The sequence below is a fragment of the Nerophis lumbriciformis genome, linkage group LG04 (assembly GCF_033978685.3).
Source record: "Nerophis lumbriciformis linkage group LG04, RoL_Nlum_v2.1, whole genome shotgun sequence".
In the NCBI taxonomy this organism is placed as follows: Eukaryota; Metazoa; Chordata; class Actinopteri; order Syngnathiformes; family Syngnathidae; genus Nerophis; species Nerophis lumbriciformis.
In genome coordinates this window covers 12,155,471-12,227,559 of record NC_084551.2, presented here as the reverse complement: position 1 = coordinate 12,227,559, position 72,089 = coordinate 12,155,471, and the positions used below count along the sequence as shown (strand labels likewise).

Here is a 72,089-nt window from a genome sequence, read left to right as displayed (position 1 = left end):
ATTTTCACTGGATTGTGTAAGTGCTAGTCAATAAAGAGATTGAATGTGCTTTGATGGCTGTAGTCTCCTTGTCCCCAAACGGGATATTGTAGGATTGCAAGATTATCACTTCAAACATTGATTTGTTGTTCTTACTCTCTCGTAGCAGTAGGAGTGTGTGTATGTATGCATGTATGTGTATCAATACTTTAAGCCCATCCTCATGGACAAACAAGCAAATATGCCCAATTTGTTGGAAAGTGATAACAACAAAAAAGGACACTAATTCAACCCGTAGATTGATCACTTTCTTCTAAGAGAGCACAGCTTGTAAGTTCAATGTGCACACCTGAATAGCTTAGTTGCTCAGACAAAAATGTGTTTAGATTGGGTAATGTTGTTTCTTACTGGGTGAAGACGGCAATGTTTCTTGTATTCATGTTAGCATTTCAGCTAGCTACCCAGTCATTAGCGCGCTAACTTACTTCTTCAGTAAATGAGCAGCATCACCAGTCTGTGAGTTAATCAAAGTGCTGTTATCAACTATGGCTAGACAATTAATACAATTTTGATTTTGATTTCGGCTTGTTGAAACCTGCAGAAACCCTGATTATTAGAAACTTGCACATGTTTTTATTTCAGTTTGGAAAATGCAGTTTCTCAGAAAAGTTAATTAACAATTGAACTTTTGTGTACATACCTCAAAAACTGATGTTAAGCTTCGCTGGCTTCAAATACATTTTCTGGGTGGCGGAAATGGTGATTTGTCTAAGATGTATCCTGCTTTTCACCCGAGTGCAACTAAAAGCCCTCAGCCCTTGCCCTAGATTTTGATGACCTTTATGTCCACAATAAAACAATTCCTCTTATCTACTGCGACACTTCACTTCCTGCTTATGGTGTTCCACACTTATGGTGGTCCCCCACTGCGGATATGATTCTTGGACATGTAGTTTATTTTCAGACCCGGCCAACACTGAAGCGCCAGAAAAACTACACTCACCAATTTTTTGATAGATACCGTCACACGTCACAGCATTATTGTGAAGACTTTGAAATCGCAATTCCACGGTATCTACAATACCATTACACTCTTTCTTAGTATAATTGGCTATTTATGTACAAATTTAAATTCAGTCTATGTTCTCCCTCTAAAAATGACAAGGAATTTGATTTTGGCAACAGTTTTGGCAGTTCAAACTCGAACAGTTCCCCGCTAATGCTCCTGCATTGCAAAAGGGGCTTATTGTTGCGTTTTTGACAATGTTTGTTTTTTTCCCGAAAACCCAAGCTATAAAGTTCTATCATAATGCATGTACTACTGTTTCTACTCTGTAAAACAACAAAGTGTGTCCTGATGGAGTTGGCTGTCTGGGGTGTGACTTTGTTGGACTAAATCCATGCTTAGAAGGTCACCATGTCGATATGTCTGGACTTGTAGTTTTGCGAATTGCTCCAAACACAGTGTGCCTTGATAGCCAAGGGCTTAGGGGGATAAAAGCAGTCAAACATAAAATACTTTTGTTCCCGGGATAACGTTTTTTCTTTGACTGCAGATGCAGACAGATCTGCTGATTTTGTTGATGAATGCTTGCTTGTCTGGTCAGAAAGTACATGAAAATATAAATATTTTAAAAATGGAGCTCAATACATTTGTTAGCTATAAATGACAATGTATGGTTGTTTGAGACAGAAAAGGCAGAAATTTAAGAATGTGTCTAAACATGGTAGTTTTGGGTTGTTTTTTTTTACTTTAAAAAAATATAATAAAGGACATATGCATTCATTTATGAAAACCCAATTAGCCTGCAGTGTAAATGCAGCCTGTAACTGAAGCTTTCTCACCTACAAGTTACTATTTTTATGGCTCTATCATCGGTGGTCGTGTTGGATTAATGAACCCGTTTGTTGTTTTGTTAGAACAGCAGTTTGCTTAATATTTTTAGTCTTTTCACAGTATCCAAAAGGATGCTATTAAACATATTACACAAACATGCAAAATGGCCGAGTGCTTTAAAATTGCCCCGGCTCCTTTCTTCTTATGAAGACCTCTGTTGCATCACAGTGCTTCGGCACATGTGTGACTTCAGACACCTTTAGTCATTGCTACACCTAGCAGAATTGTATGTTCTACCCATTCCTGTCTTTGTACTACCAGGTAGTGTCTATGACGGAGTACCACCGTCGGATCGATGCTCTAAACAGCGAAGATCTGCGCTCACTCTGCAAACGACTCCAGGTGCCCTGATCAACCCTGTGTGCCCACTCACTCTTTGTTTCACCCAGCCCTCCTGCTCTCCCTGCCAACAGTCTCTAGGAGCCAGACTGCACATCCCAGTAGTTGTTGTTGCACATAAATGCATTTGCAAACCTAGATATGTTGCTGCTGTGACTAAAATAATGTATGTCATTGTTTTATGGGGCAAATACAAATGTTTCCTTCTTGAGCAGTTGACTGAAACAGTGTATCACTTGAGTACGGAAAAGTTGCCCTTTTATGGAGTGATGTTGTGTCATCACAGCTGTCTTATCTTCATGAGTCAGACTTCTTTGCCTCGTGTTCTTAAACGTCTGGTTAGAAGCTAGATATTGCTGGCCATTTGTGTTAGATAAACAAATACTGTCTGCGACTGTCAGAAATAAGTCTGGTCAGGGAAATGTGATTGTTCAACAAAACTGCTGGAAGTTGATATGCGCTGTGCCAGAAGACATGGTGAGTTGAAGAGGGTGGAAGTGTTTCGCTCTCCCGAACGGGTCAGTGTCCTCTGCTAGCTTTATAGGTAGCCCCAGTGTGAATGAGGCCTCAAACATGAACACATCCGTAACCAGCAGTGGTGGCGTTACTGAGAAATGTAAATAGTCCAATAAGGCCCAAAAGGTAGTGCAAAAGGCTATAAATTATGCAGGAAATATTCTGGTGTCAAAACTCCAAAGTTGAAGATATTAAGCTTGTGGTTCTTCTGTTGTCTACCTAAAATGTTTAGTAGATTATCTTCTCCTTATATGATTACATCTGAATTAGGACTGCACAATTCTGCAAAAAATGTGAATCACATTTTTTTTGCAATTCTCTGGGACAATATTTTCAAACACACTTTGTCCAGGCCCACATGCTTCCATTTTATAGAAATAACATTTTAGTATTAATATTATTAGACTGTCTTGTTTTGCTTTAAAAAAAACCTTCTAATAGTCGTTCTGTCCTTCATGTGTGGTCCCCAAAGGACATTTGACGGGCGTCTTTCTTGCTACACAGAAATAATTTTTGGGAAAAAAATGGCATACTTGACTAAACTTGACTTGACTACTATCATTCACAACAAAAGGAAACTCCATTGATCTGCTCAGGCAGTGGGGCGTCCTCAATTCATCAAAAAAAGGATTGCTTGTTATTGTAAATTGAGGTTTACTTTTTTTGTGCAGCCCTAATCTAAGTGTCCCACTTTACCCAGATACTGTCAATGTGATATTATTTACATCATCTAGATTGTAGTCAAAGTAGTTGTAGCTAAAGTAGCTTTGCTATGATCTACAGTTAGTTGTAGATTGTGCTGTTTGGGACCCTCATTTAACATTGTTATGCAATGCATACATCTCTGACTGGTGTTTGTTGTTGTAGATCACCACCAAGGAAGAGGTGAACTCCAAGCATGACACATCCATTAAGACTGAGCTGGAGCCTGAAACCTTCAAACCAAACCTAAGAGAACCAAGTGATCTCTTGGAGGCTGATCAAATTGAGAAGGTATAGTGCATCTCTACATATCAACCATGAGCTTATACGTATATACAGTAGGATGTCAAATGTGCTGCGTTTGAGCACAATCAATTATTAAATGCTGCTGGATTTGTATGGCTTTATTTCATCATTTGATCCAAAGTCAGACTTTCACAATAAAAAAACTATGAGATTTCATGCATTTTTTTAAAGTTTTATTTTACACAGGAATAAATCATTACATTGAATAGGGAACTATTAAGGCATAATGCAAATGTAATGGCCTTGTAACTTGTTCCTTATCCAGCTCACTTTTACCATTTCAATAACATTCCATTTTTATCTCAAATCAGCCACGCACATTAAAATAAATTGAAATCAAGTTCCATCCATCCATTTTCTACCGCTTGTCCCTTTCGGGGTCGCGTTAATCCCTGCCTGGCACCCCCAAAACACCACAATGTTAAAATGTAACAAGAAAAAAAAAACAGCATACTCGTAACTTAAAGCATAACACAAAGCTAAGAAACATATTGTATAACAAAATACTTGTTTATTGAGGTACTTTTAAGTTGAGGTACCAGTGAACTATGTTTCAGAAAGTTGCATGATTCTTGCAGTGATCAAAGGACAATCAAATGTTTTTTGCAAAGAGGCAAATTAACTACCGAATAAAAAAGAAAGGAATTAAATGTGAAGCGACCAGGAAGCCATTATTTCCAAACTAGCTGTAGTGGCCAGAAGGACAAAGTATTCAGTACATTTTGAGTTGGTTCTTAATACTCATTAAAATAGATTAAAATAAATAGGTTGTAAAATAAATAAGTTGAATGTTAGTTTTTCATTTAGTTGCATAGTAACTCAGCATACTAAAAAAGTTGCTCTATAATTAGAAAATCAGGTTGGAGGTTTAATTATTACTGCAGCTGTTCCATAATAAAATGAATCCTCAAAAATTTGACTCTCCTGATAATTGTGCACAAACTGTATGTACTGTATTTTCTTTTGAACCCCCTTTGTTAAGGCTGGCTCTTCTTTGGACAAAGTGAGATCTCCTGAGGTTTGCTGTGGTTCTCACATGACAATGATGCATGATGGTGGCTCTCTTTTTTATTTTTTTTTTAAGTCATGTGTGACTGCAAAGACATAGTTATTCCCTAAGGTTGTTCAATTGTTGGGGAAAAAATATTGGTGTAAATATCAAAACAGATTTAATGACTGTCTAGCACAACTAGAGATTTAGGGAAGATAGTTTGAGAGTTCTTTTGTTGGTATTCTTTTTCCTTCTTTTAAAAGAAACCCGCCATGCAATTCTGAGTGTTCATGTCTTTGGAAACTTACAGAAAAAATTGCATGGATCAAACAATATCTCCTCCTACTGTGTCTGCACTGTTTGGCATTTTGCCCTGACAAATACTCACACACCTCCAAATGAGTCCCAGTTGTCACGTTGACCGATAGATTAGCAATATGCGACTTTCTTTAATCATGAAGTGTAACATCATCTGCTGGTGGCATCATTTTCCGTGCGCTCATTACAGGACTTTGTTGCGGCTGCAACACAAGAAGCAGAATGTGCTGAACCAACAAGAAGAGGCCTAAGACTGATTAACTATTAGAGTTAACACAATGTTTAAGACCATACAACAAAACTGCTGCTATTCTTTCTGTTAAAAGTTGCCTCTTTAGGCTGTTGGGGTTATCTGATCTTCTCAAAGGAAGATTTTAGGCCAGTGCATTTGCCAGCCTTTTCCTCCTCATGTAGCAAAGTTGCTGTTGGCACTTAAGTGTGTCAGCAGCAGGGCATGGGGAGCCTTTTCATGAGGTGTCCTAATTGACTTTCTCCAGCGACGTGAGTGCGTGTGTTTTCAGCTGTTTTACTACTATTTAAATGATGTGAAAAGGTCACCACAGATGTAATTGAGCATTGCTTGCTGTGGCCTGTTTGGTGTTTTAATTCTCTTTTTTGTGACACAGCTTGCCAGGAATCTACCACCACGAACTATCGGGTACCCATGGACTCTTGCTTTTGGCACATCAAAACATGGCATGAGCATCAAGTCGCTGTACAGAGCCATGCAGGGACAAGACACCCCCGTGCTCATGGTCATTAAGGACAGCGACGGACAGGTACGCTGTCAATGTAACAGTGATGATTGTCATTTTAAGAATCCGATGGAAGCTATTGACCCAAACAACTTTACATCAAATATGTACATAACTGTCAACCATCCCGTTTTCTCTGAGAATATCCAACATTTTGGACTTTTTTTGAGGGCTATTCCCATTCTTGTAATTTAAACCTCAGGGTAGTGTTGTAACGATACCAATGTTTTGGTACCGTTGCTAGAATTATTTGGATACTTTTTGGTACTTTTCTAAATAAAGGGGACCACAAAAAAATTGCATTATTGGCTTTATTTTTAACAAAAAATCTTAGGGTATGGTACATTAAACATATGTTTCTTATTATTCATTATTCATACATTGGTCATATTCAAAGTCCTCATGTGTCCAGGGACATATTTCCCGAGTTTATAAACATAATATACATTTTGGGGGGCGGGGGGACTACGTGACCGGTACGTTTCAGAGGCGATATAGTACCAAAAATGATTAATTAGTATCGCGGTACTATACTAATACCGGTATACCGTACAACCCTACCTAAGGGTGATTAAAATTGTGTGTTTCCACTATTTTCCCAGAACATTCCCATTATTTTTAAATGCAAACATTGACAGGTAGGAAGATGAACAATGTGTTTTATTCATTCAGGGCCCTATTCTACCATGTGCTTAAATGAAAAAAAGCTTTGCAATTGTTTTGGACGCCTTCATCCAAGATGCGCACTTTGGGTGGAGCAAACTTTAAAAGTGGGCATTCCCTGTCAAATCTGGATTTGCTCGCATTCTCCCATCAATTTACCATACACTGAGAAAGTGTTTTTTTGTTTGTGCTATAGCACCATCTTTTGGAGGAGTTCACTTGCTGCAGATGCTACAGTTTCCTTCTGTTTAGTGCTTTCAATCGGAAGTAGAGTGCCGTTCTGGTTTGTCGCTGTCCATAGCGTTTCTACTTGTATGGATTCTTCATTCATAACTCCAAGCAGGGTTTGTAAGTTTTACAGTATAATTAAAACTGTTTATACTTACTAAACCGTCCCATGTGTGATGTCTGTAGGAGTGTTTTCATGCATATTTGTACATGCTATTGTAATGTAATGACGCTATCGCCGTTAGCATTACCTAATATGCTAACACGTTTACGAATGTCTGTGTAAGTATTATTAACTTACAATGGAATTATTTTTGTGTTGTTTCAGTTTTACAAATTCCTCAGTGAACTCACCATGGAGTTATTGAGTCCATTTAGCTGATAGGAGAGCTACCTTTTGCAGATAGTGCGTTCATGGCGATGACTTCTGGTTTGTTTGATTAGCCGTTTTACTGCCGTGTTACAAACACCATTTAGGAACAATTAAGGTATGTGAATAAAGATTCACTTTGGAAACAATTTAGGTATGTGAATAAACATTTACGAAGTATTTCTGTGTAAATAACTCATTTCACAACGTATATATCTGTGGCTTGTAGGCAGGTGCAGCTGCTATGTGGAAAAATATTTTCCCCACCTAAAATTTAGTGTGTGCGACTAATATACCGGTGTGCACTATAGTCCGTAATATTACGGTAAGTACTTTTTGTTTGTTCCTACGCGCTTTCTGAAGTAGTAATAAGACCAGCGCACACGGAAGGTGAACCATTATATTGCAAGTGTACACCACATGTACCGGTAATAAAAGATAAAAGAGACTTCCAGAAAGCTATCAAATCATTTCCAATAGCTTCAATTGAAACACCTGGAAACATCAAACGAGGTGAGGATAAAAGGACCATAATGCCACTCTGAATTAACTATCAAAATTTAAAAGGCACAGTAGAAGAAAAGAAAAGTGTGGCCACAGTGGAAGGTACAGTATGTATCGGCCGTGTTTGGACATCCAGGGACAAACTAATGTTAAGTGCATTCAACCATTTTTGGTGCACCGTAAGTATTGAAGTATGTGACTATCTAATAGAAATATTATATTCATCCGATTGATATTTTGACAGGTGATATCAACTGTCACGCTCACCCTTGCAAGCACACGCACACAAAGAGACTTGTCTTAATTCCATCCTGATGCGCCTCATTCGTAATGAGCCTGCCCTCATTCGAGGCTTAAACACTTTTTCCTCACTTATTCTAGGTGAGAGAATATACAGTATGTATAATGTTGATATAAGCGTTATTGGCATTGTAAAACAACATATACAATGAAATTGAGGTGCTCTCCAAAATGTGTTTAAAAATATTAGAAATAGCTAAAAAAAGAATAAATGTGCATCACTTCAACCATGAAAAACACCTACGCAAAAACAGCAGAATTGGGCCCTAAGACTGTATTTTCTCTTACATATGACCATACAGAAAATCCATCCATCCATTTTCTACCGCTTGTCCCTCTTGGGTCACGGGGTACACCCTGGACAAGTCACCACCTCATCGCGTGGCCAACACAGATAGACAACATTCACACTCACAGTCACACACTAGGGACCATTTAGTGTTGCCAATCAACCTATCCCCAGGTGCATGTTTTTGGAGGTGGGAGGAAGCTGGAGTACCCGGAGGGAACCCACACAAATCACACAGAGAGACCCTGAGCCCGGGATCAAACCCAGGGTCTTTTTATTCTGAGGCACATGCACTAATCCCTGTTCCACCGTGCTACCCCATACAGAAATTATTACCAAAATTTTAAATGAAGTATGTAAAAAGTAGATGATTCATTTAATTTTTTAGATTAACATTAACAAGTTTTTGAAATTGTTAATGTTTTATTGTGATCCTCATGGACCCCCTGAAATCCATCCACATAGGGGTCATTGGACCCCAGGTGAAGAACCCCTGCCTGATTTAACGCAATCTTACAGCACAGGAACATGATGGAGCCTCTCACCGAAGTCCTGTGTCTTTTTTGCCCCAGGTTTTTGGTGCCCTTGCGTCAGAACCCTTTAAAGTCAGCGATGGCTTCTATGGCACAGGAGAGACCTTCCTCTTCACCTTCAACCCAGAGTTTGAGGTACACCCTCTTCTTGTATTCCAGGCTTTGATCATCAAACTGTGCACGAGTGAACTGCGTCCTTGGACATGATTAGTATACAATGGTTGAGAATTAAGAACATGTTTGTATGGCAGTAAGTTAGGTCAAAGTATGCATATGTGCAGCAGTGTGACCCTGGTCTTTTTTTTTGTAGTGTAGACTAAGGGTGTTGCTTTAACCTGGTTTTTGCCTGCCATGAATACATACTTTACGATATAGAACATGGGTTGCAAGTCGAGATTTTCCCAATCAATATATTCAGCCTCGAATCCCGATCTAATTTTAAGTCCCATTCAGATTTTTTGACAATAGTTTATACAACTGAAAACTACTTAACTTAAGTAAACACAATAACACCTTTAGATAATCTTATTAACTGTAGAATTTCCTGGTATTGCTGTAAATCAAATGATCGATTCAATTTGTGGTATTTAATGCTACATACAATTTTTTTTTTTATCAAGTGGCGAGTGCACAGTAACTAAACAAAAGCAAAAACTGCTGTTATCTCTCATTTAAATAATTTGGGTTTTGCCCTCAAAGCCTTCCTGTATCCAGTGACTTACCTTCGGAGTTTGTAAACAACAACAAAAACCTCCAGAAAAACAATATTTTGTAATAATAAGAAAAAGAAAAATATCGATCTAATCACTTTGGTATCATTTATGTAAGGATACTATGTGATATGTATATGATACTAGGTGTCGACAGTATCGACATCTGGATCAATCAAGCCTACTTTACATTGAAGCTTTAACACTTTGCTATTTGTGTCGTCCTGCTCAGTGTGCATGTGTAGCATACTTAACCATTCCTTTTCCTTTAGTGTCTTACCAGCGGCTTTTTCGTACTGGAGCTAGACATGCTCCCTAAATTGAGCCGTTGTTCTGGCAAGACACGCACCCTCCTAGACTTTATGAAACTTCTGCACTTGTGTAATAAGGAATACAGAAATGTAATTGTCTCCCTGAGCATCCCTTTTGAAGGAATTTTTCACGTGCGTATAATCTCTAGCCATGCCAACACTGGGACACAGCTGTGGTGAAGATGGGTTAAAAAAGGCAAATACATCACCAGTTGAAAGTGAATTATAATTCAACACTTTAGTGAGACTTTGTTGAAATTGACCATCTGAATTGTCTGATGTTAACTCCGGTGGCAAATGTGCATCTTTGCTGTTTTCCTGGTGTTAATGAGTACCGTATTTTCCGCACTATAAGGCGCACCTAAAAACCTCCAATTTTCTCAAAAAGTGACAGTGCGCCTTATAATCCGGTGCGCCTTATATATGGACCAATATTGAGCTACAACAAACCTAAACTTCATTTTCATAAAGTTTAGGTCTCGCAACTACAGTAAGCAGCCGCCAACTTCATTTCCTCCTTCTACGGTAAGCAGCCGCCCCCGTAGAAGAAAAAGCGCGCGGTGCATGCTGGGATATATGACTGTGCGAGGCGTGCCGTTTTGATTTCCATTTGTTTGTTTATGTAAAGACCCCAAAATGGCTCCTATTAAGAGACACGCTTACGACGCAGAGTTTAAACTTAAGACGATCAGTCACGGGAATAGAGCAGCAGCGACACTGACTCCATTAATGACGACTTCGACGAGACGGAGCCGGTCATGTTGGATGCCGTATTCGCCAAACTGTTTGATTCGAACACTGAAGAAGAAGAATTTGAGGGATTCGTGGATGAGGAATAACTTCATAAAGTGAGCTTTACATGTTTATTTTGTGTGTTGTGTTGTGTGACATTAACATTTGAGCAACGTTGAGTTATTGATATATTGTTATTGCTCTGCACTATTTGGAGTGTTACTATATTGTGATTGCACTAACGTTTGATTTACCGTAACAGTATCACTGTTTTTTTACCTGTTTATTGAATCAGGGAAAAGTTCCCCTCCACTATGTGATATAAATGTTGCACTACATGTTATACTTTGCTGTTGTTAAAAGATAAACGAAACACCACGTCACTGACTTTACCTCGGGGAAAATAATAAAGCAGCTGTTTATTCATTTTGGGAGTGAACAGAGTTGTCAGAACGCTGGTTTGTAATCTATTAATAAAGTTTGACTGACCTATCTGACTGTTTTGTTGACATTCCCTTTAGCGCAGCTCCATCTAATGGATGCAGAGGTGCGCCTTATAATCCGGTGCGCCTTGTATATGAACAAAGTTTTGAAATATGCCATTCATTGAAGGTGCGCCTTATAATCCGGTGCGACTTATAGTGCGGAAAATACGGTATCTCACAGAACATATTAAATGATGTCAACAAGGATTTGTCATGCAATATCATCTGATATAAACACTATTGTGTCTGCAACAGGTGTACAAATGGACAGGAGACAACATGTTCTTTATCAAGGGGGATATGGACTCTTTAGCTTTTGGTGGAGGAAGGTGAGATCATGTCCTTTATTTGTCCTTTCTGTTCCAAAGTTGTGTGCACAGCTTAGTTTCCTTCTCTCCTAGCGGTGAGTTCGGCCTGTGGCTGGATGGAGACCTTTACCACGGCAGGAGTCACTCCTGTAAAACATTCGGGAATCCCATGCTGTCGAAAAAGGAGGATTTCTATGTGCAGGACATAGAGATCTGGGCTTTTGAATAACCACACCGCACACCACGGGGGAATAGACAAGTCCTGAAAAAGGGCAAAGCGGGAGGAGCTCCTTAAAACTATGGCGACGTCTCAACCCTAACTGCACACGGCCGGGCCTCGCAAGCCAGCTGCCGGGTGCTCGTTGTGCGTTACTACTGCAGTTATTCCGGAGCTTTTTTATTCTTGGTGTATATCTTGTTACCTAGCGCCCTGTGCAGCACCTTGCAGCATGGGGGAGAGCGTGTCAAGAACCTCTGAAGATATAAAAGTGATGGTGAGGCCTTGGAAAGGGGACTCTGTGTGCGTGTGTGTCTGTGTGTGTGTTGCACATTTATGTGTACTATAAGCTCAAGGAGTCCCCAGCACCCCCTCATTGATGTCCATTCAGTAGGATGTTACTCACTGTGGAGTCAGGGTCTTTAGTGAGGAAGATGAACACATTCCTTTACACGTGGTGACGTAATCAAGGGATTCGCCGCCACAGGTTGGTTCCAATGAGAGAATACTTGCTGCAGGACATTGGAGGTGTTTATTTTCTTACCTTTTGTTTGTCGTCGTCCCCACCCTCCTTAAGTCCAGCGAAAGGTTGTCTTCTGAGGCTAAACTACTGGAGTATTGTGTGTCGTGGTCCACTGTCCCAGCACAGCAGGTGAAAGCACATATTAGCCACATCAGCCATTGTTGTGATGTTGTGTTCAGTGGGTGTACGTGTGAGTCCAGCTAACACCTCTCGCAGATACTGGCTGTACTGTTAGTAGACAGTAACGTGTTGCAATAGATTTTGTGGAATATGCAAATACCTGTCCTGTGACCTCAAATAACCCCGCAGGGCCCCCTCCCACCCCGGCGGCTTTTTGGCCGTCGACGAGAGGACCGTGTAAAGCTTTTACGTCTTGATACACGATCACTTTTTGTTTGAAAAGCCTGAGACGTGGTTAACTGTTTTACATGCATATACGACAATTATATATCGGTATATATGATTTTATATGGCTGTATATATAATCATATATACTTTGCTGTTAAGTGTGACAGTGATCTCCTTGTGCTGATATTTCAGCTGTTACAATATAATGTATATTTACCCTGTAAATGATGCTATATAAATACATATTATGAAGTGTGGATTGGTGGGTTTGCTTCTAGCACTTTAATCCGAGCGTCACAGCCAGGTTCTTAGATTCCTTAGCAGTAGCTGTACAGTACTTTACTTTCCACCCACACCATGTTAACTGTTCGTAGAACGCTTGCTGCTACCAATATCCATAAGGTTATTACGCCATAACGCTCTTGTGTGTGTGTCTAAAAACCAGGATCACTCTGAGGGGGGGAAGGGGGGGTTCAGAGCGATCGCAGCGGTTCGCTTTCTGGGCTCGCCAGGTGAGTCTCAGACAGGTAGGTAAGGTACGCTGGCAAACTGACCAAGGCCCCTTCTCTCCCCCCCCACCCCCCCCTTTCCTGGTCTTCCACACCAGTATTTGTCACCAAGATTAATATAGACCATTCACCACAATACCATGTATCAGTGATGTATAAATAATAAAGATGAATTAATGGTTATAACTGAATCTGTTGTCCTCTTTTAGCAGTTTTAGTTTCTATGTAGAGATGTGCCGATAAATGCTTTAAAATGTAATATCGGAAATTATCAGTATCGGTTTCAAAAAGTAAAATGAATGACTTTTTAAAACGCCGCGTACAGCGGTACACACCCGATAAAACACGGACGTAGGCTAGTATACGCTGGACTGAAACTGTGTGCCTTCATTGTTTTTGTAGCTGTTTTGAGGCATGTTTAAAAAAAATAATGCCTTTTGTGAAAGTCAAAGTATAGTATTTCCCATAGTTGTAGTGGGTATTAGGATTATCTCAGGGAGAGCATGTCCCAAATTCCAAGCTGCTGTTTTGAGGCATGTTAAAAAAAATAATGCACTTTGTATGGCAGTGCCATGTTCAGTTCAGTTCAGTTAAGTTCAGTTTCACTTTATTTCGAACATGCAAACGATACAATGTAGTGCATCTCACAATTCCAGTTGTTTCATTACAGCACGTCCGAAAAGGAGTAGGAAGAAGCAGAGCTTATTTAATCCTATCCCTTTTCATACCATAGCAATTTTATCCAATTTTCTTTGTTCTCTGTAACAGAACAGTGAACAAATAAATAATATACCATAGTAAGCAAACAAATATTAAATACATAAATAATATTTGTCTCAATAAAAAAATTTAAAAAAAAGGGTTCAAGATGTTCATCATAATTCTTGTTCTGTGTACTTTGTGAAGACTTGTAGTTTGAACATTTTCTTAAACTGAATCATATTGGTGCTTTGTTTGATTTCTTTGGTTAATCCATTCCTAATTTAATTCCACATACTGATATACTGAAGGTTTTAAGTGTTGTACATGCGTACCGTACTAATGTTTTAAATTAGATTTTCCTCAAGGTTATATTTCTCCTCTTTTGTGGAAAAGAATTGTTGTACATTCTTGGGTAGCAGGTTGTAGTTTGCTTTGTACATCATTTGAGCTGTTTGCAAATGCACCAAATCATTGAATTTCAATAATTGGGATTTAATATATAAAGGGTTTGTATGTGTTCTTTGTAACACATTTAGTGAATGAAGCGCACGTTTGTAACACATTTAGTGAATGAAGCGCACGTTTGTAGTTGTTTCCCCATATTTCTGCACAATAACTCAGATATGGTAACAATAGCGAGCAGTAGAGAATATAAAGTGATTTTTGGTCTAGAACATGTTTTGCTTTATTCATTATTGATGTGTTTCTTGCTACTTTATGTTGTATATTTTTTACATGAGATTTCCAATTCATTTTATCATTGGCACTGAAGTTGTTCTCTTATTTTGGAAAACCTTGTTTTTGATTGATTGATTGAAACTTGTATTAGTAGATTGCACAGTAAAGTACATATTCCGTACAATTGACCACTAAATGGTAACACCCCAATAAGTTTTTCAACTTGTTTAAGTCGGGGTCCACGTTAATCAATTCATGGTAAAGTTACATTGTTTAATGCATCCAGCGGGGCATCACAACAAAATTAGGCATAATAATATGTTCATTCCACGACTGTATATATCGGTATCGGTTGATATCGGAATCTGTAATTAAGAGTTGGAGAATATTGGATATCGGCAAAAAAGCCATTATCGGACATCTCTATTTCTATCTTACCAGATTTTTTTTTGAAGAGCCACTTCTACAACTCTGCCAGTTCAAAACTTGGGAGACGAACAAGAAACAACTTAAGTGCTGATGTTGTCTTGAGGAACTTGGACCAGTGTAAAGTCAGTGTAAACACATTGGAGGATCCTTGTATTGACATTTGAACCTTCCCAGCCAAACTTGTGGTTTACATTACTGAGGTGTTCCTCAGGGCACCCCTTTAAATCCTCTCCTTTTGGCAGTTACACATTGTTTTCCAATTATTTTTTTTCAATTTTGAATCTTAGATTGGATTCAGAACTAATTCTCCATTGAACAGGATTCTCATATTATATTATTTGGTATATTAACTATAATGAAAGCATTTCAAAACAGAAGACACGTTACAAAAGCTTTTCCTTGTTGCCGACGTATTACCCATACACGCACTGTTGGCCTGAAAATCGTCTTTTTAAAAATGTATTTTTAAAGTTTTGTTTGCAAAAATCACAGTAAGTTAATCCATCTGATAAAAAGAAAACCGCTGTACATTACTTAGGATAGACGTTTACAAAGCAATTGAGAGGACATATTAATACAATACTTCAATACAAAAGTACATAAAAGCAACAGTTATCAGAAATAATAATGGCAATAATAGTTTGTTTCTAATCCAAAAATGTATTCTTAAAAAAAGCTTATTTTTCTCCCCCAACTCTTGAAAATGATTAGATTTAAAATCTGAATAAATAATTGTGATTTGGATGTGAATCAATATATTTATGCATACATAATTTATGTATCTAAGGTGTTGTATTTTGTTCACTTTAAATGTTGTCGGTTGTCATTTGTTCAATTTCTTTAGTTCTACTAGTAGTGTAAGCATTCTACTAACATTCCACTATCATTTTATACATATTATTTTTACTGTCATAATTACTATTTTATTTACAATGTCTCTGTTGTTTCTTTTGACTGTACAGTTTGTATTTGAACCATGTGAACTCTCTTTGAGAAATACAATATAAATGTATTTACTCGGTGTTCCTCAAGGTTCCATTTTAGGTCCTCTCAACATTTGACTTATTCAACTTGCAACTCTCGAGTTAAGTTCAAAAAGGTATAAGAGAGTCACTTTAATGCAGTGCTGTTGTCAGAGCGTGGACTATGGAGTGATTGTTTTCCCGAGATGCAAGTGAACTTGGATCGGACATGGCTTGAAGGTAGATACATGATTTATTTTAAACACTAACAAACTACAAAACAGAAGCAAACAAAAGGCGCGCACAATGGCGGAGGTAAAAAACTTGGCGAATGAAAACAAAACTTGCACAAAGGCAGAAACTGTGAACACAAAATAAAAACACTTACTGTGGCATGGGACTGTGAACATGGCTTGATACGAGAGGATAGCAGGGTTAGAAAGGATATGACACCAGGACGAACAACAGAAAATGAAAAGCTTAAATAACACAGACATGATTAACAACAGGTGCGTGACTCAAAACAGGTGCGTGACATGACAGGTGAAAACTAATGGGTTGAGATGGTGACAAACAAGAGTGCACAATGAGTCCAAACGTGGAACAGGTGAAACTAATGGGTAACCATGGAAACAAGACAAGGGAGTGAAAAGCAGGAACTAAAAAGAGTCCAAAACCAAACAGCACATGGCCAAACAAAAACATGATCAACACAGACATGACAGCTGTCATGGAGATGATCTTTGACTTTGGCCCTTGTAACTCTGACCAAATAAATAGGCCAAAATCTAATGTCCACTGTAGAGGACGCTGGTTCTCCAGAATATACTAAATAGAACTTATAGTGAATGGAGAAGTCTGGTTCCCTGGTCCTTAGCTGTCTGGATATGTGGCCCCAAAACTATTTAGTTCAACATCCCTGACTTCAAAGCATGAATAAAATACTGTGGCCTGGGGTAGGCTCCAGCCTCAATGTGACCCTGAACAGGGTAGAATGTATACAACATCTTATGTCATTACTGTGATCGTTTTTCTGGGTGTGCGATACGGATAGTAGTGTTTTATTAGTATTATTTTATCTATATATAAGTGCGCAATATGTAAAATGAATTCCTAATTTGTAGTTTTTCTTTACGTTTTACTTCTGTCAGTGTATGTAAATCACTAATACATATGTAGTATATAATGTGGTAGGAAATAATAAAATAAAAGTCTGACGTGGACACAAATGATGAATACTCCCTCTAGTGGTTGTTAAAGTGTAATGTATGGAAAGACACCTAAACTCTTGCTTTAGTTGGTGGTGTACCAACGTGGACAATTCTTGCAAAAGCTCACCATGTCGTGTCACTCTCCTGCACATTCTTAGTTGAGTTTAGGTCTGGGCTCTGCCTAAGGTGAGTGTTTTTTGATGATTGAGAAGAATCCGAGCTAGAAGCCCTCAAATAAAATACTATATTGCACAGTTTATTGTGCAGATAATTTAACTCGCGGTGTCTTCACTTTTGATACGATACAAATATTGGAACCTTGAATATTGGCCGATACCGATGAGAGTACTAATCGTACATAATTGTATTATATTGTAGTGTAGAAATTTAAAGATTGAATCAAGTGATATTACTCAGAGGACAATGGAAAAACATTCACCGTATGACTGATGCATGCCTTGGAAGTGGAGTGTTTTATTTTTGCACACCTAGTAGTCATCCAGTAATTTGAATGACGCGGACACGTTCGTTACTGGATATAGGCTTCTGCCTTGGAGACTTTGTAACTATAATGATTTATACTGACGAATGTGTTACATTGTATAATTTAATTTAAGGACCCTTATTACACACTGTATGCCTACCTTGTGTGCTTAACTGTTGCGTAGCTGCTGGGTCATTGAAGGCTATATAATGTTTACCTTTTTGTAAAATGCAAGCCCAAAGTTGCGCGCGTTGGAGGAAATTTAGATGTGAACTGGCTGCAGGACTACTTGTATCAAAGCTGATACTTGCTTTTTTTTCCTGATATCGGACTAAAATCAATGCTGGATCGGGACAACCATAATTTCATCAAAATAACGATGTTGCCTTACACTGAAACTTTTTTAATTGGGTTGTACAGGAACACCGTTTTTGTAATATAAAATAAAAAGTGGTATTTCACATTGTGCCTCTGGAAAGAAAAATGGGTTAAAATTGTTGGGACAGTCAAAAACAATGTAGGTGATTTATTACAGTTTCCCAGCACAGGATTTCATGGATTTGTTAATTGCGGACTTTTCTTTTTTCTTTTTTGCAGTTTCCAGTATTAGTGCAGTTGTATTGCAAAGTGCTTTTACAGTCGTTTCAAATAAGGCATTGCTGGATGTTTTGTGTAGTCCACCTCAACCTTCCAAGTCCAGGGGCCCATAGGTGAGAACACACACACACACACACACAGAAACAAGTACGGTGGTCCCTAAGGCACATTTAGCATGTAAACGCGCTCCAAGCGTCCTTGGAAGGGTTCTTCCTTCAGTACACCAAGTACTTGAGCTCGGAGTAGATGAGAGGAAACATGACAGTGCAGGCTCGGAAGAGGATGGCTCCACTTTTAAAAACTGCTCGGTGTTTGGTGCTCCAGGCCTCGGACTTGAAGTTGAAGTAGATGGCGTACACGGCCACGGCGAAGAAGTGTCCAATGAGGGTCATCGGTTTGGGGGACAAACTGGTAGAAAAGATGCACTATTTAATTATTATTATTAAACAGTAATAAAGTATGATTGCATGAATGTGGACTTACACTGAAAGAAGTCCAATAGGCCCAGCGATGCATTCTCCTCCAAGTTTGAAGTACCGAAAGCAGGCTCTCCTCAGTTCATGCAGAGAGTCTACAAGTCCAAACACAAAAAAACCTTGACGTCTTCATGCGGATAATGAAAAAAACGTTTTAAAAAAAATAACAATGGCTGCAAACTCACCGTCTGTGGCAGCAAAAAGTTCATACAAGGCTTGGGCCAACACGTTCACCACAAAAGAATGTGAGGATTTGCGCTCCCAGTGGAATTTCTTCTTGGCCTTCAGGTGACAAAAGAATGAATGTCAGACTACAACCACTGAAGAAAAAGTAGACTAACGATGCAACGTTAATGTGATGCATTACAGTAATGTCTGCGACACACTGCTCACTAGAATGTCTCCTATGAGAGCCAACGTCCTCTACAGTGGACATTGTTTGGGAGGTCATGTCAGAGTTATACTTTTTTGTGGGGTGGGAGGGGTGTAAGATGTCCTGTTATGCAGAACACACATGTCCACTGCAGAGGACGCTGGCCCTACTGAGAAGTCCTAACAGTTGTGCGTCAGTATTTACAGTGGACTTTGTTGTGTCTTGTTGTCGTACACTAACACTCATTGGTCAGTCGTTTTAAAAAGAAGATGGAGGAATATCTGTCCGTCTATTCTAAGAGATCCTTGCAGGTATGAAGATATGAGGACATCAAAGTGTTAAAATGGAAATTGTGATTGATCACACGTCCACTATATTGGACATCATGTAACACTTGCTACATTTTGATTGCCATTTTTAGTATTGCTACCACTTTGTTGTTTCTGAAAATACTGAAGTTACTTTTTTGGGCTGCAAATCAATTTGTTCTAACAATTTACTTTTTTTTATATTTATTTTGTACAGAAACCAAAAATAATTTCCATCTACACTATTCAAAGAAGAAAAAGAGTGTCCAATACACATTAAAAAAAACACAATTCCCCACGATTATTAATACAGGTTAAATTTTTAATTACAGAAAAAACATCATTTATTACTGCATTTTAGGCAACACTGCTTACTTCCCGGAAACTGAGTCACAGCAGTGCTGGGGCATGCATTCTATAGTGTCATTTGGCATGAAAATCATGGCGAAAAAATCCACAGACTTTGCTACGGAGATTTCCCCTCGGAGTAAATAGAGCCCAGCGCTTAGTTTAACTTCATTTTCCCTCGCTTCATTTCAGTGGAGTCTCGGCGTGCGTTTAAGTGCGCACTACAGTTTCAGATGGCGATTAGTGTGGACAAAATTTGGAGACATGAGCATTTGTCTCACACTAAAAGTATACAACAGAGGAGAAAAAGTCAGCTGCTGTGACTGAGAGTTAATCATGTGAGGAAACATGCAGCAGGCAATGTGTTGGGAACGATATCACAACTTGTTTATAAAGTCTGTAGTTCGTTTACTGAGATGTTCACTCCTCCTTTATTTAACTGCTAACTTTGTCAGTGTTCCAATAACATCAATACTAGCTCAAATGTTTTGTCATCTCCTCGAATTGAACGCAGGCTGTGAAGATTGTGTATTCGATGTGAGAGGTAACACTCTTCTTTATTTTTGTTGGCCATATGTACGTATATATGCATATTTATGTGTGTATATATGCATATTTATGTGTATATGTGCATCTACATATGCATGTATACATATGTATGCATATATATATACATATGTATGTATGCATATATATGTATGTATGTATGCATATATATGTATGCATATGTATATATATGCATATACATATGTTTATATATGCATATACATATGTGTATATATGCATATACATATTTTTGTATATGCATATCCATATGTATGTATGTATATATATATATATATATATATATATATATATATATATATATATATATATATATATATATATATATATATATATATATATATCCATATGTATATACAGGTAAAAGCCAGTAAATTAGAATATTTTGAAAAACTTGATTTATTTCAGTAATTGCATTCAAAAGGTGTAACTTGTACATTATATTTATTCATTGCACACAGACTGATGCATTCAAATGTTTATTTCATTTAATTTTGATGATTTGAAGTGGCAACAAATGAAAATCCAAAATTCCGTGTGTCACAAAATTAGAATATTACTTAAGGCTAATACAAAAAAGGGATTTTTAGAAATGTTGGCCAACTGAAAAGTATGAAAATGAAAAATATGAGCATGTACAATACTCAATACTTGGTTGGAGCTCCTTTTGCCTCAATTACTGCGTTAATGCGGCGTGGCATGGAGTCGAGTTTCTGGCACTGCTCAGGTGTTATGAGAGCCCAGGTTGCTCTGATAGTGGCCTTCAACTCTTCTGCGTTTTTGGGTCTGGCATTCTGCATCTTCCTTTTCACAATACCCCACAGATTTTCTATGGGGCTAAGGTCAGGGGAGTTGGCGGGCCAATTTAGAACAGAAATACCATGGTCCGTAAACCAGGCACGGGTAGATTTTGCGCTGTGTGCAGGCGCCAAGTCCTGTTGGAACTTGAAATCTCCATCTCCATAGAGCAGGTCAGCAGCAGGAAGCATGAAGTGCTCTAAAACTTGCTGGTAGACGGCTGCGTTGACCCTGGATCTCAGGAAACAGAGTGGACCGACACCAGCAGATGACATGGCACCCCAAACCATCACCCAACCATGCAAATTTTGCATTTCCTTTGGAAATCGAGGTCCCAGAGTCTGGAGGAAGACAGGAGAGGCACAGGATCCACGTTGCCTGAAGTCTAGTGTAAAGTTTCCACCATCAGTGATGGTTTGGGGTGCCATGTCATCTGCTGGTGTCGGTCCACTCTGTTTCCTGAGATCCAGGGTCAACGCAGCCGTCTACCAGCAAGTTTTAGAGCACTTCATGCTTCCTGCTGCTGACCTGCTCTATGGAGATGGAGATTTCAAGTTCCAACAGGACTTGGCGCCTGCACACAGCGCAAAATCTACCCGTGCCTGGTTTACGGACCATGGCATTTCTGTTCTAAATTGGCCCGCCAACTCCCCTGACCTTAGCCCCATAGAAAATCTGTGGGGTATTGTGAAAAGGAAGATGCAGAATGCCAGACCCAAAAACGCAGAAGAGTTGAAGGCCACTATCAGAGCAACCTGGGCTCTCATAACACCTGAGCAGTGCCAGAAACTCATCGACTCCATGCCACGCCGCATTAACGCAGTAATTGAGGCAAAAGGAGCTCCAACCAAGTATTGAGTATTGTACATGCTCATATTTTTCATTTTCATACTTTTCAGTTGGCCAACATTTCTAAAAATCCCTTTTTTGTATTAGCCTTAAGTAATATTCTAATTTTGTGACACACGGAATTTTGGATTTTCATTTGTTGCCACTTCAAATCATCAAAATTAAATGAAATAAACATTTGAATGCATCAGTCTGTGTGCAATGAATAAATATAATGTACAAGTTACACCTTTTGAATGCAATTACTGAAATAAATCAAGTTTTTCAAAATATTCTAATTTACTGGCTTTTACCTGTATATGCATATACATATGTATGTGTATATATATATATGCAAATACATATGTATGTATATATGCATATCCATGTGTGTATATATGCATATACATATGTATGTGTATATATATATATATATATATATATGCAAATACATATGTATGTATATATGCATATCCATGTGTATATATGCATATATATGTATAAATACGCATATATATGTATATATACATATATACGTATATATACGTATGCATATACATATGTGTGTGTATATATATATATATACATACATATATATATGCATGCATATATATATATGCATGTATATATATGCATACATATATATGTATATATATATATATATATATATATATGCAGCACGGTGGAACAGGGGTTATTGGGTGCGCCTCACAATACGAAGGTCCTGGGTTCGATCCCCGTACATATATGTATACGTATATAGTTATGTATATACACATTTATGTATATATATATACGTTCACCATAGTGGGCGTTCAACCAACTTCTTGATGTTTTTTCATGCCTAGAGTAATAAAAACACTTAAAAACTGTCTAAAGTACCGTATTTTTCAGTCTATAAATCACAGTTTTTTTCATAGTTTAGCTGGGGGTGCGATCTATACTCTGGAGCGACTTATGTGTGAAATTATTAACACATTACCGTAAAATATCAAATATTTATCTCATTCACGTAAGAGACTAGACGTACCAGTAGAAGAGGAAGCGGCGCATTGTCTACCTTGGGAGTTGGCAGAGTTGTTTAGAAGCAACACCGAGGAAGAAGAATTCATGGGATTTAGCGATTAGGAGTGACAGATAGTTTGGTAAACGTATAGCATGTTCTATATGTTATAGTTATTTGAATGACTCTTACCAAATATGTTACGTTAGCCTGCTATGTTATTTATGCCTCATATAACGTACACTTATTCAGCCTGTTGTTCACTATTCTTTATTTATTTTAAATTGCCTTTCAAATGTCTATTCTTGGTGTTGGCTTTTATCAAATAAATTTCTCCAAAAAATGCGACTTATACTCCAGTGCGACTTATATATGTTTTTTTCCTTCTTTATTATGCATTTTTGGCCGGTGCGATTTATACTCCGGAGCGATTTATAATCCAAAAAATGCGGTAGAGTTATCATTCCTACATAACAAAGTTAAAATCAAATTTGGGAAACAAAATGACTTATTGACTTTCTTATCTGACCTGTCAGGAAAAGATTGCAATATTTACCTCTTCTCTCATTTTTAATTGGGAATTGCAACTGTTTGAGTTAGTGCCGCCCCTTCTTATGGAGCCAAGATGGTAGCACAAGATTGGTAAGTGTCCATGACTGCACTCCATTTAGGGGATGTTGGATGTAACATCCGAGTAATGAGTGCACTGCATTTGCTGTACTTGTGTACCCAACAATGTACTAAGTGTGTCAATTGAACATTAAACTATGGTAAAGTTCTGTCCAGAAATTATGTTTCACTTTTTGTTATTACAATTCAAACATTTAAAAAAACATTCTCTTTACTGACAAACTTTGTTCAACATAAATATTAATAAGCAGTTTTTGCATGGGCGCTCACCTGCATCAAGGCTCCGTCATCAAGCAGGTCTGGAATTTTCCGCAGCAGACTCCTCCAGATGATGACGTCGTTCAGAGCGACGCTCATCCCCCCTCCCGTCAGAGGATGCCTCATGTTGTAGGCGTCACCAAGGAGCAGCACACCTGCACGTCACACACTGATTGTTGACTACAAGACAACACACCTTGTACCTTTTATATGTAAGACAGAGCAGAGATTGCATTGTAGAGAAAATGTTACTTTCACCTTAGTTGTGGAGCCATTTGTGGTACTTTTTATTGGCCTATAGGAGAGCTGAGCTTTTTAAACTTGCCTAGCAACAAGGAAACAATACTTTAATATAATAAATGATGTATGAAGTATTCAAATCACTAAATTAGAATAAATAAATAAATATTTTGTATGCAGTCCCTTTACTTTTGTGTAATATAAAAGGTGTCTATCAAGTCTAGCTATAAAATATACACAGGTTATTAAAAAAGGTTTCATTAAAATTCTATCATATTTTCTTCATTATTTGCAAACAATATCAAACCTGCATGTTAAACCATCATACATAATATAAATACAATTAAATTATTACAATTTTCTTTTCATTATTTGTCATTATTTTTAACTAACTACATTATAATATGTATATTATAGCTTAATTACAATTAAAAGACATTAATTTATTTACACAATAAATGTTTATATATTGAAGACATTTGCAAAACAATTGCAAACATATTACTATACAAATAATTGGATATTGTTTTGATATATTTGACGATCGATCGATAAAGATAAATAAATGTAACATTTAGACGTTTTAAGATTGCATTATTACACAAATAAACATGTTTTACCACATGAACACACAAAAGTACCAAAAATTGCTACAGCTGAGTACCGTATGGATTTAAATGTGACAGGTACCCATCCCTATTTGTCAGAGTTCTTTTGTAATGTTATTCTGTGATATTTTTATAAATTCTATTCTATTTACTGTTTTAATTGGTTTTACCCTTTAAATCGTTTTTAATCAAATTTATTTTTACATTGGTTTTATATTTATTTATTTTTTGTTTTTATTCAGTCATTGGTGGAGCATAATATTGTTTTTAACGTGGCTGTGCAGCACTTTGGAAACATTCTTGTTGTTTAAATGTGCTATATAAATAAAGTGGATTGGATATTTGCACCTAAAGAAATGCTAGTACATCAGTTGAGGAATATGTGTAAATTTTATAACATGTTGTAGTTGAGTCCTCAATTACAGAATGATTAGCAGACTCAATGCTACATTTTATGAATTAATAGAGAAGTTTAAAACATTGCCATGCAGAACTATGAAGACCATTAACTTACCAGTATACAACATTTAATGTACAGAATATCAGAAGCATTTATTCAGGTAGACATATCACCGATTACAGCTGGGATAGCCCCCCCCCTGTCCCAGTATAACTAGCACCATATTTTCCTGACTATAAGGCGCACTTAAAATCCTTTTTTTCCCTCAAAACTCGACAATGCGCCTTATAACCCGGTGCGCCTAATGCACGGAATAATTCCGGTTTTACTTACCGACCTCGAAGCAATTTTATTTGGCACATGGTGTAATGATAAGTGTGACCAGTAGATGGCAGTCATGCATAAGAGATACATGTAGACTGCAATATGATGGCAGTAAACAATACCAAACTTTAAATGTCCCCTTGAGAATATAGAACATTACACACGGCACTCAAAAATCTGTCAAAATGTTTTTTAATTATGAAGCCGCACCGCTTAATGGATTGTCGGCGCATTAAAACATACAAGTAGGGATGTCCGATATTATCGGCCGATAAATGCGTTAAAATGTAATATCGGAAATTATCGGTATCGGGTTGTTTTTTTTTATCGGTATCGTTTTTTGTTTTTTTTAATTAAATCAACATAAAAAAACACAAGATACACTTCCAATTAGTGCACCAACACAAAAAACCTCCCTCCCCCATTCACACAAAAGGGTTGTTTCTTTCTGTTATTAATATTCTGGTTCCTACATTATATATCAATATATATCAATACAGTCTGCAAGGGATACAGTCCGTAAGCACACATGATTGTGCGTGCTGCTGGTCCACTAATAGTACTAACCTTTAACAGTTAATTTGACTCATTTTCATTAATTACTAGTTTCTATGTCACTGTTTTTATATTGTTTTACTTTCTTTTTTATTCAATAATTTTTTTTAAATGTATCTTATTTTATAAATTGTTTTAAAAAGTACCTTATCTTCACCATACCTGGTTGTCCAAATTAGGCATAATATTGTGTTAATTCCACGACTGCATATATCGGTTGATATCGGTATCGGTAATTAAAGAGTTGGACAATATCGGAATATCGGCAAAAAGCCATAATCGGACAACCCTACATACAAGTATTATTATGGTGTGTGTGTATAAGGACCGCAAAATGGCACCTATTAGCAGACATATTATCTGGCTTTTGTTTCGCGATATTATCGAAATGCAACTTTTTTTTACCTTCTGGTACCTGCTGATCTGTATTTGGGATCTGCATAGTCCAGAAAATTTGCTCGCGTCTGCAATTGTAGTCCGTGCAGACACCGTAGTCATAAGCTTCTTCTTTTTCTCTACCTTCTTATGGGGCATTCATCTTCCACTATTGCCATTTCTAATATAAAGTAGTGTAAAGTTCTTACTTATATCTGTCAGTAGACTAGCTATCAAAGCGCTAAAAACTGTAGTGGGTTTACATAATTCACCCAGGGAACTTTAGTTATTAGAGGGTTCCGGTCGGACGTTTTTTTCCACGGGACACACTCCCGGCGTTGATGTTGCATTATTGAGCCATAGATGAGGAGATGCTGCTCCGTTATTGATTTAAGTATAGTCATTAAAACAGTTAGCTTCATTTTTTGACACTTCCACTCCTGTCCTTGCACGCTACACCGCTACAACAAAGATGGCGGGAAGAAGATGCTGTCAAAGGTGAGCCACGTAAATAAAACCGCCCACATAACGGCGCATCCTGAAAAGACGCTCAAAAAGCGACTTAAATAAAGGTCTGTAAAACATAATCTATGCAACACTTTCACCAAAGAACCACCATCACATGTTATGTGGATCACAAGATAGTGTTTTAAATTTAGAAACAAATTATAATATGACCCCTTTAATGCGCCTTTTGTATGAAAAAAGACCTGCTCATCGGCAGTGCACACTATGGTCCGAAAAATACGGTAATTAGAAGTAGAGCAAAGTGATATAAGGAGTACCTGACTTGTTGACAGGCGAAGGAGGGAGGAAGCTGGCAGGCATGGACCTGACACGATCGTTCTGTAGCGCCTCAATGAAAGGTTCCTTTAAATGCTCTGAAAAGAGAAAGAGAAAAAGAAGAGAGCTCCGTCACGTTCGCCATCTTGGCAGGAAGCTGCATGTGCAGAAAGTCAAAGAACAACATTTCATGGAGATGACTTGATGGAGTGTTTACCTGGAAGCTGAGGGTAGATGTTCTCTGCCAGGTACTGTGGAAGATTACGCGGCATCTCTCCTCTGACGTCCACGAGCACTCTGGTGTGTGTGGACGAGATCTGATAGACCAACACAGGACTCGGGTTGGCCAGAACCAGCTCTGCACTGTTGGCTTTGAACTGAGGGCAGTCCTTCAAAATAAAACATGACTTTATTCTGATGCCGCTGGGTCAAATGTCATCAAAGTAAAAGAGAATAATTACATTTTAGGTTAAAAAAATAAAAAAGAAGAAGAAGAAAGACACCTTCATGAGACATCCAACAAAGTGAGAAGAAACGTGAGCTTTTCCAGGAACTAAACTCTTCCTGAATTTAGAGAAACAACCATCAGCCACCACTGTCAGCGCCGCACGCACTTCCTGAAAAACATCATCAGCGTCACACTAATATTAAATTCAATTTTTAAAAAAGCCTTTTTTTCCAACTTCATTTCTTTTATTTTCTTACCTTTATGTCCCCGCTGTCTTTATGCTTGTACTGAACTCCTGTTACACAACCATCCTCTTCCTGTAGGCTCATCACCGTGCCTTCTACAAATGTGACACTAGAGGGAGCCAGAGAGCAGTCCTGTCACTGTGTATGCAATTTCTCCTGCTATGTTTATGACTTATCATCAAAGTGCAATATTTTACTTTCCAAAAGTTTTTGTTTTGAGAGTTGTTTGGGGTTTTTTCCTCATTATTTCAACATTGCTTTTAATTCAATTAAAACAATTGTATTAATTAGTTATTGTAAATATTTAAATTAATTTAATTAAATTGTATTTAATTTCCTTTAATTAAATTGAAAGCCTCAACAAAAAAGAAGAAGAGTATTGGCTTTACGCTCCTGGAATTTCCCCCCTCAAAACACAATTTAGCTTGTGAGCTAATGCTTAGAAAATATTGGAAGAATGCATATTGTTGAGGCAGCTTACTTGGGCTCAGCCAGGGCCGCCCGCCGCAGGCCCATAATGAATCTTCCATGATGGAAGGCACGCCCACACTGGATCTTCTCGTCCTGCTGAGGGTAAGGTATCTCCACCTCGGTGCTGGTCTCCACGTTATGGATCACGTAGCCGTTAACCAGGTGAGCATCCAGACCTTCCACTGTGCCTGTGGAGGAACGAGGGCGACAAAGTTACGCAAAGTATTACTGTTAACCTTTTACTTTGTTATACACTAAACTAGAGATGTCCGATAATGGCTTTTTTGCCGATATCCGATATTCCGATATTGTCCAACTCTTAATTACCGATTCTGATATGAACCGATACCGATATATACAGTCGTGGAATTAACACATTATTATGCCTAATTTTGTTGTGATACCCCGCTGGATGCATTAAACAATGTAACAAGGTTTTCCAAAATAAATCAACTCAAGTTATGGAAAAAATGCCAACATGGCACTGCCATATTTATTATTGAAGTCACAAAGTGCTTTTTTTTTTTAACATGCCTCAAAACAGCAGCTTGGAATTTGGGACATGCTCTCCCTGAGCGGGGTTGAGGTGGGGGGGCGGGGGGGTGTATATTGTAGCGTCCCTGTAGTGTTAGTGCTGCAAGGGGGTATTTGTTCTGTTGTGTTACGGTACGGATGTTCTCCCGAAATGTGTTTTTCATTCTTGTTTGGTGTGGGTTCACAGTGTGGCGCATATTTGTAACAGTGTTAAAGTTGTTTATACGGCCACCCTCAGTGTGACCTGTATGGCTGTGAAAAGCTGTAGATATTATGTGATTGGGCCGGCACGCAAAGGCAGTGGCTTTAAGGTTTATTGGCGCTCTGTACTTCTCCCTACGTCCGTGTACACAGCGGCGATTTAAAAAGTCATAAATTTTACTTTTTGAAGCCGATACCGATCATTTTGAAACCGATACCGATAATTTCCGATATTACACTTTAAAGCATTTATCGGCTGATAATATCGGCAGTCTGATATTATCGGACATTTCTACACTAAACCATATGCAGCATTTATCTTTGCCACTTCTATGTCCTTTGACAATTATTCATATGGGTTCCCAATCGCTCCACAAAAAAGAAATTATCGTATTTAGAAACAAAAGTAGCCTAAATCAGATACACTTTGTCTTGTATTATCTCAAGAATCAAGAATGTTTTTTTAAAATGTCAATGGAATTTATAAATGAAACAAACTTTTTATTGCATTTTTACGGCAAACTAATTCCCAGCCCCTTCCTGCTTTGTCACCAGTAAGAGAATAAAATAAAATAGTTTGAGGGCGCAGATTTGATCCCCAGCCAGCCTTGCAACAACATGAAGTGAAATCATGTCATTGTTTTGCTGTGGCGCCCCCTAACGGGAACAAGCTGAATTACATGTCATTTCTTTTAGAGCAGGGGTAGGGAGCCTATGGCTCTCGAGCCAGATGTGGCTCTTTTGATAACTGCATCTGGCTCTCAGATAAATCTTAGCTGGCATTGCTTAACACGATAAGTAATGAATAATAACGTTCAAAATATAAAACCTTCTCATGCATTTTCTACCGCACTTGTTCAAGAAGTCACATTAATGGTAATAAGTATTTTATTTATTATTGGTTAGCTTCAGAATAACAATGTTATTAAAAATAATAAGAGACTTATTACATTCTAAAAATGTTGGTCTTACTTAAAAATGCACACATTTAGTTGTATTCAGTGTTAAAAAAAATATTATATGGCTCTCACTATTTTTTTTTTTTAAATATTTGGCTTTCATGGCTCTCTCAGCCAAAAAGGTTCTCGACCCCTGCTTTAGAGTGTTAATTGTAGGATTTTGTGCTATGAACAAATTACAGATTTTGTTTCCCATGTGTTTATTTGACTTCAAAACATGCTTCTTGGTTCAGGTCAAACCCAGAGTAAACTCCCCAAAAACAGAACCCACAAATATCTAAAGAAAACTGTTTATTCATATGTTTATTTTATTTTTCAGGGTACTATTGTTCCTTGCCACATTGCAGATTTTGGGGGGATTTTGATTTTGTTGGCCTAAACTAAGAATTTTGGAGCATAAAAATGTCTACATGAACTAAAACTATAAATATTACAGTAGCAGTATAGAGGAGCCCAAACCAATAGGGGGCACTATTTCATGTCTACAGGTCTGTCATTATGGTTTGAGTTTGAGTTTATTTGGAACATGCATGCATACAACATGATACATCACAATGTCCAGTTTCTCTATTCAACATGTTCGAAAAGGAGTAGGAAGAAGCAGAGCTTATTTAATCCTACCCCTTTTCCTTTATATAGCAGTTGCTAACACTTTTGTTCACTTCCTGTTCTCAATGTATTCACAATATACTCAATAAGTAACAACATTAAAAATAAATAAATAATAATTAGTGAACTAAGTTATATTTCATTTGGTGAGATGAATAAGATTATCCAGAAAATGAATGTATGGATGAAATAAATTCAGAATTATTATCATGGTTCTTCTGCTTTGTACTTTGTAAACACTTTAAGTTTGAAGAGTTTCTTGAAGTGGATCATATTAGTACATTGTTTGATTTATGTGCTCAATCCATTCCATAATTTAATTCCACATACTGATATACTGAAGGTCTTAAGTGTTGTACGAGCATACAAATGTTTTAAAATACATTTTCCTCTAAGGTTATATTTCTCCTTTTTTGTTGAGAAGAATTGTTGTACATTCTTGGGTAGCAGGTTATAGTTTGCTTTGTGCATAATTTTAGCTGTTTGCAAATGCACCAAGTCATTGAATTTCAGTGTTTTTGATTCAATGAATAAAGGGTTTGAATGTTTTCTATATCCAACATTATTTATTATTCCAACTGATCTTTTTTGTAACACCGTTAGTGAATGAAGTGTACTTTTGTAGTTATTTCCCCATATTTCTGCACAATAACTCAGATATGATAACACTAACGAGCAGTAGAGAATATAAAGTGATTTTTGGTCCAAAACATATTTTGATTTATTCATTATTGACGTCTTTCTTGCTACTTTATGTTGTATATGTTCCAGTTAATTTTCCAGTTCGTGGTAAAAACCCATTTAGAAGGTCATAAACTGTTTTTATGCTCTCGCTATGAAAATATCAGATTTATAATTAATGTCTCCTACTTCAGGAAAAATGTGTTTAGCGCGGTCACGTCCGGAACCAATTAAGGGGAAAAAACGAGGGATTACTGTATACAAGTGGACTTTGCGCATAAAATATTAGAACAATAACTCATCTTCCCCAACATGTCTTGGCAAAATGAGGAAAACACATTTTGCATGCAGAACTATTTCTCAAGTTTGTTTGTCATCATGTTCAATCAAAAAAATTAATTTTTGACAGAGTTCACAAGTTCAGAGCAAATTTCTTGAAACTCTTCAAATTGAATACAATAGAGTTAGCAACACTATTAAATATCCAAGAGGCACTCCTTACTACAGTATGTGAATTATTCATCAATGAAACACTAGTAAGCGGTTGTACCTTCTGTAAGGACCTTACAATGATCAAATAAAAATACTTGCAAGAAGAAGAAGACAAGGCTAGTGGCTAAGTGCTAGCAAATATTGTTCATCTCTTGCTGGCTCATGTTCACACACAGGAAACTAAGATGGATCTGATGCTACTTTTATTATAATAACTATAAAAATGTGTTCTTTTTTTCTGATGGTGACTTGTTTGATTGACAAATTGATAAAAAATTAAAACTTTTTTTTAAAAAGCTTGTATGATTGACAAAATAATTACAAATAATAATAAACAACTTTCTAAATAGAAAATATTGTTTGATTGACAAATTGCTTAAGCAAGGACCATAATAAAAAAAAACTTTAAAAAAAAGAAGCTTGTTTTATTGATAAATTCATTTAAAAATAATATATATGATGAGGCGGCGACTTGTCCAGGGTGTACCCCGCCTTCCACCTGAATGCAGCTGAGATAGGCTCCAGCACCCCATGCGACCCCGAAAAGGACAAGCGGTAGAAAATGGATGGATGGATGGATGTACGTCTCATTAAAAAAGCTTGTTTGATTATTAAACTGATTAAAACAATATTTGTATTTTAAAAAACCTTATTTGTTTGGCAAATTTATTTAAAAATAAACTGTTTTAAAAATAAAAAAGACAGCTTGATTTAAAAATAGCTTAAGAAAAAACCTTTAAAGAAAGCTTGTTTGACAAATTAATTTTAAAATAATATATTATTTATTAAGAAAACGGTTGTTTGATTTACAAATTATTAAAACAATTTTAATTTAAAAAAGCTTGTTTGTTCGGCAAATTAAATTAAATAAAAAATGTTTTACTTTAAAAAGGCTTGTTTGAGTGACAAACCGATTAAAAATATTTTAATATTTTAAAAAAGCATGTTTGATTGACAAATTGATTAATAACAATCAATTTTTATTTTTTTTTTATCAAAACGCTTGTTTGATTGACTATTTTTCAACAGCAGCTTTGAAGGAAAACTTGCTTGTACTGTTTGTTATTTTGACATTGAAGTTAAGTTGAAGTTATGAAGTAAACCGACTCAGTGGCCTAGTGGTTAGAGTGTCCGCCCTGAGATCGGTAGGTTGTGGGTTCAAACCCCGGCCGAGTCATACCAAAGACTATAAAAATGGGACCCATTACCTCCCTGCTTGGCACTCAGCATCAAGGGTTGGAATTGGGGGTTAAATCACCAAAAATGATTCCCGGGCGCGGCCACCGCTGCTGCCCACTGCTCCCCTCACCTCCCAGGGGGTGATCAAGGGTGATGGGTGAAATGCAGAGAATAATTTCGCCACACCTAGTGTGTGTGTGACAATCATTGGTACTTTAACTTTACTTTAACTTTAAAATGTAAGTGCTCTTGATATTTAGCACAACAACAACATTCAGAGTAAAATACAAAGCTTAGTTTGACTTTAGCAACAACAACATCAACACTTGCAGCCATGAAGCTGCATCTTGGTTGGAGTAGAAAGTCTGTCACTGACCTTCCAGGCCCAACTCTTTAAGAGCTTTGTATCCTCCAGGCTGTAGCAGCTCCCCAACTATCCTGTCAGGTTCCTTCATGTCCCTTTCCACCACCGTCACCTTCCTGCCATCCCGCGCCAGCACAGCAGCCATTGCTGAGCCCAGGACTCCGGCCCCAACTATCAGCACATCTGGATCCACATCTGTCGCCAGTCCAGAGGAGGAGACACTTGTTTGTGGGCTGGAAGTTTCTGTGTCCACTTGCTTCCTTCTTCTCTGCTTCTAGCAGTGAAATGACATCAATGAAATATTAAAGACTACACAAGTATTGTTTCATCCAAAGTAAAATAAATAAGTACAGCCGTCATCAGCTACATTTGCCTCATTGCATCGGACACTGTAAGTGCCACCATTTTCAAAACAAAAATAGATTGTAAACGTAATGTGAATATGATTACAGCAATGCAAATGTAAATATTAGTTTCAGTATAAACCCCGATGTTTATTCACAACATAAGCATGTTGATCCATTGAACAATTCAGCTGCTCTAAATGTTTCTCCTCCACTAATGAGACGTTGAAATGAACCCTTTAGGGACATTTTATTTGGATAATTTTCAATGCCAAACATAGAAGTTTCTGCGTTTTTTAATTGGTGTCTTTATTACAAAAGCTTTTTTTGACACTGAATTTATGTAACTGATTTTTTTACTTTGGAATTTTGTGAACTGAATTATTTTACATCAAATTATGCTGACAATTTAATTTAATTTTTCTTTTTTCAGTCGTGGTCAAAAGTTGTCATGCACTTGTAAAGAACATAATGTCATGGCTGTCCTGAGTTTCCAATCATTTCTACAACTGTTAGAGTGATTGGAGCACATACTTGTTTGTCACAAAAAACATTCATGAAGTTTGGTTCTTTTATGAATTTATTATGGGTCTACTGAAAATGTGACCAAATCTGCTGGGTCAAAAGTATACATACAGCAATGTTAATATTTGGTTACATGTCCCTTGGCAAGTTTCACTGCAATAAGGCGCTTTTGGTAGCCATCCACAAGCTTCTGGTTGAATTTTTGACCACTCCTCATGACAAAATTGGTGCAGTTCAGCTAAATTTGTTGGTTTTCTGACATGGACTTGTTTCTTCAGCATTGTCCACATGTTAAAGTACCAATGATTGTCCCACACACACTAGGTGTGGCAAAATTATTCTCTGCATTTGTTCTCAATGGGGTTTAAAGTCAGGACTTTGGGAAGGCCATTTTAAAACCTTAATTCTCGCCTGATTTATTAGCCATTCCTTCACCACTTTTGACGTGTGTTTGGGGTCATTGTTCTGTTGGAACACCCAACTGTGCCCAAGACCCAACCTCCGGGCAGATGATTTTAGGTTGTCCTGAAGAAATTGGAGGTAATCCTCCTTTTTCATTGTCCCATTTACTCTCTGTAAAGCTCCAGTTCCATTGGCAGCAAAACTGGCCAAGAGCAAAATACTACCACCACCATGCTTGACGGTAGGTTTGATGTAACTGGGATTAAAGGCCTCACCTTTTCTCCAAACAGCTCAATTTTTGCTCAAAAATGTGATCAGCAGCAAACTTTAGACAAGCCTTAAGGTGTTGCTTCTGGAGCAAGGGCTTCCTTCTTGCATGGTAGCCTCTCAGTCCATGGCGATGCAAAACACGCTCGACTGTGGACACTGACACCTGTGTTCCAGCAGCTTCCAATTCATTGCAGACCTGCTTTTTGGTGGTTCTCGGTTGACTCTTGATCATCCTGACCAATTTTGTCACAGCAGCAGGTGATAGCTTGCGTTTTCTTCCTGGTCGTGGCACTGACAAAACTGTGCCATGCACTTTATACTTACGAACAATTGTCTGCACAGTTGCTCTTGGGACCTTAAGCTGCTTTGAAATGGCTCCGAGTGACTTTCCTGACTTGTTCAAGTCAATGATTCATTTTATTCAGATGTGTGCTGAGTTCCTTTGACTTTCCCATTGTCACGTTTGTAACTGAGTCTAATGACTGCATCACATGAGCCCTATTTAAATGGGCTAAGAGAAGTCAACAGGTGTCGTCAATCATAATCACTCACACGAAGTTAAGAGGCCATGTTTGTAACCTTTCTACATCACCAAAATTGGTAACGTATGTTGCTGTATGTATACTTTTGACCCAGCAGATTTGGTCACATTTTTAGTAGACCCATAATAAATTCATAAAAGAACCAAACTTTGTGAATGTTTTTTGTGACCAACAAGTATGTGCTCCAATCACTCTATCACAAAAAAATAAGAGTTGTAGAAATTATTGGACAGCCATGACATTAAGTCCTTCGCAAGTGTAACTTTTGACCACGACTGTATGTTTAAAAATTCAGTGTCTTAAAATTCAGTGTAAAAAAAATTAAACGTAAAAAATTTCAGTGTAAAAAAGTCAGTGTATAAAAATTCAGTGTAAAAATATTCAGTTCATAAAAATTCAGAATAAAAAAAAGTCAAAATATAAAAATTCAGTGTAAAAATTTTCAGTTCATAAAAATTCAGAGTAAAAAAAAGTCAGAATATAAAAATTCAGTGTAAAAAAAATTAAGTGCTGAAAAATTCAGGGTCGAAAAATTTGCTGCGTCAAAAAACAAGACTCACTTTCGGTAAATTAAGACCGAAGCAATCGATCCGGTCTCAGAACCAGTCAAGTTTGAAGTCACATGACACAGGTCTTGCAAAACAGCATAAAAAAGCAGTTAACTGGGCGAGTGGGCATAATACAACATCATTGACATTTCAATTCGGTCCGCTGGTTATTTTCAAAGCATAAAAATGATTCTAATGGTTAGAATCTGCACTTTTGAGTGACATAAGATACAAAGCTCTGTTTCATGCAGACCAAGCACGAATAGAGTGGGTGGGGCTTGTTTACAGAGCAAAAAAGCCTGATAGCGAGAGTCAGACGGAGGCCAATTTGTACAACAAATGTCTGCAGAACAGTGATATATCTACAAATATGTGGATGTTTTTCACTCTTGTTGTTATGTTTCGCTGTGTTTGTTGCACCTTTGTTGCTCTTGCTCGATTGTAAAAGATGTCGATTAAGGAGGTGGTCTGCAGGAGAGCAAGGCATATTCTCAATATTCAGTGTTTTTTGTTGTTTATAGTTAATATTGCAAGACCGTGCCACGTGACTTCAAACTTGACATCTCATTGGCTGGTTCTGAGACAGGATCGATTGCTTCAGTCTTAATTTACCTGAAGTGAATCTTGCATTTTGAAGCAGCAAATTTTTCGACACCGAATTTTTTAGCACTGAATTTTTTTCACTGAAGTATTTTTACACTGATTTTTTTTTTTACACTGATCTTTTGAAAACACAGATTTTGCTTGAACTTTATTTTCAATTAAATTGTCAGCATAATTTGATGTAAAAAAATTCAGTTCACAAAATTCTAACGGCAAAAAAAACTGTTACATAAATTCAGTGTCCAAAAAAAAGCTTTTGTAACAGACACATATTAACCTCCATAAACTTCAGTCCTACACAAAAATATCAAACTTGTAATTCTTAATTTTTTTTTCATTTTACCCTTTCGAAAGCCTTTTAATCAGCTATTGTCAAAGCTTTGAATTAGTAAAATAACTAATGTTAAGAACATTTATACTAATTAAAAACTGTGATATATTTGGATCAAACGGCATTCAAAAAGGTTAAAATTATGGGATTTTTTATTATATTTACATGTTTGGTATTTTGAATGACAGGTTTGAGGGGAAAAAGTTTAAAACAAACAAATAACCGTATTTTTCGGAGTATAAGTCGCACCGGAGTATAAGTCTCACCTGCCGAAAATGCATAATAAAGAAGGAAAAAAACATATATAAGTCGCACTGAAGTAGAAGTCGCATTTTTTGGGGAAATTTATTTGATAAAACCCAACACCAAGAATAGACATTTGAAAGGCAATTTAAAATAAATAAAGAATAGTGAACAACAGGCTGAATAAGTGTACGTTATATGAGGCATAAATAACCAACTGAGAACGTGCCTGGTATGTTAACGTAACATATTATGGTAAGAGTCATTCAAATAACTATAACATATAGAACATGCTATACGTTTACCAAACAATCTGTCACTCCTAATCGTTAAATCCAATGAAATCTTATATGTCTAGTCTCTTACGTGAATGAGCTAAATAATATTATTTGATATACTTATATTTCACACATAAGTCGCTCCTGAGTATAAGTCGCACCCCCGGCCAAACTATGAAAAAAACTGCAACTTATAGTCCGAACAATACGGTAGTTAATTATTATATTATTAATTGTTGAGTACGTGCCAGTTTGTCGTTGAGTATGTGCCAGTTTGTCGTACACCTGTGAAAGAATTGGGCACTCAAACTTTAACATGAAAAAACACTCTTAAGGGTTAATTATGGTTAAATACAACAAAAATGTATTGAAAATTAGACTAAAAAATCTGTCTTTGTCGCCAAAAAGGTAAAACTGTGTGTCTTTGTTATTTGGGGGATGCAATGTTTGTGCAATGTTTGCCCCGCAGTGGAGAAGGAGTGACGTAGACGCGCTGCTCAATCGCTTTATTAACTAGCGGGAACTTGTTGGTAGTTCCAAAGTAAAACACACACATACATACACGAGCTGCTGTTAGCCACAACTCACGCTCACACACCCTCTCGCTTCTCGCCAACTCTCTCGCGCCTTCACAAACCCTTAAAGGCACAGTACACATACACAAATATCAGAGATATTACAATATAAAGCAAGCCGCATGTGCCCAAAATGGTACCCAGGCCACACTTTGGACACCAACTTCATTTATTATTTATCTACTTGTGTCACGGATTGAGCACAGGATTGCAAATCCCGCAATGACAAATTGCAATGACATGAAAAAAGGGTAGAATTAAATAAACTCTGCTTTGTCCTACTCCTTTTCGGACATGTTTTGATGAGTTGAGTATGAGTTTATTTGGAACATGCATGCATACAACATGATACATCACAATTTCCAGTTTCTCTATTCAAAAAGGAGGAGGAAGAGGCAGAGTTTATTTAGTCTTACCCCTTTTCCTTTACATAACAGTTGCTTAAACTTTTGTTCACTCCCTGTTCTCAATTTATTCACAATATACTCCTTAAGTAATCACAATAAAAATAAATTAATAATACTCGGTGAAGTAAGTTACATTTCATATGAGATAAGTAACATTATCTTAAAAATGAATGGATGGATGAGATAAATTCAGAATATTTATCATGGTTCTTCTTTGTACTTTGTACACTCTGAGTTTGAAGAGTTTCTTGAAGTGGATCATATCAGTACATTGTTTGATTTATTTGCTTAATCCATTCCATAATTTAATTCCACATACTGATATACTGAATGTTTTAAGTGTTGTACGTGCATACAAATGTTTTAAATTACGTTTTTCTATAAGATTATATTTGTCCTCTTTTTTTTTTAGAAGAATTGTTGTATATTATTGGGTAGCAGGTTATAATTTGCTTTGTGTATAATTTTAGCTGTTTGCAAATTCACTATGTTGTGGAATTTCAGTATTTTTGATTCAATAAGTAAGGGGTTTGTATGTTCTCTATATCCAACATTATGTATTATTCTAACTGGTCTTTTTTGTAACACGATTAATGAATGAAGTGTACTTTTGTAGTTATTTCCCCATATTTTTACACAATAACTCAGATATGGTAACACTAGCGAGCAGTAGGCAATATGAAGTGATTTTTGGTCCAAAACATGTTTTGCTTTATTCATTATTGACATGTTTCTTGCTACTTTATGTTGTATATTTGAGAAACTGGAAACTGTAATTGTTTTTATTTTTTACAATAAACTACCATTATTATCTTTTCATCAAAAGTGTAAAGGTTTTATTTAAACAATCTTACCTTGGCACTGCTGTCCTGGGCAGACTTGTGTCTTGGAGGTGGACTTTGAGGGACGAGACGGTTGACGACAGGTAAGACAGACAAAAGGCTCAAAGGTAAAGTTAACACTTCTTTAAGCTTCTGTCCATGAAAGAATTTGAAAAAAGTCAGCAACAAACCAACTGATAGAAATAAAATGAGGATTGTTAGCTGCTCTTTCTGAACTAAAGACCAAACAATTCCAGATTTTTTGTACAAATATGTGAAGCTAGCTAGTCCCAAAAAAGTCCACATATTTTCACATTAAAAAAAAGACTCGATGGATAAAAATGTGAAATGATTAAATTGGAGACCAAATGTTCATTTAAGGAACTAAAAAGGTGAAAAATACTGACTTTAGTAACTCGCTAGCAAAGTCAAGAGATGCCAAATATTGGACGCCAATGTAAAAGACGCAGACTGTTCTGATTGGATTATTTCATAGGCTTCTCGTCAAAGCTCCAATCAGAGGAGACGTGGCGGTGAGCAGAGCTCACGCTTGTGCGCTGATTGGACGACACTAAGAACGTCCGCCCGCCCCCTCTGTGCTGATTGGACAGCCGGGCAGCAGGCTCGTAGTATGATGTGATGTCAGTGGAAAAGTGCACGCTTTACTTCGCTATCAAACCACCGACACTCAACACCGGAAGATCGAACGTAAAGATTGTTTATGCAAGAAGTGATGTGTCACGCTTTAGCTTTAAAAGGCGATGCCATGCACAGTCTCTTAAACCGTGTCTTAACTTACATATGTCAAACGCTCCATGAACAGACGATCTCGCAACTCGACTCGAAAATATGCCGATAAGAGCTCTTTTCAGCGCTCATGTATTTGAGATAAAACAGTTAAACAGTTACACATATGACGTAATAATTTGCATGGGACAGATTTGAAAAAGATGACGGATATAAGCTGCAAAATGTGAAACCCATTACTACAAACATTATTAGACAATATAAAAGCGTAGAGTACACCAAAGAACAATTAAATGTGCTCTTGTGTTGTCTGCATCACACCCAAGACTGCCATCGTAATAATCCGAACAAGATCATTATAGTATAATTAATACCGCTCGTTAAGGTTCTAGCTGCTGTAATTGATTATGTGTTCTACTGTCAATGGCTACCAAGAGAACATATAGATCTTTATTTGAAGTGGTGATTAAACAAATGTTTCCACACACATTTTAACGTGACTTTAGTTAAAGCAAGGTGCAGAACACTTCCACTGAGGGGCGCTAGAGGGCTTTGGGTGAGATGCAGCTGCTTTGAGGGAAATAAAACAAGAACAAGCTACTATAATTTGTCTATAAATTTGTTATAATTATACCTCTGCATAACATTGTAAGCTTATTAACATTATAGGAAACAGCACACCGGTAATTCCTCGTCTCCCACCGTGCTTACAGTGACGCTATGTGGTCCAACACATCATTTTAAGTTGTCCGCCATACCATTTTAGTTGGCCCGCCACATCATTTTATGTTGTCTAGTACATCATTTTATGTGGAACGCCACATCATTTTGAGTTGTCCAACACACGATCATAAGTGGTCCAACACATAATTTTATGGTGGGCCAACTCAAATGACGTAATTTTACGTTGCTCAACAATTAGATTTACAAATTTATATGGCCCGCCACATAATTTTATGTGGTCCACAATGCCATTTTACGTGGCCAGCCACATCATTTTAAGTGGTCCAGCATCATTTCATGTGGCCCCCTGCAACATTTTACATGGCCTGCCACATCATTTTCAGTGATCCACGATGTCATTTTATGTGACCAGCCACATCATTTTAAGTGGACCAACATCATTTTTATGTGGCCCACTACATCATTTTACATAGCCCACCACATCATTTCAAGTGGACCACGATGTCATTTACGTGGCCTATACCACATCATTGTAAGTGGTCAAACATCATTTTATGTGGCCCACTACATCATTTTACATGGCCCGCCACATAATTTTATGTGGTCCACGATGTCATTTTACGTGGCCTGACACATAATTTTAAGTGGTCCAACATCATTTTATATGGTCCACTACATCATTTTCAGTGGTCCAACACACCATTATAGTGGCCCGCCACATAATTTAAGTGTCCCACCACCACATTTTATGACCCACCACAACATTTTTAATGGTCGTCAGACTCATCACATCATTTTCCATGGCCCGTCACATTATTTTAATTGGCTCACCACGTCATTTTATGTGGCCCGCCACATCATTTTATGTGGCCCATCACATTCGGGACGGCGTGGCGCAGTGGGAGAGTGGCCGTGCGCAACCCAAGGGTCCCTGGTTCAATCCCCACCTAGTACCAACCTCGTCATGTCCGTTGTGTCCTGAGCAAGACACTTCACCCTTGCTCCTGATGGGTGCTGGTTAGCGCCTTGCATGGCAGCTCCCTCCATCAGTGTGTGAATGTGTGTGTGAATGGGTAAATGTGGAAGTAGTGTCAAAGCGCTTTGAGTACCTTGAAGGTAGAAAAGCGCTATACAAGTACAACCCATTTATCATTTATCATTTATTTTATGTGGCCCGCCACATCATTTTATGTGGTCCATCACATTTTATTTGGCCTGCCAAAGGCTAGAAATATTTAAGCATTTTCTGCCTAAATGTGTTTGTTCTTTCATTTTAGACAGGAAAAAGTCCTGCATGCAATTGCAAATGTGTTGCGCTTTAATATTATCTGATCATGCAAGGTGTTTCCAGATTTAAAAAAAAAAAAAATCTTAAAAATCTGCTTGTCATTGTGACTTGTGATTTCAAAACTATTTTATCCATCATTCTGTTTGTAAAAAATATATAATAATCAAAAACAGTTGCTTATGCAAATGGTCTAACTACGCTATTATACGTATATTTTTGATGTAAATTCACTGTTACAAGCGGCCCTATGGGGACAGCCATGGTTTTGATGTGGTTCTCAAACACGAGTTTGACACCCCTGCTCTACAGTGAAGAAATAAGTGTGACAACGAGCCCCATTTCCCCCTAAAGCACGCTCTGTTGATGCCTTTTTAGCATACGGGACAACACCTTCTAAATGCACAACATCAAAATGTTGATAGAACATATTACAGTACAATAGACATCCAATAGTTTGTTTATTTCAGTAACAATGGCACTTTTAGAAAATATTTCACTGAGACACATTAACAGAAATTTCTTCTTAAGAGAAGACATAGTGAACATATATACATATTGATTACATATTGAACAGATTTTACAAAAAAATATTTTAGAGCCTTCAGTCTTTCTCATATATATATATACAGTATATATGTATACATATATACATATACATACATATATATATATATATATATATATATATATATATATATATATATATATATATATATATATATATATATATATATATATATATGGTAATAAACAAACCCAAGTCATCAGCAGGCACAGTAGTCTCAGGCACTTGAGCATCTAACTTCTCTCTTTTGGCACATAAGGGGAGGGATTGAAGTGCATGTGCAAGAAGCAATCTCACACATCTACTGCCAACATTCAAACACACCAGAGCATGGTTCTGATGCTGATTATGTCGACTTGTTGATGACATCACTATCGTGGCCATAATCTTGCATATGCATGAAGGTGATCGGATGTGGTGTAGTCTGGTTGGCTAATGCCTGTCTTCTTTTTCTGTGTCTTCTTCTTATTCTTATTTTTCTGCGCTGTTCATGGATTGCATATGCAGCACATATACATGGTGAGGCCAGCAGGAGGAGAGGAGAAGTTACCAGCACCACAATGGTGACCCCCACAAGGAGACCCACCACCTGAGGAGCAACAAACCAAAGGTAACATTACAATATATATAGCAGATAAATATTCATTTAAAGTATAATGCACAACATGTTTAAGCAGTAGTGTTGTGGTTGCTTAGCAATAAATAACTCGACAATACGTGGCTGACAATAATACAAGAAGAATGGAATATACAGCTCATTGCTTGAATGTTTCATTGTGATTATATAGCGATTATGTTATTACAAAACCCAAAACCAGTGAAGTTGGCACGTTGTGTAAATCGTAAATAAAAACAGAACACAATGATTTGCAAATCCTTTTAACCTATATTCAATTGAATACACTGGCAAGACAAGATACTTAAAGTTTCAAAAAAGCTGGCACAAGTGGCAAAAAAGACTGAGAACGTTGAAGAATGCTCATCAAACACTTACTTAGGCTCGAGCTCATCCAAGATGGACTCATGCAAAGTGGAAAAGTGTTCTGTGGTCTGACGAGTCCACATTTCAAATAGTTTTTGGAAACTGTGGACGTCGTGTCCTTTGGAACAAAGAAGAAAAGAACCATCCAGACTGTTATAGACGCAAAGTTCAAAAGTCAGCATCTGTGATGGTATGGGGGTGTATTAGTGCCCAAGGCATAGGTAACTTACACATCTGTGAAGGCACCATTAATGCTGAAAGGTACATACAGGTTTTGGAGCAACATATGTTGCCATCCAAGCAACGTCTTTTTCATGGACGCCCCTGCTTATTTCAGCAAGACAATGCCAAGCCACATTCTGCATGTGTTACAACAGCGTGGCTTTGTAGTAAAAGAGTGTAGGTACTAGACTGGCCTGCCTGTAGTCCAGACCTGTCTCCCATTGAAAATGTGTGGCGCAATATGAAGCCTAAAATACCACAACGGAGACCCTGGACTGTTGAACAACTTAAGCTGTACATCAAGCAAGAATGGGAAATAATTCCACCTGAAAAGCTTAAAGACTTGGTCTCCTCCCAAACGTTTACTGAGTGTTGTTAAAAGGAAAGGCCATGAAACACAGTGGTAAAAATGCCCCTGTGACAACTTTTTTGCAATGTATTGCTGCCATTATATTCTAAGTTAATGATTATTTGCGAAAAAAAAATTAAGTTTCTCAGTTTGAACATTAAACATCTTATCTTTGCAGTGTATTCAATTGAATATAAATTTTAAAATTATTTGCATATCATAGTATTCTGTTTTTATTTATGATTTACACAACGTGCCAACTTCACTGGTTTTGGGTTTTGTAGTACAGTTGCACTTGGAATCAATTAATGAAGTTTATACATTGTACAAAAATGGAACTGTAGGCACAATTCAATGTCAAAAGTGTTCATTTCTTGCTTGGAAATTAGCTTATGTTAAAGGGGTCATATTATGATTGCTTTAATTTCTCAAAACATTTCCTAGTGGTCATTCACAACCCCTATGTAAGAGAAGAAGACATATGTAATTATTTTATTATCCATTCTAATTTCTAATATACAGCAAGTATGAGATGGCTAACAATGAAGCTAATGGAAGTAATTTAATGCACCCATAAAGCCTTTAAAAAAAAACCCAGAAAACTGCCCTTCATTTACATTTCGTAACCTGAATATTAACCAAGCATTAGCGATATTGTTAAGCGGAACTACTTTTAGCGGTGCCGTGATCACACAGAGGTAACTAGCTTATGCAGCTATTAAAATACTGAGCCGGTGAAAGTTAATGCTGGATCATAAATCAAGCCTGTCACTTGTGGCCGTAAACCGGTCTGTAAAACAAAAGCTATACAAAATGTGACCAAAGACCCAGTATTACATGTTGTGTAGACCACAAGGAAATGTTTTAAATGTAAGAAAGAAGAAAAAAAAAGGTCCCCTTTACAGCATTACAATTAGACAAGAGACAATTGAGGTACTGTACTAAAACAACAATGTGTGACATTGCTTTACTCAACTTACCTGACAGTTTTTTACATGACATGTCATCAGAAAATCCACTGTAATCCTTTATTGGAAAGCAGAAGTTTGCTTTTGGTGCAAATAGGGAGGGAATTGCTCTTCACGGGCAAACACAAAGTATTACCGTTTGCAGCGGTTCCATAATGTTGGCGATGTTGGAGGTCGTTGTAGTCTCGACGTAAAGTGTCAGGTCATTCTTATGTATTAATGACCTTACTTAATATACGCCTCAGGTTATTGCCCTTCATTCCAAACAGTGCGGGTGTAATGTTGACATACTTTTACCAATGTAATAAAATGAGTAAATTAACTGCTGTGCACCAACGGTAAAATCTAATTATGTGCCAACAATAGTGCAAGAGACAGACGCAAATGAGGTAATAATGGTGTTTAATAAAGTGCTTTTACAGGCAGGCGTAAAACTTGCTAATTAAAATATGATTTGCTGCACTACACTTAAACTCTGCACACACTTGACCATTGTTCTAAGACTACAAGAGGCGCAAAGATCTACAAGGTGGCTGAAAAGTAACTCCTATTTGAAAATAAATGTAAGTTTTTAATTTAAAATAATAATAATACAATTAACTATTGATAAATAAAATATATAATATACAGTTGTGCTCATAAGTTTACATACCCTGGGAGAATTTATGATTTCTTGGCCATTCTAGAGAATATGAATGATAACACAAAAACCTTTCTTCCACTCATGCTTAATGGTTGTGTGAAGCTATTTATTGGCAAACAACTGTGTTTACTCTTTTTAAATCAAAATGACAAAAGAAAGTACCAAAATGACCCTGATCAAAAGTTTACATACCCCAGTGACTTTGATCTGATAACATGCACCAAATAATAATATAAATCCATTTATTAAAGTCAAATACAAATAAGGCAACAAGAGAAGTATCCCACACTTCTCTTTTGTAAAGTAAATTTGTACCGCCGATATGGGCATCTACATCAACTATATGATTTGCCTGAGTAGCTGGGCAGGACAAAAATAAAAAATAAAATAAAACATTCTCCTTCAATAGCCCTTCAGAAACCATTCATGTTTTTGCATAGCCTGAAATGTAAATGAAATTGCTGAGTCAGAAGAAGCTTGCTTATATTGTTGAATCTGAGACGACAGTTGAGGGCAAGAAATTTAGCTATGGGGTGATTATGACGGTTTAATGTCTGATAAAGGATACTTATAGACACACGGGTGTGCGACAACTAACCAGACCACACGCTTTTGAGTGACATGATCAGATTACTGAAGTGTCACACTAGAAAACAACATTTGTGCAGCTTGTGCACTGCTCTTATGACCTGTAATAGGAGTCTGGTCAGTGCATTAAAGGGATTATGCATCGGCGCCGTACCAAATGCAGGCTGTTTCATGTATTGTTTACCATATTTGCTCAGTTTCAGCCCAGCAAGCCTTAGTTTGTTTGCCAAATGACAAATTGGTGTTGTGTGAGCTGCTTTACCTTGGTTCTGCCCCACATAAGCATGGCTCTGGAGTGGCCGAGTTTGTTTCTGCATGACCCCTTATCGTAATGCCTGAGGAAAATATCACCCTATAATTTGAAAACACACACGTTAAGACAAGAAAATGCTCCTGTGTGATATCATAAAGGTGTTTTTTGTTTGTTTTTTTGTAAATACAGGACTCACTTTTAAACTTTGCAGGCAATGCCAACAGAATATGTGCTTGCAGCATTTGCACACCATCTGTGCACAGCCCTGGTTCCTCTCGATATAGACGCCACACTTTGGACACTGTTTGATGGGCAGCTCGGAGAGGCTGGCACATTACATGTGGATGAAAGGAGGAGACGAGAGATGTCAAACATTGGGGGCGAGCAAGAACACTAAATCACAGCAGCAGACAGCACAGTCCTGGCTGGGTCAGTGCTCGTGTGGAACTGGGTTATTTATTTTAGGAGTCAGACGGGGACATTTTGAGAGCACTATTTAAGGCAAAGCCCTTCTTGATTTAAACAACGACCACCCGTCCATTTACCGTACATCTAATCCTGTTCAAGGTTACGGTAAAGCAAGGGCCTAACCGAACTGCATGTTTGACTCGTCACCTGTCAATCACAGGTCTGACACCAAAGACAATATACTCACATTGAAACTTACAATTTAAGATACACATGCGCCTTATTCATTTTGCTCCAAAGTCCTGACCAAAGAACTATATTATTATTTATTTATTTACTATTATTTATTATATTTATTAGTATTATTTGTTAAATGTGGACCACCACAGATACAGTATTTTTCAGACTATAAGGCGCCCTTAAAATCCTTAAATTTTCTCTCAAATCGACAGTGCGCCTTATAACCCGGTGCGCCTCATGTATGGAATAATTCTGGTTGTGCTTACCGACCTCGAAGCAATTTTATTTAGTACATGGTGTAATGATAAGTGTGACCAGTAGATGGCAGTCACACATAAGATATACATGTAGACTGCAGTATGACGCCAGTAAACAACACCAAAATGTTAAATGTTCCATTGAAAATAAAGAACATTACACACGGCACTCAAAAATCTGTCAAAATGTTTTAGTACGACTTTGAAGCCGCACCGCTTGATGGCTTGTCGGCCCATTACGGCTACCGTAGTCAGAGATACAAGTATTACTATGGTGTGTGTATAAGGACCGCAAAATGGCACCCATTAGCAGACATATTATCTGGTGTTTTGTTTCACAATGTTATGCAAAACCAACTTTTCTTACCTTCTGGTACCTGCTGATGTGTATTTGAGATCTGCGTAAGTCCTGAAAATTTGCACAAGTCCGCCATTGTAGTCGATAAGCTTCTTCTTTTTCACTATCTTATATATATTAGAGGGTTCCGGTCGGACGGTTTTTCACAGGACACATTTCCGGCGTTGTTGTTGCACTAGTGAGCCACGGATGAGGAGTTGCTGCTCCATTGTTGATTTAAGTAAAGTTTGAATGTCATTAAAACAATTAGCTCCATCTTTTGACACTTCTTCCACTCCCATCCTTGCCCGCTCGTCCACGACCACCCACAAAACGGCGCATCTTGAAGCGACTGTCAGAAAGCGACTTAAAGATGGTCTGTAAAACATAGTACATGCAACATGTTGACCAAAGAACCACCATTACATGTTATGTAGACCACAAGGAAATGTTTTAAATTTAGAAAAATATCATAATATGACCCTTTTAATGCGCCTTATAATCCGGTGCGCTTTTTGTATGAAAAAAGACCTGAATAGACCCGTTCAATGGCAGCACGCCTTATAATCCGGTGCGCCTTATGGTCCAGAAAATACGGTAGATTTGGAGCTAACCGTTTGTCCTTGCTCATAAATACATTTTGAGCACATAAACTTGTCAATACAACTCTGTACAGTAGGTGATCGCTTCTTATCACACCGCATATTCACCTCATCTGCCAGAGAATAAGAAGACATGGCAGGAAGGATTAGTGTTACCGATTTATGGCCTGATTTACCAAGATCCAAATATAGCACGCTAAACAGCATGTGCAAAAAAGTTAGGGCTGCACAATTAATCGAATTTTAATCGTGATCACGATTTTGGCCACTACGATTAAATGAGGGTGATCGTCGCGGCGATATTAACATTTAAAAAGCAGGCAAGTGGGTAAGGCAAGCAAAGTGGGTAAGGCATATCAACAGCCAACCACCAGGGTATGGCGTCACATTAGTGCCAAAAATCCGAGCGCATAAAAACTGTTATCGCGCGCTGATTCTCCACTTCGTGCGCGCGCGCGACACCCTTTTGCGCACGCGTGGTGACTTTTTGTGTGCGCGTGGTGCCTTTCTGTGCGCGCGCGACGCCTTTCTGCGCGCTCTCTGTGTACTCCTGGCATCTCTCCTCGCGCTGTCATGTTTCTTTTTGGCACTTTGGGGGCGGGTATGCTTAGACGGCCCCTTCTTTCTGATTGGTCAGGCGAAAAATGCTGAAAAATGCTAGAGTCAATCAGAAGTATAGCAGGGCGGGTCATCGTCAATATGTATCAAGATTTACGGAGGAAGAAGTGGATTAAAAAAATGTCGCGCGCTGATGAAGGTTATTTCATACCACATAAACACAATACAGGGTAATACAAAATGTGACCCAAATAAATAATAAGACAACAAACACCATAATCACATCTTTCAGCCAGAACTGGTCCACCAGCAATAACATCCAACCATAACATTATTTTATATTTTCACTTCTTCTTGAACATTTGTTTTCTAATTTATGGAATTTCTTTTGATTCAGCCATAAAATTAATGAAATAATCTTTGAATTTTGTTTTTAAAATGTTAAAAATAGCTTTTAATAATGTATTCTGAAACAGTTTAAAATAATCAGAGAACTGACTAACACTGACCCTACACAACTATGTTGCACAATTAAGTCATTTTTTTTTTAAAGTGAAAGAGGTAATTTCAACAGGTACAGCATCCTATGTCATATCTACATGTAATAAGATTTGTAACAAGGCAAACCGTTTGTAAATTGGTCGAAAATCGAGCAAGTTATGGTAATTTAATTAGTACATGTACCATTGACATCAATGTAATGATTGAGGCTAGCTGTCCGAGGTAAGATGGCTACAACGTTGCTACACTGGAGAATGATTGGTCATATGAAAAATGCTCAGAGCCAATCAGAAAGAAGGGGCCGTCTAAGCATACCCGCCCCCAAAGTGCCAAAAAGAAACATGACAGCGCGAGGAGAGATGCCAGGAGTACACAGAGAGCGCGCAGAAAGGCGTCACGCGCGCGCAGAAAGGCACCGCGTGCGCGCAAAAAGGCACCACGCGCGCACAAAAAGTCACCACGCGCGCGCAAAAAGGTGTCACGCGTGCACGAAGTGGAGAATCAGCGCGCGATAACAGTTTTTATGCGCTCGGATTTTTGGCACTAATGTGACGCCATACCAGGGGGCGACCGAATATGAGAGCGAGTAAGAGTGAGTGAGATGATGACTGATGCTTGATCAGCAGGTCAACAGTAGCTCCCGTAAATATTAGGAAAAATAAATGCACCAGGGATAGGCTCCAGCACCCTCTGTGACCCCGAGAGGGACAAAGGGATAGAGTAACCCGTAGAGTAACCCACACCAGCATGCCTCGCCGTTCTCTAGATATCCTCCCGCTAGTTCCCGCAAACCCGGAAATGCAAGGCAAAGCTCCGTTGGTGTGCACATCCAAACTAATGATCGAGTTGCGGCGACAAGTTAAGCATTAAAAACACTTTCCTTCTTTCCGCAGAGTGAAGCTAATAATTTAAATAGAGTTATGGTTGCTCACAGAGCGGGCCACCCGCCACCGGCACAAAAGCCCCGACGAACAGCAATAAAAGTGAGGTTGCCCGAAGTACAGACGACCATAACAACAACCGTGCACCGAGGGAGCCTATGTCCATCCTCTTCTCAAAGACGCACAGAAGTAATGGATGTAATTGCGTTTTATTTGGCAAAGACATACTGTATGTCCTATATATGCTATGAGCAGTGCAGTGTGTTCCTTGTATAGTATATTTCCCCCTGTGTCGCTTTAGAAATGCTGGAGACTGTGTAGCGCTTTAGTAGGCAGACTTTATTACCTCCACCAAACAGGCTATGTTTTCGCCAGGGTTTGTTGCAACAAAACTTCAAAAGTTATGGATGGATTTAGATGAAATGTTCAGGAAATGTTAATAAAAACAATTCATCTTATTTACTAGGAACACACTTCTCTCTGGAATGCTTCCTCCTTTTCTCCCCTTTACGGAGTTCCACATCCCTACCTTGGTGGTGCCGCGCTGTGCAGAGGATTATGAGAGATGTAGTTTATTTTCAGACCGACAAATGCAAAAGTTTTTGTTTGATACCGGCACTATTGCGAGGATTTTGAAACCGCAATACCGTGGCATCTACAATACTGTTGCATCCCTAGTTAATTGCATAATTAAAATATGATTAGTAATGATGGTGGATTAATCCACATTAAAGCTATAATTTGATGGCCTTACTTTCTAAGCAAGCTATTAAGAAGGTGGGCGTCTTAAAATCCAACACTCCCAAAGGACACCAACCAATGTTCCCTCTAATTTTTCATGTGTGTGAGCAAACGCACAAACTCCTTGAGCATTCAGTGGAGCCCATGTGAGCAACATCAGACGTGCACACTGTGGCCACACCAGCGTCACACTTGTCCCAAACCTGACATCATAACAATATAAATGTTTTATTAAAATCATTTTCTGATATAAGTGATTTTGCCCTCTTACAATGACAATAACAAAAAAACATGTTTTTCATGACCTATGTGCTAGTATTGTATGTCTGGCTGCGGGTCTTGCCTTTAAAAGAAATGTTACCCCTTTCAGAGATTACATTTAGTTCCTGTAACTTTCTGTCTGTAAAATACATCTTTTTATTAGCATTTATGAAAAATAATATCCTTAGATTAACATTCTTAATAAATGGCAGTAAAATAAGCACACATCTGATTGTGGAGTCAGAGTGTTTCATCCTGGCATTTACACATTGTGTGGCGTTGGGGTTGTCCGACTTTTTGTGTGGCCATAAACGCAGCACTGGCTAAGTGCCATGAGTGCTTGTGTTGGTGCAGGTGAGACAGAGCGAGCGGCTTCTGTTGAAACGACGGATGATAACGTTGGTTTAAGCCTGGTTTGTATGGCAGAAAATTACCAGTTTTTATAGATAAAAAATTTTTTTACTCATGTTTTTGGTGTGGTTACAAACAGTTTTGCTCAATAAAGTGATTGATGGAATTCCTGTCCGTAAAGTGTCTCGACAGACGATAATTGAACTGTGTTGACAAAGATTGTTTTATTCATTGGGGCCACTCTTGTTGTCATCTGTCACTCACAGAATTGCATTGCAAAATCATACAGAATAAATTGTAATGTGTTTATTTTGTTTAAAGTTCAGATGGGATTTTTGATTTCCTGCGCGGCATTAATTTGCTGTGCGCAGAGGATGCGTGAGCGGTGCGCAATTGCGCAGGCGCGCACCTTAGAGGGAACCCTTATACCCTGAAATTATAGAAACTACATTTTTGCCCAAATACTTCTGCACTAAAGTGTTATCTCCTCCCTGCTTCATCACGCTGCAGAGTGCACCGCTTCACTGCAGTACACAGCCTCCCTCTGTACAACCAGCTATCTGGCTGGGGGCCCACCCTCCTCCATTCCTTCCCTTGGCGCGCACACACAATGGAATCCCACTATCACTCAACGCCTCCATGGTGACATCACTCAGTCTGGCAGAATCGCAGCCCAGCCCGGGGTGGCACACAAATGTGCTGCTTGTTGCACACACGAAGGACAGTTTCCAGCTATGTGTCACTACAAGGAGAATATTTCCCTCTAACATTTGCATAATTAGTCAAATAAGATGGATACAAATTATGTACTAAATTAAGGAAAAGTCAACAGTCATAAGACGAACAAATCCTTCTGTGTATGCTCCGATGTACATTTTTCTTCACAGATTTTCTATGACGGCCTGACTTACCTGCTTTCATTAGAGTGTGACATCATGGGCTGCAGCTCGGAACAGGTGTGGCCTCCCTGCCATGGTACCTTGCACTCGGAACAGAAGATGGTGTGACAAGTGGGACAGGGCACAGCGACGGCCTGGCCTTCAGAACTCAGCTGCATTGTGCACACAGCCTGGCAGTCGAACAGCGGGCACCAGGTTTTACTTGGGTCCAGGCTCACACCTGATGAGAGTGATTGTGAGTGTACATTCCAGGGTGTGTCAGGCTATGTACCGTAAATTCCGGACTAAAATTCGCTACTTCTTTCCTACGCTTTGAACTCTGTGGCGTATAAATATTAATATTAATATTTTTTTGCTGATGGCCATAGTGAAGATTACCGGTAGTTTATTTCAAAGGGGACAATGCAATTTCATAAAACACATGGTTAAACAAGCCAGAATTAGCCAGAAGGCTAGTGTTCATCTGTAGTCCCCTGGCCATGGTGTAGAAAAAGCAGTAAAAATTACAATTTCAAAGAAAAAGAAAATAAAAAGAGAGAGAAAGGGGAAAAAAAGCACACAATACATATATGATATAATAAAAAATTAAATACAACATCACAACATAATACTTATCTAAGCATTAAAACAGGCTCATCGTTTAGTGTTGGCAGTTGTAGACTTTGATAAGCCACATTTTCAATGCAAATAGTTTTTTTAAAAAAACAAGCAAAGACACTGAAATGGAGTGTTACTGTTTGTGCTACGGCGCCATCTTTTGGACGAGTTCGCTTACTGCAGGTGCTGCAGAGCCCTTCTGTTTAGAGCTTTTAACCGGAAGAACAAATGCCGTTCCGTCTTCGAGTTGTCCATAGCAATTTATACTCGTATGGATTCTTCATTCTTCACTTCAAGCATTGCTTGTAAGTTTTACAATATAACTAAAACAATTCTTACTTACTATACCCTCCCATGTGTGATGTCTGTAGGAGTGTTTTCATGCATATTTTTATATGCTATTGTGATGTAATGAACGTCATTAGCATTAGCTAATATGCTAACACTTTTACAAGTGTCTGTGTTAGACTTAGACTTACCGGTAGACTTCCTTTTTATTGTCATTCAAATTTTAACTTTACAGCACAGATAAGAACGAAATTTCGTTACATAAGCTCCTGGTAGTGCAGGATAAAAAAGCAATAAGGTGCATATATAAATAAATAAATATATATAAATAATATATATATAATATATATATATAAAATAAATAAATATATATAAAAATTAGTGTTATTAACTTACAATGGCATTCTTTCTGTATTGTTAAAGTTTCGTAAATTCACCAAAACGTGGAGTTATTGAGTCGGGTTAGCTGATTGGAGACGATGACTTCTGTTTTGTTTGATCAGCCATTTTACTGCCGTGTTACAGACACCGCTTGGAAACAATTAAGGTATGTAAATAAATATTTACAAAAACTTTCTGTGTAAATAACTCTTTTCACAATGTATATATCTGCGGGTCATAGTCCGGTGCGGCTATTATATGAAAACAATTACTTTTTTTCTAAAATTTACTGGGTGCGGCTACTATATTGGTGCACTCTATAGTCTGGAGAATACGGTGATATAATTTAAAGCAGTTGTTCTCCTTCCTGCACTGATTGACAACATTAACTTCAAGGTTTAATTAGATCAAAAACAACAGCTGTATAAAAAGCATTACAAGTATTTAAATAAGAGTGCCTAGTGTCTTTGGGGAGTTAAGACTCAAGTAGTAGTGTAAGATAATGTCGCAAAAATGCAACTACACAAGAATCTACATAGTTTAAGCAATGTGCTCTTGCAAAATATGCCATTTAGGACTTCAAGTATTTAAGAGATTATTTTCTGTAACTTGCTGGAGCAGTTCAGTGGTGCGACTTAGCATAGCCTCCAGATAAGTGCCACCTCCAAAAAACCCAGTGCCTGTAGCCAAGGTCGCCAAAGACAGATTTCTAGAATGCTTCCATTGATCAAAAGGAAAAACTAAATACTGTGCTCATGTCACCTAGATTTGGATTTATGTTCAGTTGGCATGGACGGGAGCCAAAAGGGACATTATTATGCAACAAATAATGCGTGAACGAAATGTACTTTTAACAACACATCATCACCAAGTTATTTTCAGGGAATTTTTGGGGGGAGATTTGGCCATCTTCCACAATCCTTACAAGAGACAAGAACACATGCATTTCCGTTTTAAGTACATCTAAATAGTGAAAAAAGGGTGGCTAACAATGTACGTAATGGAGATTCTACTATTCTGCCTATAAAGTCCTGTAAAAAAAAAAAAAAAACAGCCAAAAACTGCCCGCAATGCTCTATTTATATGCCGGTACTGTATATTAACCAAGTTATAGGGACAATATTGTTGCGTTATTTTAAGAGCTAACCCTGAGGAACTACTTTTCTGTCTTAGTAACACAGCAGCTCAGGCCACTACTATGAGGTAGGCTAATACTAGCTACGAGAGCTGCTGCTGCATTGGCTTTGAGTTAGGAGAAGTTAATACTAAGTTCAGAAGTATGCCAAGAAGTTGGTCAACTTTAAAATTCCACATGCGACTACATAATTTTCAGGACTGAAGTTGTTGATATGTCCAACTACCCTACGACGTCGCTAGGAAGGATCAACATGCTGCTCGTTTACTTAGCATTTTTACCTGAGGAGTGAGGATTATGTTGAATTTACCAGCTCGATTTGTAGCACAAGTTGTGCTGAAAGATGAAACCATCCCGTCAGTGCATCTCAGTGTGAGAACGGACATTGTAAGTCACTGTTTTGTTATGTTGGTATTTTGTTTTAGTACTAGTGCTACACAATTCTTAGTGATCCACTATAGCTGGAACTGCATAGCACCCAGCTTCTAAAACTTATAGTTCATCCTACTTCTATTCAGTCTTAAAAAAAAGATTCTAAATCCAAATTTTTCCCAAAGTAGTCGTCACTGGTTCTTACGAAGTCTGCCATGATTAGTGGTAGTTGTTGGAAGTAGCGTTCGTTGGTTGCTATGTGATCTGTGAATTCAATGCACCAAGGAAATAAGTTGAAGTAATGCTCAAAATGACCATGGTACTGTAAATATTACATGTTATCATAAATGTAAAATTACTACTTGGTTACAGCTAGGGTTTTTAAGGTATGAAAATTTCTTATCACGGTTATTGTGACCAAAATTATCATGGTTCATATTATAGTAGTATTTTTAAATGTGCGACAATTTTCAAAAACTACTTATACTGAAATCTTTTTAAAAAAAGAAGACAAACAACACATTCAAAATGTATGCATGTACCTCAAGTAGAACATTGAATGTGCATATGAAAACGAAACACACGCAATATAAACAAAGTAATATGGCAGAAACAAAATTAAATAAATAAATACAAATAAATGTGAAAATTGTGCAAGATGGCAACTTATGGACAGATGGCGTAACTGCACTTTTTGTCCATATAGATAAAATAGTGTTCATGAATGAGATCTAGTCTTAACAGAGCTGCAGGATTATGGCAAAATAATAATCCATTTTTTTTTTAAATCAATATTGAAATCATAATTATTCATTATGTTAGGTAAAACGGTGTTGGGGTGTGAACGCGATGACTTCATGTAATTTGTAATGTCTAATAACGAGGCTTTAGAGAAACGTTATCCATATAGTTAAATTTGTTTTTTTGTTTATCAATAGTATCAACTTGTCAGCTTTTTGCCATTACATGATCCTTGTATATCTATTTTTACATTTTCATGGAGAGAGGTATTCTTGTAAGTTATGAACATTTACATGTACTAAATGTATGTAAATGTACATGCTGTATCAGGACATATCCCTTAAGAGTTTGAGCAGAAATATGTTATATACCACACACCATGCAACATGAACAAAATATTAGGTCACATTAATGTTTGTTTAAGTAATGACTTTGTGAAATGAAAAAAACACAAGTAATGTAAAAAAACAAAAAAACATGGTGTTTACTTTTTGAAATCAATATAAAACACAAAGCAGTTTGGCTAATGAAGATAAAATCAAATAAACAAGCTTTGTTCTGCACCAACACCGTGTGGTTCAGTGCAACAGTTTGGCCAGCAAAAATAAACAGGAGTGATACATTTTATATCAAATACACAATCTTTGAACCTCACTAACAACACATCCTGCGTTCCATTCGATGAGATGACAGACATTTAGTGTTATTGGAACACTGACAAAGTTAGCAGTTAATTAAAGATGAGTGACCACCCCAGTAAAGAAAAAACGGCAAGACTTTATAAACAAGTTGTGGCAACATTCCCTAAACATTCCCTAAACAACATTCATCTAAAAACAGCAGTGCGCTCTTAAACACACTCCGAGACACCACGGAAGTAGAAGCGAAAAAATCAAGTGAAAGGGAACATCTCCAGAGCAAAGTATGTGTAGTTGCCGCCATTGTTTCTCGAGCGTAACGCTTCCGTTTCCAGGAAGTAAGCAGTGTTGGTTAAAAAAAAAGTTTTTCCGGTAATTAAAAATTTCAACGGTATTACGAACCGTCTGGAATTTTACTGCGGTTTATCATTATACCGTTTACCGTTACATCCCTAGTTACAGCATGTAATAAAAACATTGTTGGCTGTTTTTAAGAGTGCTTTATTAGGCACCTCTTGCTAGAGGTTTTGTTACTATTTAGAACGCACTGAAATGGTGTGTTTGTTATTGTCTCAAATAAGGATTATGGAAGTTCAGTTTTCATTATAAAAGTCTAGTATTTGTCAGCTAACGTGAGTGCTGACAGTGAAGGAATTTCACATTAGTTAATTAGGTCGGATGTGAACCGCCTACTGAGAACCACTAAAACCCACCTCTCTCAAACTTTAAACGCTGATACATCTCCGCTTGATCCGCAGAGGCCAAGTCATCTATCTGGAACCAAACAAGTTTGGTCATGTTTGAGACACACAGATCAGGCCACTAATAAAAATACTTTGTGTTCAAGATGGTCTGTTAGTGTAGACGTGTTGTGGTTAACTCTTGAAGTTTAATTAAATCATACATATGACAACTGAAATTATTTTATCTAGACTACACTCCTTGATTCCAATTATAATTTGATTGTTTTTATGATAAATATATTTTATTATTTTTATTTAAATCAAAATTATTTCATGATTATTGAATCTTTGTACGAATTGTGCTCAATAATTAAACCTAATACTTTGTGTTCAAGATGGTCTGTTAGTGTCGACGTGTTGTGGTTAACTCTTGAAGTTTAATTAAATTATACATATGACAACTGAAATTATTTTATCTAGACTACACTCCTTGATTCCAATTATAATTTGATCGTTTTTATGATAAATATATTTTATTATTTTTATTTAAATCATAATTATTTCATGATTATTGAATCTTTGTACGAATTGTGCTCAATAATTAAACCTATCTTCCTGTGATTAGTTAATGCATAGGTCACATTTTCTTAATGCAATACTTTATCTTCAAGTCAAAACCAAAACACTTGCTTAGGATGTGATTGCACTCAGCCATCATATCATATCATCTGTCCACAAAATAACTATGTCACATACTATACATACATTTGACATAATGTTAATTATATTGGATTAATTTATATGTCAATTAAACTAGCACTTATTTAATTGAGATTACATATGAGGAACATATATTTCGTATTCAGTAGTTTTGGTCTAAAATGTTTGCCATAAAAGATTCTCTGTAGCTTCCAATATTACTTTAAGTTACACATATTTTACTCTATTACTATTTAAAGAAACACACATTTCCAGTTTACGCAGTACTTAACAATAGTTAACCTAACCAATTGAAAACCATCACATTTTCTCAATCATAGGTTAGTTATTATTTTTCTATAGTTACTGTATTATTCCATAGTTACTTTCGCTTCTAGCTTTATCTTTGTGGCTCTTTTTTTACAACAGTGAAAAAAAGTTTTCTTTCAAGTGTCAACATGTTTTGGCTGAAATAGGTTCCTACAGTTTGCTCACAAACTCTACTTTAGGTATTCATAGCTTTCGGTATTTGCTTTATATGGCATGCCTTGTGATATGAATATGTTTTTATTGGTGAAGCGTACCTCCGTGTCCAGCAACACGCCCATGTTTCTGCAATCCATATCTGGACAGGTGACAGGTTCGCCCCCGCCCTCCTTGATAACTAGCTCAACATACTGCTGCAGACACTAGCGGGATAGAAATGTCAAGTCAGCATTTATCAGTATTTGAAATAAGACAAACCAAATGTAGAAAATGTAAAAATACATACACATCTAGCACTGGATTAAAAAGTAGTATGTCGCTCAAGTATGAAAATATGGAAGCTTATTGGGTTGTATAAACGTTGAATTGCACAACGGTCCACAGATTTGAGGAACAAGAAATAAAAAGATGTGAATGTGACTTATTGGGTAATATTCAACATTAAATCGCATGCTCCCTTATGCAACATAGTGAGATAGGAAATAAAACATAGGCAGGTGTCTTCCAAACATAGATAGCTCAAGTGTATGATTAACTGATTCTTCCATAGTGTATTTCACAGCACTATATGTGATGGCTTGGAGGCGAGGACATTTAATTTGCATAACTGGCCATGTCGACATATTTTGAAAAAGAAAGTTGACCATTTACAGTATAGCATTTAGAGATCGACACATGCTTTCATGCCAGAGACCCCAAAAGTCCCATCACTACATTTATTGCTAGTTGTTGTTTTTTTGGAAACATTATCTAGAGTACTCGCTAAATAGAGCGATAAAGTTGGCAACTCTCCCGCTGCAATTTACCACCCTTCTGTCTTCTCATTCTCAGGCAGACCAGGTGCGGTTAAACTGTGTGTAGGCTTACGATGCACACCGCCGCCTGCTGTATGGAGTTGTAACGACACGTTACATTTAGAAACAGTCCCATCATAATGTGTTTATGTGCGAAGGTGAAGCGGTAGCACCCATTCAATTTGTGGGGGTGAATGTATGGTAAACACTGCCCTATATTAACTGTCTAAGGGGGTTGTGTGTGTGTGTGTGTGTGTGTGTGTGTGTGTGTGTGTGTGTGTGTGTGTGTGTGTGTGTGTGTGGTGTTTTGGACAACATTATCTTTAAAAGAGGAACTGCATTTTTTTGAAGAATTTAGCCTCTTATTCACAATCCTTATGTGGGACTACAACACATATTTTTCTGTTTTTTATGCATGCCAACTAGTAAATAAATGCCAGCAAACTCCACTTACAATGGAGCCTATGGAAGTCGTTCTATTCTGCCTATAAAGTGCTTAAAAAAACATCCAAACCCCTCCATTAAGGTTTTATATACTGTCCATGATGTAAGTATACTGTATATGTAATGTGAAGTGAAGTGAATTATATTTATATAGCGCTTTTCTCTAGTGACTCAAAGCGCTTTACATAGTGAAACCCAATATCTAAGTTACATTCAAACCAGTGTGGGTGGCACTGGGAGCAGGTGGGTAAAGTGTCTTGCCCAAGGACACAACAGCAGTGATGATTGTATTATGAAAATAGTATATATCTGTATCATGAATCAATTTAAGTGGACCCCGACTTAAACAAGTTGAAAAACTTATTCGGGTGTTACCATTTAGTTAAAGTTTAAGTTAAAGTGCCAATGATTGTCACACACACACTAGGTGTGGTGAAATTTGCCCTCTATATTTGACCCATCCCCTTGTTCACCCCCTGGGAGGTGAGGGGAGCAGTGAGCAGCAGCGGTAGCCGCGCCTGGGAATCATTTTTGGTGATTTAACCCCCAATTCTAACCCTCAATTCTAACCCTTGATGCTGAGTGCCAAGCAGGGAGGTAATGGGTCCCATTTTTATAGTCTTTGGTGTGACTCGGCCGGGGTTTGAACTCACAACCTACCGATCTCAGGGCGGACACTCTAACCACTAGGCCACTGAGTAGTGGTCAATTGTACGGAATATGTACTTCACTGTGCAATCTACTGATAAAAGTTTCAATCAATCTATCAAGAATAGTGGAAGCGGGGATCGAACCTGGAACCCTCAAGTTGCTGGCACAGACGCTCTACCAACCGAGCTATACCACCCCATAGTAGCAATGTAGTAGCAGGCACATTTATAATAACATTTAATATTTACTTTTTTTTTGATCATTTTAAGCATACGGAGGCGCATTAATTTAAAAAATGCACCAAAACGTTTGCTTTTTCCTTCGACAACATCACTGATTTAATACTCACTGCATAAATCATGGGAGCCAGAAAACATAATTAAAATATCACTTACTGTACAATGTCTGCTGTTATTACGATGCCAACTGATAGGATGTTGATATATTGAAGAATGACTCATAATTTTCGCGAAGAAAAAAGTGAGTGCAACAAAGCGTCTTTTCGAGCTTTTACGCCATTTGCAAGTCTAAATTGGCTACCAAAGTTGATCAACTTCTTAGTTTATGTCCTCATCTTTATACAACATACAGGTAAGAGGCATGATGTATAATTTAGAATGAACTTTGACGTGCTCCAAAACCAGAAAGTAGCTCACCGCCTGATGACTATATAGCTGCATAAGGATGTTACATCTCTCTGATCAATCTGCCGCTCTAAATAGGTCCTTAACGTAAGCGCTTAAAGTAACAATCGCTAATACTTAGTTCATATTCAGGTCACGAAATGTAAATGGGGTATTGTTGGCGCTTTTTGGAATGGTTATTTAGAGGTCTTTATGGGCGGAACAGAGGACCTACCATTGACTCCATTGTAAGCAGACTTATTTATGTGAACTTACAAATTAGAATTAATTAAATAAGAAAATATGTGTTCTTGTCTCTCATACAGATTGTGAATTATAGGCAAAATTCCTCAAAAAACTGCAGTTCCCCTTTAAGGTTTGTCACAAAAGGACGGACATCAACACCTCATCTTTCTATTTGTATTTCACAGAGGACATCTTTGTACCTCTTTTCAGTGTCAGCACAGGGTTTATAGCAGATCATAAACAAGGTGTGATAGTTGGAGTGATAGTTTTACAGTCCCGTGCCGTGTCTTATGACGACAGTTGGAGTAGAGCACTTTCATCATAGGGAAATATATTTTCTGCATGGCACTAAACACGCAAATAAACAACATATATCATAGTGTAATATAGTGAAATTAAGAGGTTCAGTGCTACTTACAGTTGTACAGAAGATGCACCTGCAGCTGTGCAGCGTTGTAGTGAGTGCAAGTGTGTGCTTGCTGAGGCACAGCTTGCAGAAGACATCAGGACCAGGCCCAGGGTCCGCGCTTATACAGGCCCCCGGTTCTGAATCTGCATAAGTTGTGCTGTTCATGCTGTAATGACGTCAGGAGGGAATGATGACGGAATCGAGCTGCTTCTAGCTCCTCTTGTAACAACGAACGCGTGTTGCATCCTGCATGTCCCTGAAAGGTGTATACAAACAAGAAGTGTGTTTACTACAGCAACATTAGAAAACCTCACACAACCGTTGTTACAGCACTTTTTGTGAACAGTTCAGTAAGTAGTTACATGGAGTCCTTTAAATCAGACGTGAAGCATACTGACATGGGAAGCCAGGGGCCAGTTACATTTTTGTTGAATACTGTATGTAAAAAGGTTAAAAAATAGATATTATAATGCATACTATATATATTTAAAGACAGAGTACAGTGTTATAATTGGTTATTATCCACATTTTTGCTCTATTTTCTCCATTTTGCTGTGTTTCTTTTGGTTTAATTTTACTTCTACATTGTGCTGTGGGCCCCTGGCCACACTTCTGACACCCCTGATTTATTAAGTATTCCTAGAACTATGTAATTATGTCTTATTTGATGCTAAGAATCCTAGTCACAAGACAGTGCATATGATTGGGTACATTGATGTTTGTACGTGGACTTTTATGTGTGGACAGAGTTTGGATTGACCTAGGAAAGACATGACATGACGATGGATGTTATTTTATTTTTTATATTGTAAATATTGAATAAATGCGATCAAAAGTCTGCTTACAATGGAGCTTACAAAGATCTTAAAAAACATCCCAACACCTCCATTGAGGTTGTATATACATGATGTAAGTATGTATGTAATGTAGTAATGGGCACATTTATAATAACATTTAATATTTACATATTTTGATCATACACGGCGCATTAATTTAAAAAACGCATCACCTTTGCTTTTTCGTTTTCTTCATCACTGATTATTACTCACTGCAGACTTTATGAGAGCCAACAAACATAATAAAACATCACATACTGTGCAAGGTCTGCTGTCATTAGGATGCCGACTGCTGGGATGTTCATATATTCCCATTTAGATGAAGAATGTCTCATAATCCTCGTGAAAAAATAGGGTGAGGGGGCCATTTTCAGGTACTAAATGGCTGTCAAAGTGTACCAACTTGTCGGAATACCCACTCAGCCTTCTTCTGTCCAGGTGAGATGCATGATTTATGATCTAAAATGAACTTACAGGGAGCAAGGAAGCGAGGAAACAGCAGACTACTAGATGAGGTAAACATAGGGACACACGGTAGTGATCACTGCGCCGCTATAAATAGTTTGTATGCGGTAAATGGGTTATACTTGTATAGCGCTTTTCTACCTTCGAGGTACTCAAAGCGCTTTGACAATGTTTCCACATTCACCCATTCACACACACATTCACACATTGATGGCATGCAAGGCCCTAACCATGACCCATCAGGAGCAAGGGACTTGCCCAAGGACACAGCGGACATGACTAGGGTGGTGGAAGCTAGGAACGAACCTGGAACTAGAGGTGGGGGAAATAATCGATTTTTAAATGCATCGCAATTCGGACATGGACAATTATAAAATCCATTAGTAAACATCAATTTATTTATTGTCAATAAAGTATTGCAGACAGTTCTAAATTTTAGGTGACTACAGCGAGCCACCTCACCGAGAGATCCGATTAGCTACTTTATTTTAGGGCACTTATGTTCCAGTTTTGAACACATTTAAATTAAAGTGGCAAGTGATAAACACTTACTTAATGAAGCGAAAATAAATGTAAAACCGCATCAATAAAAATAAACTAAAGATGCATCAATAATCGATTTTTAATCAAATCAGAGCTCCTGATAATCGTAATCAAAAATCGTGAGGTGCCCAAAGATTCCCACTGGCATGGCCGCTCTACCATCCGAGCCATGTCGCACTTATAATAACAATATCACTAATACTTGGTTAATATTCAAGTCACGAAATGTAAATGAAGTATTGTTGGCACTTAAAGAATGGTTATTTATTGGAATTTATGGGCGAAATAGTGGAGCTCCCATTGGCTCCGCTGTAAGCAGACTTTTATTTACGTTTATTTAATATTTACAATATTTATGTATTTCATAATGATTGTGAACAATAGGCAAAATTCAAAAAAAGTGCTGTTCCTCTTTAAATACATAATCTACAGCCAAAGAAACTCGTCTCTGTTTGATCGGGCTGCAGCAACACGGTCAGTTGTAATCTACATTTTAATTAGGTAATCTTTTGTTATCTACCATTACCAGTGGAGGGCAGTGGCCAGACTACGCCTCGGCCAGTCTAGGATGGAGATATAAGATACCATACCATACCATACCAACTTTATTTATAAAGCCCTTTAAAGACAAGCACAGTTGAAAAACAAAGAGCTGTACACCACAAAGAAATGGAGGCAAAGGACAGACTAAAAAATAACATTTAAAACATAAATAAAAATACACATTTAAAAAGCAAATATAAATTACCCTAAGAACAGTTTGTTAGATAAAAACAGTTTAAAAGTTAAAAACAGTTCAAAAAGTTAAAAGCTAAAAACAGTTCAAAGTCTCATGCTGGGTTAAAAGCCAGTGAATAAAAATGGGTTTTAAGAAGGGTCTTAAAAATAGCCAAAGAAGGGGCCTGTCTCACATGGAGAGGGAGATCGTTCCAGAGTTTGGGACCCGCAACAGAGAAAGCTCTCTGTTGCCTCCTTCCCTCCACCAGTTAGCACACTCAAAGCCTCCCGTGCCAGGGAAACGGTGAAGTAGCAGTCCTAACGGTCAACCTGACCATAGCTCTGACAAACCTTTCCGACACTTAGGCAGCCCTATTTGTCAACGTGACTGTAGTGGTGTTAAAATGCCCTGGGTAGGAGAACCCACCAGCCTTGTAAGGCAATCTCCTAGTGTTTGGTGACATAAATAAAACACTCTCTTCCAACTTGTCTTGAACCAGCACAGAAGAGTACGGCTTATGAAATCAACATGCAATACAATGTCTAACCATCGTGTATCAGACCATAACTACGGACCCTCACCAAACAAACAGGAGGGCACATGAGCAGCCCTGAACTAGTGTGAAAGATGCGACCGGGGGATCATATCAGCAGCCTCGGACAGTTATGATAAATGCGCCCAGAGGAAAAACAATATCAAGGAGAACATTGAACATCTGCACCTACAATCCAGTAACGATCAATGACAATAATAACCTTTCCTTAGATCAGGTGTGAAGAAACGTTTTGACTGGGGGGCCGAATTGGGCTTAAAAAATTTGGCCGGGAGCCAAAAGCCAACTGCATGCAAAGTAACTATATGTGTATATGATTACATATTACTGTAATAGTATAATGGATATATAACTAATAATTACTACAATTGGTTATTAAGAGTATGTGAAAATTCGACCCCGACCTCCTTAAAAATGTTTAATCAATCAGAAATATCAACCAGTAAAATGCACCAAATGTGGATACGTGTAGAGGGAGTGTTAAGCAATTTTTCCATCATCCCTTATAATGGATTTAAATGGGCATAGTTTGGATTATTTTTATGCTGAGTGGACATTTGTTATTATATCCACAAAGTTCAATGAGCAGGGTGTGTTATGTGTGGCCATGTTTGTTGAATTTTTGTGTGTGCTGGTTGATTTTTTATTAATTTTTTTGCACCATGGCTAGGGAAGGTTGTTTGGATTGGGTCGTATAGGTAAATGATGTGCACAAATTCACACTGATGGACAATTAATAGCCACTAACTTGAGTTACTTTCATTGGCCACCCGGTGGAGACCAAATGGCAGCTATCAGACCGCTGACTGTTGGTAAACTATATGAAAACACCGCGTGGCCAAATCGCATTCTCGTCTCGCGGGCCAAATTGAAGACGCCGGCGGGCTTCATTTGGCCCGCGGCCTGTAATTTGGATGCCCCTCAGATACAATGGATTCTCAGAAACAAAAGTTAAAGAAAGCAAGATCGAAATCCACGAAACCAATTGTTCTTTTGTACAACCACACTTCATGACCAAACGGTGTTGGCTTTCTTCTAAACAAAACCGGTCTACCTCTAATAGAAGACAATTAACCAATTCCTTACAAGACTCGCTCTCTTTGGGCTGAAATAAATATAATATAATAAATATTTTCTTCAAACAGTACTATTTCCCAACATGATCCCATCCAGACAAAGAAATCCTAGACTTTATGATAATATTTTAATCTATTGTCAATGACATCCTGAAGAGAGACTACCTCTTCATCACGGGAGAGTTCAATGGTACACTAGGTCAACTACACAATACGTTCCCTTCTGCAATTGGCAAACATACCCCAAGTATTGCAAATACCAGAGTAGAACTCCTTGCTTGATTCTGTGTGAAAAATAATCTGCTAGTCACCAACATTATATTTCAAAAGACAACACTCTTTGTACCATGATGGCAAGCCTAGAAATCAAAGAGACTTCATCCTCTCACAAAAACCATCAATAAGACTAAATATTCTCAACACTTCAGTACTAAACTCTCAAGACATAGACAATCACATGATTCACGCAATAATACGATTATGTTTCTCCTGGCCACAAAGAAAAAAGCCTGCTTCAAAACTAAACATAAAACAACTCAAATATCCAGAAGTAGCTGTTCGTTTTCACATAAGCTTGCAAAACCGTTTTACCGGTCTTGAATCAGAAACAGACTAAGAAAGCATACACAGCACTATATTTAACTGCGTAAATGATGCCTCCAAGGTAACACTCCCAAAGAACACTGAACCCATTCTAGAATGGATGCCACATCAAACAAGCAATCTCCAACAAACACAAAATAAGAAAATAAAATGGCTCCTCATCTAAATCCAAGAAGCTGGTGAAAAAGGACCAACTGAACCATACGGAGTATTAGGGCTGGGCGATATATCGGGTTTTTAAGATATATCGATATATTTTTAAACAAGATATGAATTAAGAAATTATTATAATATCTATATCATTTATTTCACGTTAAAATAACCAAACACCGCTTATTTTGTTGTGTACCTTGTTCTCCCCCGCTCCCTTTCATAGGCTACTAAACCCCTCCCCTTGCTCCTTCCAAGACGTGCTTGCACGTATAAGAACATCTATGATTGGTTGGTTGTTTACTATGATGAGTCACGATTGGTTGAGATTAAGGCAAAAAACATTAGGGACAGGCCAGTCAGAGGCAAGATAGGGCGGGTCATGGAACCTGGAAGGGAAATCACAACAGACATCCCAAATGACGACGAGAGAGTCGGAGAAGAGAAGAGGGAATATTCAAGCGGGCGATTTATATATTAAAAAAAACTAGTGTGAGATGGCAGAGCGATTCTCTTCTTTAGACGACGTCCAGGAAACCCACAAAGAGTCTACTTGGCCACATTTGGACAAATGTATGCGTCTGGATAAAACATTCATTTCAGTTGTTTACCATATAAGCCCAAATCTAAACTGTTCTCACGTGAAATGCTGCCAAAAACGTATGCCGAAGTGAGGAAGATCAAAGCCGCACAATTAAGACAAGTCACTTACTTGCCGTTGACCAGAACCGTACGTGTGTGACAGTCCATTACATCGTCGACTGGGAATTAAAAAGTGCATGCCTGCAGATGTATTTTTTATCTGAGTTTGATAAATTTTTTATTTTAATTTTATTTTAATTTTTTTATTGACATCCAGCATCAGACATTCCTATCCATTACATCATATCCACATACATCATATATCTGTTGTCTGGCCTAAATGTCAAAATAATACTTGTTTATATCCCAACCATACCACCCCCCCAAAAAAAGAAAGAAAAAACAACAAAAAACAAAGTAGTATCTACAAATACATCAATTAAATAAACAAAAAAATGTATAATATATTAATAAAAATAATAATCAGAAATAAAATAAAAAAATATAAACAGATACATATATATATCTATATATACACATACATTTTGTATTATTTACACCGCTATGTTATTTATTTTACGTAGAAATAATATTTTTCTATTTTATTTATGTTATGTAATCTGTGTTACTTAAACCGTTTATTTTCTGTGCTGTTAATACCCATCTTGACTAACTGGGTTAGTAAAAGTACCACTGACTGTTTACAGTACAGTTGTCATTCAGTCCAATTTCAGTGAATTTCGCTCAAAAATGAATATCTTTACGTGTATACTTTCACCGGAAAATATATCGAGATATATATCGAATATCGAGTTTAAGTACAAATATATTGAGATATACTTTTTCGTCCATATCGCCCAGCCCTACTGAGTATAGTATTAAAAAGCTCAATAACCTTCCACCACATAAAATGTACCATGCTAAATTGAAAAAGATAATTTGGGGTATCAAAGACAGTAACGGGGACTATTCTAACTAACAAAGACGAGATTCCCAAACGCTGGGCATGAAACCCAAACCAAATCTTTATTGATAACTCCACTTCTGATGAAATATAGCCAAGCTTAAAAAAGTGAGATAACCTCTGCCATCAACAACCTGCAAAATGAGAAAAAGCCCAGGTCTAGATAATATCTACTGTGAGTACATTAAAAGTGGCGGTGAGCCTCCAATCAACACATTACATCACCTGTTAACGGCACCCTAACAACAGGAAGAAAGGAACGAAGAAGCTCTCATTGTTGTTATCTTCAAGAAAGGTACTTTAGCAGACTGGACTGCGGCAAATATCACCCAGCCAGCCTAATAAGCCACATCTACAAACACTTTGTTAGTATTATTGCAACCTGAAGCAAAACAGACCTTTTTGCATCTTTACCAAAATGTACGGAAGTCCTTCATACCGACAGCCATCAGACTGTATAATACATATGTTCCTTTTTGACTGTACTTGAACGTATAATAGACTGTATTTACATTATTCACATGTGAATAATGCTGTATAATAGACTGTATTTATATTATTCACATGTGAATAATGCTGTATAATAGACTGTATTTATATTATTCACATGTGAATAATGCTCATACTTGCCAACCTTGAGATTTCCGAATTCGGGAGATGGGGGGGTGGGGGAGTTTAATGCCACTCCTTCTTTGTCTCATTTTGTCCACCAATTATTTTATGCTGTGCGTGAATGCACAAAGGTGAGCTTTGTTGATTTTATTGATATGCTGGAGTGCTTATCAGGCATAATTGCGGTCCCCTCCAAGGTTTCTCATTGTATCCCATTGGGTTGAGTTTTTTCTTGCCCCGATGTGGGATCTGAGCCGAGGATGTCGTTGTGGCTTGTGCAGCCCTTTGAGACACTTGTACCTGCTCAGTGGCCTTGTGTTTAGAGTGTCCGCCCTGAGATCGGTAGGTTGTGGCCGAGTCATACCAAAGACTATAATACCTCCCTGCTTGGCACTCAGCATCAAGGGTTGGAATTGGGGGTTAAATCACCTAAAATGATTCCCAAGCGCAGCCACCGCTGCTGCTCACTGCTCCCCTCACCTCTCAGGGGGTGGAACAAGGGGATGGGTCAAATGCAGAGGACACATTTCACCACACCTAGTGTGTGTGTGTGACAATCATTGGTACTTTAACTTTAACTTGTGATTAGGGCTATATAAATTAACTTTGATTGATTGATTGCTTGACATAACAGGAGCACAGAGCTGATGCAACCAGCTGCCACTTCAGAGGCGCCGTTTCTACATGTAGCTACAAACGTAAAGCACAACGGAAAACTAAAATAAATGAGCAATAAATTATACATCTTGCGCACGTACGATTTCACCATACATAGACAAACAACAAAACAAAAACCAAACCCCCCCCCCCCCCACACAAAACATCCTATAGTGCTTCATAGCCTATTTAATTCTAATTATTCCTTTGCAAAACAATTTTTTGAACAAGGCTAGACAAAAGTAGACAAATGTGATGAATATTTGCACTGGTTATTCAGTACAATATAAATAAGAAGTACTAAAGGTAAGTTAGTAAAACAACTTGCACTGAGCCTAGTCTATAAAATCCGCTACACCTCCTTGATACCGAAGTACATGTCAAACTACTTCCATTACGTAAATGACCGCCATAACCACTACACTCCACCAACCACGTTAAACCCAGATTCCGATCTAACAAAGGTCTTAACTCATTCACCTTCTATGCCACATCAATATGGAATGCACTCCCAACAGGTGCAAAAGAAAGTGCATCTCTATCCTCCTTCAAAACAGCACTAAAAGAACACCTCCAGGCAACTTCAACCCCAAACTAACACCCTCCCCCTTCCACATCCTACCTCCCCGGATTGTAAATAATCAAATGTAAATAATCAAATGTAGATACTAATTCTTATGCTTTCTGATCTCTCTCTCTCTCTCTCTATGTCCACTACTTGCTGTACATATCCTACCAAGTCAGTCCTACACTGTTCCAATGTCCATTTCTCTGATGATGCAATTGTTGATGACTTAAGTGTTGATATCAACCAAACCTAACCCCCCCCCCCCCCCCCCCCCCCCTCCACATCCCACACCCCGGATTGTAAATAATGTAAATAGTTCAATGTCTATACTCTGATGATTATCTTGTGTGACGACTGTATTATGATGATAGTATATATCTGTATCATGAATCAATTTAAGTGGACCCCGACTTAAACAAGTTGAAAAACGTATTCGGCCGTTACCATTTAGTGGTCAATTGTACGGAATATGTACTGTACTGTGCAATCTACTAATGAGGGTTCTGGCGGGAACTCTCGTTCAACCCTTTTTCGATTACGCATGCACCTCCTGGTACCCTAGCACCTCCAAAACCCTCAAATCTAGACTCCAAACATCCCAGAACAAGCTAGTCAGATTACTTCTAGACCTCCACCCCAGATCACACCTCACTCCTACCCACTTCTCCAAAGTGGGCTGGCTCAGGGTGGAGGACAGAGTAAAACAACTTGCACTGAGCCTTGTCTATAAAATCCGCTACACCTCCCTGATACCGAAGTACATGTCAAACTACTTCCAAATTAAAACGTAAATGACCGCCATAACCACAACACCAGGGGGAGCTCCACTAACCACGTTAAACCCAGATTCCGATCTAACAAAGGTCTTAACTCATTCTCTTTCTATGCCACATCAATGTGGAATGCACTCCCAACAGGTGTAAAAGAAAGGGCATCTCTATCCTCCTTCAAAACAGCACTAAAAGAACACCTCCAGGCAACTTCAACACTAAACTAACACCCTCCCCGGATTGTAAATAATCAAATGTAAATAATCAAATGTAGATACTTTTTCTTAGGCTTTCTGATCTCTCTCTCTCTCTCTCTCTCTATGTCCACTACTTGCTGTACATATCCTACCAAGTCAGTCCTACACTGTTTCAATGTCCATTTCTCTGATGATGCAATTGTTGATGACTGAAGTGTTGATATCAACCAAACCAACCCCACCTCCACATCCCACACCCTCCATCCATCCATCAATTTCCTACCGCTTATTCCCTTCGGGGTCGTGGGGGGCGCTGGAGCCTATCTCAGCTACAATCGGGCGGAAGGCGGCCTACACCCTGGACAAGTCGCCACCTCATCGCAGGGCCAACACAGATAGACAGACAACATTCACACCCTAGGGGCCAATTTAGTGTTGTCAATCAACCTATCCCCAGGTGCATGTCTTTGGAGGTGGGAGAAATCCGGAGTACCCGGATTGTAAATAATGTAAATAGTTCAATGTATATACTCTGATGATTATCTTGTGTGACGACTGTATTATGATGATAGTATATATCTGTACCGTGAATCAATTTACGCGGAAAGTTGAAAAACGTATTCGGGTGTTACCAATTTAGTGGTCAATTGTACGGAATATGTACTTCACTATTGTGCAATCTACTAATAAAAGTTTCAATCAATCAATCAATCAAGTCAAGTGTGTACCAGAGTATCCAAATAACATTTCATCTGTCAAAACTGCCATTGCACTCAGATATCACTTCACAATAGTGAAATGATTGTACCCAGGCGGCATATTTAGAAGCATATTGGAATAACTGACGCAGTTATGAACAGCTTCCGTGTACAGTGATGACGCTCACCTTGCCTGTGGAATACTCGGTGAAGAAACTGCGAAGGTCCTGAGCCACACTGACACATGTGTTCTTACATGTTGTTTCAACAACCGCCCCTGCCAACTCCGAACTCCTCCACTCCTAGAATGTGTGTGCGTGGGTGAGTGGGTGTGTGTGAGTGAGTGTGTGTACGTCTCTCTGTGTGTGTGTGTGTGTCTACTTCTGCTTCCACATAAAGGAAGCTGCTGTTCGCGACTCCTCCTGCTGGTAATACAAGTGTGTATGCTGCGTTTAAGGACAGTCGGAAAACACACAGTTAGTCTGAATACCACATATCAAGTCGAACATAATATTTAAACTCGTCATCATACTCAATCCACAAACCTTTAAATTCGATATTACTTGACTTTTGATTATTATTATTTTTTTGTAAAAGTACGTATGTGCGTGTTAGTTTGAACGCAGTATAATTTCTTCCATTCCACGTCGGAGTGGGCGATACTGCAATGTTTTTGGATCGATCTGATGCCAAGGAAAGGCAGGGCTGGGCACACACAGTTGCCAATAGCGAGTCTGATACTGACA

At 37.9% G+C, this 72,089-nt stretch overlaps 3 protein-coding genes across 8 annotated transcripts in view; 1 reads left to right on the top strand and 2 right to left on the bottom strand.

Annotated features, from left to right (window-relative positions):
- Positions 1 to 13,019, top strand: part of oxr1a (oxidation resistance 1a) — a 321,181-nt gene extending 308,162 nt beyond the window's left edge. For 5 of the 6 annotated variants that reach the window (XM_061949091.2, XM_061949083.2, XM_061949061.2 and 2 more), the window contains 6 exons: positions 2,138 to 2,218; positions 3,599 to 3,724; positions 5,675 to 5,827; positions 8,730 to 8,825; positions 11,184 to 11,257; positions 11,330 to 13,019. In XM_061949091.2, coding sequence (XP_061805075.1) covers positions 2,138 to 2,218; positions 3,599 to 3,724; positions 5,675 to 5,827; positions 8,730 to 8,825; positions 11,184 to 11,257; positions 11,330 to 11,465 — 666 coding nt within the window. In that variant the 3' untranslated portion in view covers positions 11,466 to 13,019. The remainder of the gene's footprint in view (positions 1 to 2,137; positions 2,219 to 3,598; positions 3,725 to 5,674; positions 5,828 to 8,729; positions 8,826 to 11,183; positions 11,258 to 11,329) is intronic. The other variant, XM_061949075.2, reaches the window with a different exon arrangement.
- Positions 13,020 to 17,686: 4,667 nt separating this feature from the next.
- Positions 17,687 to 39,309, bottom strand: sqlea (squalene epoxidase a). The gene is made up of 11 exons (XM_061949049.2): positions 38,873 to 39,309; positions 32,963 to 33,224; positions 27,942 to 28,119; positions 27,473 to 27,569; positions 27,271 to 27,384; positions 26,985 to 27,156; positions 26,770 to 26,865; positions 23,495 to 23,637; positions 18,558 to 18,654; positions 18,380 to 18,467; positions 17,687 to 18,304 (listed from the first exon to the last, which is right to left on the bottom strand). Exons 1-11 carry the CDS (start codon positions 39,143 to 39,145, stop codon positions 18,112 to 18,114), a joined length of 1,713 nt encoding a protein of 570 aa, XP_061805033.2. The 5' UTR covers positions 39,146 to 39,309; the 3' UTR covers positions 17,687 to 18,111.
- A 2,964-nt stretch (positions 39,310 to 42,273) lies between these two features.
- Positions 42,274 to 71,710, bottom strand: rnf144b (ring finger protein 144B). Its single transcript, XM_061949030.2, has 8 exons — positions 71,532 to 71,710; positions 61,361 to 61,607; positions 58,283 to 58,387; positions 57,030 to 57,090; positions 52,177 to 52,384; positions 46,325 to 46,454; positions 46,138 to 46,227; positions 42,274 to 42,712 (listed from the first exon to the last, which is right to left on the bottom strand). The coding sequence occupies exons 2-8, from the start codon at positions 61,514 to 61,516 to the stop codon at positions 42,470 to 42,472; spliced, it is 993 nt and encodes a 330-aa protein (XP_061805014.2). The 5' UTR covers positions 61,517 to 61,607; positions 71,532 to 71,710; the 3' UTR covers positions 42,274 to 42,469.
- Between the last annotated feature and the right edge of the window lie 379 nt (positions 71,711 to 72,089).

Bases quoted from the DNA above. Each gene is read 5' to 3' on its own strand.
- rnf144b (XM_061949030.2), bottom strand. From the start codon at position 61,516: ATGAACAGCACAACTTATGCAGATTCAGAACCGGGGGCCTGTATAAGC. The intron at 58,388-61,360 runs GTAAGTAGCACT...CTATCCCGCTAG, and splicing joins GGTGCATCTTCTGTACAACT to TGTCTGCAGCAGTATGTTGA. The intron at 57,091-58,282 runs GTACGCTTCACC...GTTTGGTTCCAG, and splicing joins GCGTGTTGCTGGACACGGAG to ATAGATGACTTGGCCTCTGC.
- sqlea (XM_061949049.2), bottom strand. From the start codon at position 39,145: ATGTGGACTTTTTTGGGACTAGCTAGCTTCACATATTTGTACAAAAAA. The intron at 27,570-27,941 runs GTAAGCTGCCTC...GGCTCCCTCTAG, and splicing joins GCGGCCCTGGCTGAGCCCAA to TGTCACATTTGTAGAAGGCA. The intron at 18,468-18,557 runs GTGAGTTTGCAG...TTGGACTTGTAG, and splicing joins ACTTTTTGCTGCCACAGACG to ACTCTCTGCATGAACTGAGG.